This window comes from Jatropha curcas, chromosome 7 (genome assembly GCF_041381405.1).
Source record: "Jatropha curcas cultivar XTBG-Jc1 chromosome 7, XTBG_Jcur_1.0, whole genome shotgun sequence".
Classification (NCBI taxonomy): domain Eukaryota; kingdom Viridiplantae; phylum Streptophyta; class Magnoliopsida; order Malpighiales; family Euphorbiaceae; genus Jatropha; species Jatropha curcas.
In genome coordinates, this window is record NC_143157.1 from 1,822,820 (window position 1) to 1,894,908 (window position 72,089).

At 32.6% G+C, this 72,089-nt stretch overlaps 4 protein-coding genes across 4 annotated transcripts; 2 read left to right on the forward strand and 2 right to left on the reverse strand.

The window, feature by feature from the left end:
- Positions 1-10,225: 10,225 nt before the first annotated feature.
- Positions 10,226-12,150, reverse strand: LOC105630040 (putative polyamine transporter At3g13620). Its single transcript, XM_012211729.4, has one exon. The coding sequence runs from the start codon at positions 11,889-11,891 to the stop codon at positions 10,440-10,442; it is 1,452 nt and encodes a 483-aa protein (XP_012067119.1). The 5' UTR covers positions 11,892-12,150; the 3' UTR covers positions 10,226-10,439.
- An 18,917-nt stretch (positions 12,151-31,067) lies between these two features.
- LOC149494542 (Lipase/lipooxygenase, PLAT/LH2 family protein) lies at positions 31,068-35,159 on the forward strand. The gene is made up of 3 exons (XM_089724103.1): positions 31,068-31,348; positions 33,525-33,905; positions 34,199-35,159. The coding sequence occupies exons 1-3, from the start codon at positions 31,159-31,161 to the stop codon at positions 34,900-34,902; spliced, it is 1,275 nt and encodes a 424-aa protein (XP_089580229.1). The 5' UTR covers positions 31,068-31,158; the 3' UTR covers positions 34,903-35,159.
- A 1,271-nt stretch (positions 35,160-36,430) lies between these two features.
- On the reverse strand, positions 36,431-41,707 carry LOC149494543 (eukaryotic translation initiation factor 2 subunit alpha homolog). The gene is made up of 7 exons (XM_089724104.1): positions 41,147-41,707; positions 40,071-40,127; positions 39,902-39,988; positions 39,676-39,822; positions 39,389-39,493; positions 36,980-37,078; positions 36,431-36,791 (listed from the first exon to the last, which is right to left on the reverse strand). The coding sequence occupies exons 1-7, from the start codon at positions 41,528-41,530 to the stop codon at positions 36,636-36,638; spliced, it is 1,035 nt and encodes a 344-aa protein (XP_089580230.1). The 5' UTR covers positions 41,531-41,707; the 3' UTR covers positions 36,431-36,635.
- A 2,718-nt stretch (positions 41,708-44,425) lies between these two features.
- On the forward strand, positions 44,426-45,673 carry LOC149494544 (uncharacterized; the record flags this gene model as incomplete). Its single annotated transcript, XM_089723788.1, has 1 exon — positions 44,426-45,673. A coding segment is annotated over exon 1 (1,248 nt), but the record flags the coding sequence as incomplete, so codon positions are not given.
- Between the last annotated feature and the right edge of the window lie 26,416 nt (positions 45,674-72,089).

Here is a 72,089-nt window from a genome sequence, read left to right on the forward strand (position 1 = left end):
TTGAAGCAGGCACTGAGACAGTGGTACAAGAAGTTTGAGTCTGTTAGGGGGGAGCATGGCTATAGAAAGACTACTTTAGATCACTGTGTTTCTATTCTCTGATGATGACTACATTGTTTTTGCTGTATGTGGTTGATATGTTAACTGTTGGTCAGAATTACTAGCTTGAAGAAATAGCTAAGTAAGTCTTTTGCTATGAAAGACTTGGGACCAGTAAAGCAAATTCTTGGCATGAAGATCAAAGAGCCAAGAAATTATGGTTGCCACAGGAGAAGTACATTGAGAAAGTACTTCAAAGGTTTAGAATGGAGAATGCTAAAGCAGTTAGTTGTCCTTTTACTAACCACTGTAAATTGAGTTCTAACCAGTGCCCTTCTACGGATGGATAGAAGAAAGAAAAGGAAAAGATTCCATATGCTTTAGCAGTTGGAAACTTGATGAATGCCATGGTTTGTACACAGCCAGATATTGCTCACTTAGTTAGAGTAGTGAGTCGGTTTCTTTCAAATCCTGAAAAAGAACATTGGACTGCAGTGAAATGGATTTTCAGGTATCTTCGAGGTACAGCCAAAGTATGTTTATGCTTTGGAGATGAGAAGCCAGTATTAGTCGGTTATACCGATGCAGATATGGATGGGGATGTTGACTCGAGAAAGTCTACATTAGGATATCTAATCACATTTGTAGGGGGAGCCGTGTCGTGGCTATAAAGATTGCAGAAATGTGTTGCTCTATCAATAACTGAGGCAGAATTCATAGCACTAACAGAAGCATGCAAAGAGTTGCTATGGATGAAGAAGTTCTTGAATGAACTCGAAATTCATCAAGAACGATATTTGATATTCTGCGATAGCCAGAGTGTGATTCATCTTGGGAAGAATTCCTCCTTCCATTGAAGATCAAAACACATTGATGTTAGATCAGGGATATAGTGGAGATGAAGCTGTTACGGCTTGAGAAGATCCATACAGAAGAAAATGGATCAGATATGTTAGCAAAGATTCTTCCAAAAGACAAGTTTGAATATTGTCGATTAGCTGTAGGGATGATGGAGAGCATGGCTAACGTCCCCACTTGAGTGTGCAGGGGGAGATTTGTTGTGGCGGTGCCCACTCAAATGGGACCCACATGTTTGTTATTGGTGTTTTATTATTGGTGTGGCGGTGCCCACTCAGTGGGACCCACACACGTGATGAAAAGAAAAAAAAAATAGGTGAAAGTTGGCATGCAACATTGACAAAGATGGAGAGCCGTGAATGAGTTATACACGGCTCTCTCATCTTCCTCTCCTATTAGTAGAGGACTTGCCTCAGCTCAAACACACATAAACATAGCAGAAGAAGAAAAAAAATGTAGAGAGAGAGTTATCTAGTTTTAGGAAGGGTTTCCTAAAATTAGGAGAGAGAAAAATAGTGAGAAAATTATTATAGAGTGTTTTTGAGAAACACTTTGAGTGCCATTATTTTTTGTATTACTCTCTTAGTGTACCTACTATTAGTAATAGTGGAAGAATTATTCGGAGTTTGTCCCGTGGACGTAGCTCTAAACAGTTGAGGGTGAACCATGTAAATTTCTGTATGTCACAAGTTTACTTTTCCGCTGCGTTAATTTTCTGTTAATTGTTTGAAAGGGGCCAACAAGTGGTATCAGAGCTGATGCCCAAAAACTGGTATCAGAGCTGATGCCTAACAAGCTAATGGGGATATTAAGCTCTATAAGGCACGTTTCGATGCCAAAGATTATTCTCAACAACAAGTTGGTTGAATATCATGAAGTATTTAGCCCTATATTTAAGCCTACCACAATGAGAACAATGTTGTCTATTATTACTTTTTCACGCTAGGAGGCATGGAAGATGGATGTTTCCAATGCTTTTCTCCATGATTTCATTCACACTGATTTTATGGATCAACCTTTGTGATTTCAAGATCTTTTACATCCAAATTATGTGTGTCAGCTGAAAGTCTCTCTATGGTCTCAAACAAGCTCCCCGAGCTTGATCTCATCATCTCAGGTCCTTGCTTGTAGCACTTGGTTTTCAAGCTTCCAAGGCTAAATTCCTTGTTATTTACAAGGAATGTACATTAAAACTTTACATTCTTATTTACGTGGATGACATATTTGTTACTTGTCCAAATCACAAGAAGATGAAATGGTTCTAAGAAAAATTCAAACAAGTCTTCTTGTGTGTGATCTTAGTGTAATTCATTAGGTACTGAGGCGTCTCATCTTTCAACTGGTTTACTTCTTACCCCAATCCAAATACGTTCAAGACCTTTTTTGGCATACTTAGATGATGGACAACAAACCTTGTTCAACACCCATGGCTACTTCTCCCATTTTGTCATAAACAAGTGGTGAACCTCTTTCCAATTGTCTTGTTGGAGCACTTCTATAGATTACTATTATTAGCCAGATATTGCCTTAAATTATCATAATTTATGCACAACTGACCGAGGACCATTAGAAGGCAGCCAAGCATCTTCTTCATTATCCATAAGGTATAGTCTCAATGGGTTTATTCTTCTCAAACTCTTCCACAATTTTTTTGTAATGTTTTTTGGATAGTTATTAGGGGGGTTGTCCCGAGGATCAACGTTCCACTTCGATTTATATGGCTTGAATCAAGCTCCCTGAGCTTGGTTCCAAATGATTTAATGCTCTTCCAAGAAATAGGTTACAGCTCGATCTTTTACAAAAAGCGAGTAAAGGTTTATGGCTAACGCTAATGTGGCTTAAATCATTTTCATTTGAACTTGAATCTCCTGTAACTCTTTGGTGTAACAATATTGGTGTCATTTACTTGACATATCCTATCCCATTTTTTATGCTCTTACAAAACACATTGAGTTGAATCATCATTTTATTCGGGACCAAGTCCAAAAATGTGCTATTGTAGTCCTTTTTATCTCCAATGTTGACTAAATAGTTGATTTTGCCCACAAAGCCTTTGGACTCTTGTCCATTTCTTCAAGAGAAAGATAAGCTCCAGTTGTTGCTTCCACCACCTCCGCTTGATGGATATTAGTTAATTATATCTTGTATCATTTGAAATTGCTTTGTAATTGCTGTGTCTAATTAGTCTTCCTATTTCTCGTATCATCTTAAGTGAGAGATATCGAGTCCGAGTCATTTCTATCACAAAGTTATCACCAATTTGGTGAATGTTTGTCATTCAAAGGGAATGATTGCCCCTGCTGTGTAGCCACAATGTTATTCCGGTCCGTTAGGCCGCCCATGTATCAAAAAAAAAAAAAAATCTTTATAATTTACATTTCAAAGCTTTGTAACTCGGGCTATAAATATAGTTTTGCTATAATTCGTCAATATGAATGAAGACAAATCTGATATTTTCAATATTTGAGAAATATTAACTCAATTAAAATTTTCAATATTTTCTTATAAAGTACTATATATGAAACTTATATATGATATAGAACCAATATATAACAGAAAAAAAAAAAAAGACAAAAATCTCATTACAACGTGAGGCACAGATTTTTCACTAAATAAAAACATATAAAATCGTTTAATAAAGAACATAGAAAAAATTTCTTATACTAATTACTACGGGCAATGGAACATTACGCATTAATTAAATAAGAATTTTAACCATATGATTTGATTGGTTATGGTGATTTTTTTATTTAAGTTTAAATTTTATTGGCAAAAAAAAATTATTATTAAAAAAGAAAATTTTGACAATATTCTAATATTAAAAAATGACAACTTAATTAGAACTCAGTAACATTATTTAGATTTCTCGTTTCAAAATTAACTAAGAGGTGTATTAGATTAAGTCTCCATTAGATTTTAAAAAATTTTAAAATTCCAATGATATTCAATCTAAATTTTTTTAGAGTATATTAAAATTTTGTAGTATTCAATTCAAACTCTTATAAAATTCATAAAAATCTAATGGTATTCAATTATGGCTTTTTAAAAGTCCATAAAAATTTAATGATTTTAAAAAATTATTGATTTGAAAGAATTTTATAAAATTATTCATTTTTTTAGATTTTAGAGTGTTAGGTATAAATAAAAAAGTCATTTACAAATTCATCCTCCAACTCAAAAATTTCGTTGGACTTGTGATAATTTATCATATAATTTTAGGATTGACTTTTACATAATTAGTGCACCTCATTATATTTAATGTGACTCCTATAAAAAAAAAACACATACACAACATCGCAAAATGTTTTTGCACGAACTTGTCTATTTACATTTTCCTGTTTCTGTTCGAGTAAAACTTAACTTTTCATATTTAGACTGTCTTAAACAGCAACTTTTTAAATAATTTATAATATTTTTATCTGTCAAAATGTTAAATATTATTTTTTATAGTGTTCGATAACATAACGTTTGAATTAGCTTTTAGAGATTAAAGTAGTTTTTTATAAATTTTTAGGTCATATTTAGTATGGTGTAATTAATCATGTAATTGAATATGAATTACATGATATGATTGATTACCTTTTTTAGTTAGATTTTTTAATACTATAGTGCAATTAAGATTATATGTTTAATCTTCATTACTAAATGATATAATATGTAAAAGCCTATTACATTCCTCAAAGCCCAAACTCATTCTCAATCACCACTACTGTCTTTGACGAACACCACCACCACTATCATATTATTATTATTATTATTATTTATTCTTTTGTTTTGTTATAAGAATAGGAGGGATATAGAACGAAAAATCACTAGCAAGATCAAAATACCACAATTTTGTATTGTAATTTAATTTATTCAATAAAAATATTTAAAATTGTGTAAAAATAATAATTTTCAATGACTTCACTTTTATTTTGTTACCTTAAATTTGTTCCGGTTTATTTTTTTTAATATTTTAGTTCAAATAATTTATGGTCGAAATAGTTTTTAATAGCTTGTATAATGAATAACTTTATATTTAAATATTTCTTTTTAACAATGTTGCGGTGGTAGCGGTGGACTGGTGGCAGTGGTGGTGGAATGGTGGTGGTGGTGGAATGGTGGTAGTGGTCGAGTGGTGGCGGTGTGATTGTTTGTAGTGGTGGTATTCTAACTACATTGGATCATATTTAATTGAATATTTAATTTATTTAATGAAAATATTTAAAACTGTGTAAAAATAATAATTTTCAATGACTTCACTTTTATTTTGTTATATTACATTTTTTCCGGCTTATTTTTTTTAATTTTCTAGTTCAAATAATTTATGGTCGAAATAGTTTTTAATACCTTGTATAATGAATAACTTTATATTTAAATATTTCTTTTTTAACAATGTTGTGGTGGTAGCGATGGATTGGTGGCAGTGATTGTGGAGTGGTGGTGGTAGTAGTGGTTGAGTGACGGCGGTGTGATTGTTTGTAATGGTGGTATTCTAACTACATTGGATCATATTTACAAACAAAAACAAAAATGAAATGGTAATTGCATTTTATATTTTTTTTTCAATTACATGACCAAATATAGTAATTGAAAAGCTACTCAATTCCATTACATTACATTGCATTACATCCAACCAAACATTGCATTAACATTTTATGAAAAACTAGCTAAACAACTATTAGCTACTCAAATAGTTAATACCTACCAAAACATCTAATTTTGTTTAGCAGACAATTAGGCTTTCCGATAATGATTTTACAATGAATATAATGTTTTTTTTTTTTCTTTTGTAATAAAGGGATATGTATTATTAATATTATGTAACTAATAAACAAAAACTGGAAGAAAATATAAAAAAGCTGAATCTCCTCCTTGTCTTTGGTGGGTATGGCAGAATCTCATAATATTATTTGGTTATATTAATAAGAAATTAAACAAATAATTAATGCAAAAAAATTTCAAAGCAGAATCTCATTCTTATTGTTTTTTGGTTATTGTTTAATGATATAGCTGTATCATATCACTTTTGTATCTATCAGATAATGAGAATCTGATTCTGATATAGAAAGGGATTCGCCCATTCCTTATATTAACCAATAATTGTAGCTTTTGCACATAAATTAGCATATGCTATGGTGGCTTAGCTTTTAAGAACATTCCTAAATTTAAAAAAAAAAAAATATGATTATGGGTTTTTTCTTTTCAAAAAGATATTGAATCAATTTGATATTTCTCTTCATTAAAGAAATATTTATATCAACAAGTGATGGGATGAATGGTTATGCCACTCTTCCCTTCTTAAGTGAGATTGATGGTTCTATCGGATTGAGCAAATGTTCACTGGGAACACTTTACCGTTAATGGGTAGGCCAAGTACTGATCTTTTGGCAAATATAGGAGTGAGCAAACTTTGGAGAAAATCAAAAACTGAACAACCAAATTATTTTCGATTTTTGATTTGGTTATTTGGTTTTCGATTTCGGTTTAAAATCTTTCAAAATTTTGATTTTCGGTCTTTGAATCGGTTATTCCAAAATATTTATTCTGAATAAAACCAAACTGTTTGATCGAACCGATATCTATCGAACCGAACCGACTAATTTTGTTTGATTTTCAAATTTATTTCGGTTTGACGGTTTCAAATAAAAAGTTTTTATCAAACACGATTTAAACAGAAACATCTATATTGTGCATTACAAGCCTTTAGATCTCACCAAATCCAGTAAATTGGGGATCTAAATACTAAACAAACCAAATCTCAATTAATTCTTATAATGACAGCTTCAAACTAGTTAATAAATTTCTTCAGGTCAGACAAATTCAAGCATTCAAGCTATACCCTTTTGTCATCATTCAACATCTTCTCTATTTCTATGCTGAAAACAACTTCTTTGACTTGCAAAATTTCATAAGAAAGTGCCGTCCAATATTGAACGCTTCAAATATTTTAGCCATTTTCCTGCAATCACATCAGCTGCTGTGGCATGAAATCCTGACACCCAATCACTTTGACTAACAGAAACCGCTCCGGTCACCGCCAAAAGAGGAATAAAGTAAGAAACACAAGTAAATACAACAATAATCAATTAAGCAAAAGGAAATATTTTTTGAGGTTCATCTATTTCTCCAGCTAAAGTGCCAACAGTATCCCAGTAATTCAAATTCCAAAAAAGGGAATTGGAAAACAATGTCCAGTCTTTCTTTACACCTTTATCCCTTGTATTTAAACCATCTATGGGGATGAACTTTAGGGATTGCAATGAGGGACATTAGTATAAAGGGGAAAAGTGAAATTATACCCAAAAAAGACATTAGTATAGTTGTTTTCATCGATTTGGTGAGTTAAGGAGATAGTTATTTTGTTGTGTAGGCCGAAGTGTTATTTCGGTCCATAAAAGTTTCCAATGAATTAAAAATTAGAAAAACTAGATTTGTCTATACTTCAAATTTTGTTTGAGGTGTATATTTCTAGTATGTGTGTTTTTGTATTTAATAAATTATAGTATTACATGACATTTTATGATATTAAAAACTTAATAGTATTGACAAAATTGTAAAAAAAATTTTAAGAAATAATAAAATAAAAAATTCAATAGTTAAGTAATTTGTTAAGGAAAAATATATTTATAATATAAAATATAATTATAATTTGAAATTAAATTTTCATAAAAATAAAATTACTTAGTTCTTATAACAATTTAAATTTAATTATCTTAATTATTTCTTATATAAAATGATATTATAAATTGTTCTATTATTCAAATATGAGAGATTAGTATTAGCTATTATAATAATTGATATATTAATCATTGTTTTAGAGAATTGTTTATAATTTTTTATTTTTCTTCCGCTTTTGCTAAAGTTTATAAACGTATAATTAATTTTGTGATTTTTAAAAAAAGAAAAAAATTCTTTCAACGTGTTATATGGTTTGTTAATATAACGTGCTATAATATAATTTTATATTTTAGATATATATTTCTTGTGAGTTTTATTTTCTATTTTATATTAAACAATAAATCTTATAACATGTTCCTTAATAAATAATAATAAATTACATTTATTTTTTTTATAATAAGTTATTTGTAGAAAATAATTATAACAAATCAAATTAATGATTTGTTAAATATAATAATTAAATATACTATATATAATATTTTATTTTATCCAATAAAATTTAGATTTAGATAAGAAATTAATATGATCAATTAAAATTAAATTATTTTTATTTTTCAACAACAAAATTAAGGTCTTTAATGATATTTTTATCAATCTATAAACTTAGTAGTGGCATTTTTGACAATCTCAATGTTCCATACATTCATTTTCACTTTTATATACTAGTTCTTTTATGACGTGCGTTATATATTAACTTTACTCGTTATATATTTATTTTAATTTGTTTAGTCCTTTTATTTATGTAATATAAAATATAAGTTTTTATTTAGATTAAAATAAATATAATGATTAATTTATATTATCTTTTATTTACACAATGAAATTTTTTTATTACATGTTTTACACTCTAACATCTAATTGAAAAGAGAATGATATTTCTACTTCTCTCTTTAAAATAGCTTTCTTTTTTTTTTTTTTTGAAACTCTAAAAAATAGTATGTTTAATTTAAGTACTGGTCCCTATATATAATGTGAAAAACATTATATTCATAATCATTATCTAAATTAGGTTTGTGTTGGTTTTTTTAAGTTATCTAACTTGAGTTAATAAAGTATAAATGCTTAGGATATTTTCATCTATCTAATTTAAATTTCCTTTTAAGTTTAAATATAATAACTAATATCTAATTTTCTACTCATAATTCTGCGTATATGCGTGAGCACAAATATGTTTAAATAAATTTTGTTATCAAATTATATTACTATTTATTTTGATTAAAAATAATAAAAATAACATGTATTTTTACTCATTTAAAATTAACGATATAAATTATTTTCTCCCTTTTAATTAATATACTTTATAAAATAAATAAAAAATGACTACTATTTCAAAAAGAGTGATAAAAAATCAAACTCATTGAAAAAAAATACTATTATTATTCGTTAAATTAAAATTTTATTTAAAGGTAACTAAAAATTTTGCAATATCTAATTTTATATTTCATATGCAACTACTTTTATGTCAATTGTTTCAATATTTTTCTCGGCTAAAAAAAGCTTCAAAATGACATAAAGAAATGTTAATATTTAACTTAAAAATCAATTTACAAACGATGATATAAGTAATGGAAGATCTATATATATGAGATTAAATTCAAAAATTTCAAAGATATATATATATATATATATATATATATATATTCAAATTTCAAAGGTCCATTATATTTATACCTATTTAAAAATTATTTTTAACAAAATAAATCCAATTAAATCATAGAAAAATTAAATAAATTTTTCACAAATTTCAAAAATATAAAATAAAATATTGAATTAAAAGAGAGCTCTTGAATTTTTTTGTAACATTTCATCTTTAATATAGAAAAATTGAAAATGAAAATGATATAAATATGTCCAAATACCCATTTTTTTCACTAATTCAAACTTTTATAGTCTATTTTTAATAAGCTAAGGAAAAACTTGTCTATATGATATTAGTCGAATGTATTAATGTGTAAATACACTAAATAAATGTACACCATCATCACCAAAAAAAAATTAAAGAGAAAAAATATATTTAAAAAAATTATTTTAATTTCATTTATTTAACTAATAAATTTTAATAGTAAAATGTTTACCCATATTTTAAAAAATTCAAAACATAATTAATTACAAAATTTAAATTTCATTCTCAATACATGTATTAAATTCGATTTACCTTCTAGAAAGCAATATCACATAAGAACCTATAATTAAAAACATCAAAATTAATTTATTAATTTATTTATTAGAACCTATAATTAATTAATTTATTTTAAGTCCACTAATTTGATTTGCAATATCTAAATCCAAATCAAATCAAATCAATTTAATTCGATTTGAATCGATTATTATACCATCTGGATTCGAATTTAAATACCATAGAAATATATTCGAATACACCGGAACCGAGCTAATTAGGCTCTGGTTCGTAAATATGATTATACTAAACAGGCTCAACGACTAAAATATTTGAAATGCAAAGCTAAATAAATACTGCGCATATTTAATAGATGAATGACTTGGACTCAAAAGCAAATGATCACTGGCCTAGTGAAGGGGTGATGCCCTGGAACCTTGAGTCCCAAATTTAATTCCCTGTTTAACATTTAATTGTAATTAATATTCCCCTCTTGTGGGTTGTATTGCCCTTAACCGATGGCCAAGAAGGAGAAAAAAAAAAAAAAAATTTAAGACAGAAAAAGCTATCACATATAGGATTTCAACGAAAAAAACAGAAACAACCACAATTGTATCGCATTACAAGAAATGTAACCAAATCCAGTAAATTGTGGATCTAAATGCTGAATAAACCAAATCCCAACTGATTCTGATAATTACAGCTTCAAACTAAATGATAAATTTCTTCATGTATGACCAATTCAAGCCATGCCCTTTTCTCATCATTCAATATTTTCACCATTGCTATACTTAAACAACTTCTTTGACCTGCAAAATTTCATAATAAAGTACCATCCAATAGCACCAACAGTCATCAACCCACTTACCAGATAAACAACCTTAGTAGCAACAACCATTATTACTACTAAAAACACAGATGGAACCAAACACATAATCACCAGTCCTGGTAGCCTCATTGGAACCTTATAAGGCCTCTTCAATTCTGGAAATTTCCTTCTTAACCAAAGAAAAGACGCAAATTCCAATAACATACCTAAAGTATATAAAAAATTTGCAGATGAAATTATATCAGTAAAAGTCATGTATGATACTCCAGTTGTAATCAATGTAGAAACTAATATCCCTACCCAAGGAGTATTAAACCATTTTGACCTTTTAGCAAAAAATTTAGGCAAAATTGATAAATTTGCCATACCAAGAAGTTGATAAGCACTAGTGCTTAATTGTGCTTCATATAAACCAACAGCAGATAAAACAGAACCAGCTTCAACCCAATATTTTAACCATTTTCCTGCAATCATCTCTGCTGCTGTGGCATGAAATCCTGACCCCCAATCACTTTGGCTAACAGAAACCGCTCCGGTCACCGCCAAAAGAGGAATAAAGTAAGAAACACAAGTGAATATAACAGCAATGAATAAAGCAAGAGGAAATGTTTTTTGAGGTTTATCTACTTCTCCAGCTAAAGTACTAACATTATCCCAAAAATTCAAATTCCAGAAAAGGGTATTGAAAAACAATGTCCAATCCTTCTTTACACCTTTATCCCCAGTACTGAGCCATCTATGAGGGTGAATTTTAGGGATTGCAATAAGGGACATTAGTATAAAAGGTAAAAGTGAAATTATACCCAACAGAACAGCAACATACCCAACTATGGTTAAACCAGTGTAGTTCAGAAATGAAAGAATTAAGGTTGAAGACGTAATTGCAAGTTTCCTTGGCCAACCTGAATTCAGAGAAGGAATTGCTTTCTTCATATAATCAATACAAAGAACTGGAAAAGCTGCAACGTTAATAACACCACTAAGGAATTTCCAAGAACCCATTAAAGATCCAAAAAAAGGACCAAAAGCACGTTCTGCCCATATCACAAATCCTCCGTTGCCAGGATAAGCAGTGGAAAGCTCAGCTGTAATTAAGGCTTCAGGTACACTCCATATAAATGGAAAAACCAAGAAACCAAGTAAAGCAAAGAGAGGACCTGCGGCTTGAACAGCTGGTTCTTCGCCATAAGGACCACCAGCAACTTCAAAATAGATTAAGAATATAAGAGGGATGAGAGTCAGTTTCTTCGCTAATTTGGAGGTGGAGGCGGCGTTTGCGGTGGTGATAGGGATTTCTTGAGATATATTTGGCGATTTTGGTGGAATCTGCGTGGTGGGTTCCTGATACTGGGTTTCTTCTTGCATATTTGAATTGAGGTTTGCCATGGTTTCCACCAATTCAAGTAAAAACAGATCTAGACGAGGCTATATAGACTAATCACCGATGGTTTTGGTTGATTTTTTCCGGTAAAGTAGAGATTCCCGTTTATCGAGGAGTAATCCATAAACAGAAACACATGATTTTAGCCATTCAGGTGACCCATGCTGAGAAGACAATTTCTGCTTCCGGCTTCAGTCAGATTTTTGACTCTGAATGGAGCGTACGTTTTAGCATTTTGCGTTTTGTTATTATATGGAAGAAAAGAAATAGTGTTATAACCTCCTAACGCGGGTTAAAAGACAGCGAATCTTTTTATTTATATCTATTATTATTATATATAATCTAAAAATATATAGAAATAAATATAGATACTTATCATCCACTTGGATTAGATAATTTCTTGCATAAAAATGGAAACTTAAGTCATTTAAATATAATAATATCACCAACTTTACTTTTTTTTTTTTTTATAAAGGATTATCAAGTGTGTGAATAAAACAAGTGTGATCAACTAAAATCTCAAGTAAAATAGAAACAATTAGAGATTTATAATGGTTCGACGTTAATCCGTTTATATCCACTCTTCAAGCATATCACTTTTCAATTCTTTTAATCCTAGATTTAATATTTGTCCCATTAGATTTTCTAACATATTAGTAAACTTTTCAATCCTTTTATTTTACAGAGCATAGAAAACTCAATTCAAGACATTAATTTCAATCAAGAGAAGATAAGGTTACTTACAACCCTTACAACTAGCTTTATACCCAAAGCTAAACATACTTTATTTTCAATTTGAAAATCCCTAATCTACTAAAGATTACAGTGAATCTAGAATAGACAAAGACAAATGTAGATTAAATATATGAAGAATGGCTAAATATATAAATTTACCTCTGTACTTCATAAAAAAAATTTTGTGGCACCCCACACTTTACAAGAGACTTATTATGCCCATGAGGTTATGAATTTTGATAACATTATACCTATCCTATATATAGTAGCACCGATAATTTTTGGTGTTTTTAGCATTTATGTACAAAAATATTCACTTCAAGTATAGTTAATATAATATTTGAAAGAATAACTTTTATAATTTTAATATCAACTAAGTGTTTAATTAATTTAATTTGTAAGATTCAATCATGACCCTACATTTTCATTTTAGTGAAGAGTATAGTTAAAATTAAAATGTGAAAGTGTAGGATCATAATGAATCCTCTACAAAATTTAGAAGGCCATAAGGATAATCACCGAAAATATAGTATCAACCTTATGCATCGGGTCATTTATCCCTTCAATTTCGAATTTTAATTGGATGGATTTAACTAACTGATTTTTACATAAAAATTAAAAGAAACTGAAACCATGTCGTAATAAAAAATTAGTTAAAAAAAATTAAACACATATCTGAACCTTTTTTTTTTTTTGGACAAAAATCTGAATTCGAAAAAGCAATTTACATAAATCAGGTCAATTTATCATTTAAACTTAATGATTAAAAAAAAGTTGAATACATAACTTTACTTCTGAACTTTGCAACTTTAACTTGGAGGCACTCTGAACTTTACGAATGATCTATCGTGCACTTCAACTTGTAAATTTTAATAATATTATACATTTTTTATTCTAATATCAATAATTTTTAGTGTTTATCTTTAAAATATTGGCTTGATATGTAGTTAGCATGACTTTTAAAATAATAATTTTTATAAATTTTAACTTTTTGATGACTATTTAATGATCTAATTTTGCGAGTTGGAGTGTTTAATAAAATAATTTTGAAAATTGAAGTTTTTAATAAATGTAGTTTTATAAATTAAAGTGTTTAATGAGTTAAAGTAAAAGTTGAATGTGCTATAAGATTAAAGCAGAAAAGTTCAGGGGTGAATTTATATATTCTATCACTAAAAAAAAAAAAAAATCAAACTATTAACTTAATTAAAACATGGTCAAAAATCAATTTAGAAGAACTCAGTTGGCCAATTTCTTAAGTAAAAGAATGGAAAACTCGAGCTCCAAAGCAAAGAGAAGGTAATGCTCATTGTAAAGGCGCAGGAATCTATCAATAATACAACTAAAATTTCATTATAGCTTTAGCTACTTATTTTTCTCAAAACCTGTATTCATTTCTTTGCTGGCATTCTCATTTATTGCTTTACAAATACAAATCAAAAAATCTATAACTTTTCATTCCACTCCGTTTGATATAAATAAATTTAAAATATGAAATTTATTTATAAATAAATTTTAGTGGAATTCATTATAACAGAATTTGTTTATAAATGAATTTTCATGTTTCGTATGGTTAATTTAAAACGTGGAATTCAGTTATTAAAACGTGTAATTCAATTGAATTCCAGGTACTTATGTATGGAACAAATTCATAATTGAAAAACCATTTGCTTTTGTTTCCTAAAATATCCTTGAAATAGTAATTTCACAAAAATAAATAATAAATGTCAATTATATTTGGAAAAATGTTCAATTTGCACCCTAAATTTGGGTTAAATGTACAAAAAATTCACAAACGAACTTTTGAATAAAAAACCCAGGAACTTGATATTTTATTGTCACTTAGCCAAATTTTTCACTAAAGATTTATGTGTTCATGACACACACTCAACAATAAAAAATAAATGAATTAAAATTATTTTTCACTAGTAAATAGTAACAGCAATATCTCCTTAGACAAAATAATGAAAGCTGAAAGCTATTTTTCATGAATTAATTCTGAAACAGAATAAATAGTTTATGGATTCATAACCTGTCACATGTCATATTCATTGATCAAATAATTATGAAAAATAATGAAAGCTGAAAGCTATTTTTCATGAATTAATTCTGAAACAGAATAAATAGTTTATGGATTCATAACCTGTCACATGTAATATTCATTGATCAAATAATTATGCAACACCAAATAAAGTTTTGAAGAAACAAATATGGCAATTCCAAATTTTGCAGCAATTTTTTATTCCATAAACGAAATAATTACATTTTCATACCGAAACCAAAACTGCAACATTTTGTCAAAATTTCCAAAGACAAAAGCTTCAGTTCAACAAAAGCTACTAAAATAATGTCAGATCAATTGCAATTAAAATCAAATCCCATAACTAATTCAATTTAAAATGATTATTATCAACACAGCTAATGTAAAGCACAAAGCAAACACCAACCAGAACTCCTTTTTCTTTACCCTTTTCATACTTCTCCCTTTGTTATCTCAACTCCATTATTAATGATCCCATCTTCCCATCCATGCTTTTTGAATTAGGATTTCATAATAAACTTTTGATGCATGGTAGGGAAGGAAGTATTTAGATTTGATTAAGACTTCAGCTTATTAATCACATCTACAGCTCTTTGGTCCATTTTTTCGTAGTGTCATTCAAAGAAGTAACATCACTTTTGGCTGGAAAACCAAAAAACTTTTTTAATAAAGATTCAAGAACAAAAGGATGATAACGGAGATTGAAAAGGGTATGATAAGTAGTACTTGCTTGTTGATAAATCAATAACAAAAGAAGTTGATTAACAGAAAAAACAAATTTGCATTTACCTTTAAGAATCTGCAGGAATAAAATCTTCTACACGTTTTCTTCTCGCTCTAAGAAATCCAACTAGGAGCTTTCAATCTACAAGCACAGTATGACTCGCTCCCTTATAATGTATATAGCCGCGAATTCGATTGCTTCGATAATTACCCGTTCTCGAAACTCAACTAGCATAACTTATCTTTCTTCTACTCTCTCGATTTCCTTCTCCAACTCAGTAGATTTCATTCTGCAGATGATAGATTTAGAGATTTTAGTTTAAATTTGATTATTTTGGCTAAGGAGATGTTGTTGTTACTATTTATTTATTAGAGAAAAATAATTTTTAATTCATTTATTTCTTATTGTTGACCGCTTGTTGAACATACATAAATCCTTAGTGAAAAATTGGGCTAAAGTGATAATAAAATGTCAAACTCGTGGGTTTTTTGATCTAAAAGTTCATTTGTGGTTTTGTACATTTGGTCCAAGTTTATGGTGCAAATTGAACTTTTTTCCATTATATTTATGTAATGCTACATAATCTTTTTATATATTTATTTTAATAAAAATATTATTAATAAAATGAACAAAACTGAGAAACAAAGAGGCTGAAAGTTCTGCTTTCATTAACAATAAAACGATTTATATACAAGAATTACATCTCACCTAATCTCCTTGTACAAGTAAATTCCTAAACTTATGAAACAAGCATAATCTCCTAAAAGATAAAGTATCAAGATTTTATAATAGGAAAGTATCAATAGAAGGGAAAAGAAAAGGAAAACAAAATCATGAAAATCATAGCCATAGAATCGTGAAGATCGTTCAATATCTTCCAATACCCCCCCCCCCTCCCTCTCAAGTTGGAGCATGAAGATCATGAATGCCCAACTTGGAAAGAAGGAAATCAAACTGATCCTTGCCTATGGCCTTTGTAAACATATCAGCAGGTTGCTTAGAAGTATGCAGATATGTTGTCTGGATGGTTCTATTTCGTATTTCATCACATATAAAGTGACAATCAACTTTGATGTGTTTCGTACGCTCGTGATAAACTGGATTAGCTGCGATATGCAACAGAGCCTGACTGTCACAGTAAAGATGAATAGGCCTAGAGTGCTCAATGCACCTGATGATGTGATCTGGATGATATGGAAAACGACATGGTGGTCTCTTATTGGGCGCACTTGATAATCTGGATTTGATGGTAGTCTGCAGGGTGGCCTCCTGTCATGTGCGCCTGATGATCTAGATTTGACAGAGACGACCGGGATGCCTCCTGATGGTATGGAAAAGAAAAGAGAGAAATGGAAAAACAATGAGAGGGCTGGTCAAGTGAGGATTTGACCGGTCGGCCATGTATGAGGGATCGACTCCCTGGTGTACACATTATGAGAGAATGGGCCATGTGGGAGGACGGCTCCTCGGGGGCTTCGGTGACGCCACATACCAATTTCCACGTGATGTGATTATATGAAGATGTTAATGATTGTGAGTGCTGGTGATATGCCATTTGTGTGACTGACTGTGTGAGCATATAACTAGCTCAGATGACTAGATTCATATATTTAAACATTTGTGTGAATGCGTGTGTTGTGCAATAATTATTGCTCCTTAGAAAACTCACATGTCTTGTTTGATTTTTCAGGAAGTAAGTTTCTCTTTAATTCGATTTAGGCTATGTTTCTTCTGCGCAGGGCAATAGAGAAATTTTCCTAGTTCCATGATTATTTTACTATGTAATTATATGTATAAAAAGCTATGTATACCAAACAATTAGTGACTCCGCAGTTGTAGAATTTACATATATTTAGTCGTGTATTGCTATAGATGAAATGATTCTGAGAGCCCATATTATAAATGTGACGTATTATAAATTGGATTTAATCCGTAAAATATTTAAGATGATAAATTTGGGCCGAAGTATAAAATATTTATAAGATTTATTTTGCATAATAATATGGGCTGAATATTTGAAATTTATATTGAAAGAGTGGAATTTTAGCGTTTCAAACTTACTACGGGCCTCGGGGGCCTTAAGCTTACATGGGCCCTAGTGCCGGTTCGACCCACGGAAATGGGTCGTGACACTTTATTAATTAAGTAAATAACTAATTATTATTATAAGATAATTATTTTTTAGAATTGCTTTTACTATAGTAGCATAGGTTTTTCAAGAAAAAATTTAGGGCTTGTTTGGCAATATTATTTGTTTTAGTAGCTGTTAGTTATTTTATTAGCAATTAGTTGTTAGCTATTAGCTTTTAGCTAGTAGGTGTTTATATAGTTGTTTAAATTAGAAGTGTCAGGTAAAATTAGATATTTAACTTAAAATGTAATTCAGGAAAATAATTATATGTATGATTGTCAAAAAAAATAATTAATCTATGTAAAACGCTAAGCATTAGAGCGATTAACATTCACAAAACGCTCCCTCAAGATTATATATTATAAAACTACTCAAAATATATTGTTGAATATTGCCTTATACTAATTATTTGTAATTTTTAGTACTTTAATTATTATGAATTTTTTTCAATAAAAAAAGTTAGTGGAATCTAAGATAGAAGTTTTTTAAGAAAAAAAAATTTGTAGATTAACCCTTTGTTTGGATGAATATATTTTTTTAAGGAAGGAAATAATTAAAAATATCTAGAAAAATATATTAAATTATACTCATTTTTATTAAATTATCCAAACATCCCAAATTAATTAATAAAAAGTGAAAACTAATGAAAAGAAGTCCCCAAATTTTAATTAATGAAAAGTGAAAATTAATGGAAAGGAAGTTGATAATTCCTCATTATTTTCCTCCCTTCCTTTCCTTTCCAAACAAAGGTAAAGATTTGAGCACATTACTTTCTAAAAAGTACATTTATGTATCTATCTTAACCACTAAAGATATTCAGAAAATTTTACATTTGCCAGGAAGTGAACTCGGATCTATTGCTTGGAAGGCAATTATCCTAACCGTCGGACTACAAATGCAAATAATAATTTTTGTAACTTTCTTTATTTAAATGTTATTGTACTAAATTATCCTAACTGTTGAAATCAATCTTTTAGTCTTGATTTTTGATTAGAAAAGAGAGAGGGTAAGAGAGAGAGAGCCTACTGTTATTTGTAAGTGAGCCTACTTGAATTTTTCATTATCTTACACATGGTTATGGTTGTAGGCGTAATCGCGATTTGAAATCAAACTAAAATCGAATCAAAATGGAACTAAATCGTAGTCAATAGTTCTCGATTTCAAGCCATAATTGAAATTGTGTAGTTATGATTTATTTTTCATGTTATTCATCATAATAATATTATGTATTCAACATAATAATAACTATATCAAAATTTAAATTGTGATAATTAAATGTTATAATAATTTTTAAATCATTCATCATTGGAAAAAAATATAAGAACATTTATTACTACAACTTATTTTGACCCTTTTGGAAGTAAATTATATTTTATGTATTACTTTATTAATTAAGTAAATAAGAAAATAAATAATTATTGTTATAGGATGATAATTTTTAAAACTAGATTTACCATATTAAAGTTTACGTTTTTCAAGAATTTAGACTATTTATTTGTAATTTTTGGTATTTCATTTATTATGATTTTTTAATAAAAAAATTAGTGGATTTCAAGATATGAGCTTTTTAAGAAAAAAAGATATGAACCTATTACCTTCTAACACCTTTATATGTTAGCCACTTGCTCTATTTATAGTAAAAAAATTACTTTTTTTGTCTAAACCAAAGATGTTTAGTTTTGTAGTAAAAAAACCAGATCAAATGAATGATTTGTGAGTTAATTGGTTCGACCATTCAATCTAGTTAGGTTCTAAAAACACTGAGTTAAAGCCAACCAATCAATTAATGAATTTGACTAGATTAGCATGTGTGATAAACTCAAATTGAATAATTGACTAGTTCATCTGGTTTGGTCTAATATTGTATCAATCTACAAACTTGATATTTATAGAACGGCTAAACCTACAAAAATATCTTGAACTTTGTGATTTGTTGTAAAATCACCCTAATTTGACCTTTATACCTCGGGCATCTCAGTTTTACAAACTTAAATATATTTTCACCCTATTTGCAAATTGGAGCTAGGATTTTAAATAAAATATATAAATGTGGGACCTACTACATAACCCTGGGTTAGCCTAACCCAATGCTTGAAACACATTGTCTTGATAGGCTTTTTCGCAAATGTATGAAATCGCAAACAAGTAATAAAGAGTAAGTAGAGTATCGTCTTACAAAGATTGTATACCAAGTACCAAAATTGTGTTAACCTATTATTATTTAAACGACAATAAAAAATGTATTTGAAAATAAAAGAATTAAAGTAAAAACAATAAGAATGAGATCAAGCAAGAAGTTATTGAAAAGAAATTAAGGGTTAAAAGTTACTACGGATTTGATTTCACTTAATTCTATCCAGTTTATCCTATTTGTTTGATAATCAATTTTAATTATTCAAGAAGGAGAAATAACCCTATATTCGCTAATAAGCAAGCTCTATCAATGTTTTATTAGCTATTTTAACTCAATTCAATTACTCATCTCTCAATGATGCAATCAAACATACATTAAGTAAGTTCTTGTGATTATTCAGGAATCCACAAATTAAGGCCTTTAATTTTATGAAAGTCTCCCAAGAGTCAAACCATCTAGCTCTCGCATCAAGTTTTTGTTCTCATGAAATTTATTAACCTGTTCATATCAAAAATCCTTCTCTCGACAGTGATTAATGAAATAAATCAATTCAGGAGAGAAACTCTATCTAGAAGCATTAAGATTAATAAGAAATTTACTTGAATAAAAAAACCAAATCTAATATTATAAACTGGAGTTGAATTTAAGCTATATAATCTCCCTAGTAAGAAGATTTAGTTAGACATAGTAAATAAATCAAACTCAATTAAATTTGTAAATAATCTCAAAAAGAATAATAAACAAAAGGAGAGTTTAAGAATAAAAAGTAGTCAACAATTGGCTTAAATGGTTTCCTTGAATCTTGATCTTCAACTTGGATACTTAAAGTCTTAAAGAGAGAGAGAAACTAAATAGACCAGAGAATAATAGAACGAGATATGGAATATACAATGAATATCCCTCCAGATTATGGCTAATCTCTCTCTTTACACTTTCTTGAATATCTTCAAATTCGTTTAGGAAAGTGAATCTCTATTGAGGAAGAAATCTTTTAGAGATAGAAAACTATTTAGGTTTTGCATTTCTTCCCAATTAGGACTCTCCCAGCATCTAAATAGGACTCCAGCTTTAATAAAGTACATCTCACAGTATCTTCATGCAGATTCATGTAGACAGTATATGCTTAATATGAAATCTCAGCCCAAGTTGAACTCTACAGAGTAGCACGGGGTGCTAGGTAGCACGCCCTGGGTGTGCTACTTGCTAGAAGTCTTTAACAATTGGTTCTCTCTTGCATTTTTGGCTAATTTTCTATAAAAATTCTGCAAAATTTCTCAAGATAAAGTGAAATATAATTCAAGGAAGTTTTATTGAAAAATATAAATAAAACTAATTAAAGTAATTAAAAATACTAAAAATCCTAATAAAAACTATATTAAAAATATTGTAAAAATAACACCTATCACCTAAGGCTTGAAATGCCCCGTCTTGACAAACCAAATTTGCCCATCTTTCCCAAACACTCTCTCCCAAACTTTCATCTCCCTCCTTCGATCTCCACTGTAACACTATTATTCTTCATTTAATTTCTCACTCTACTGTAGCTTGTTCCTTTAATACATTAAATAACTAATACTCAATTATTTCCTCTGCATTTGTATATATACATACTCTCAATTTCAAAGTCCGCAATCCCTTTTCCAATCATCACTTCCCAACCCAATTTTTGCTCAAATCAATCAAAAAATCAACAAAATACCATTGTTATATAAGCAAATGTAGAGGCGATGGTAACTCGGCGATCTTTTTATATATTCTTTTACACAATACATGTAACATCCCTTCCCGGTCCACCCGTAAACCCGAATAAACCGAGCGGAGACGCTACAAACTGGTTGACTGAATGAACTGACATGCTGAAATCATAATGTATAATGAATCTAATATCATGCTGAGCTTGCTTATAGTAATAATGTACTGAATATTTACAAGACATGATACTGTTTACAAAATGGATTGGGCCCAACTGTGTGCCCTGTACATGCCAAAAAACAATAACAAAATGAGTTTCTACCCTGAAGACCGGGTCTTCTACAGATGAACGGCAGCAGTTGTAAACGGACCCTCTACGGACCAGTCTCAAAACCTGCGAGTTAAACAGGTAACTCGCTGAGCAAATAAAGCTCAGTGGATATCTCAACAAGGAAAGAAACAATAAAGCACATACTTGTATATAAGGAATTATGTAGGCACACAAGGCACATATAAGCACACATATCATGATATCTTTCATTTATCTGTATGATATATGCAATATTATATCCAGATATCTGTATGGCTCCATAAGGTTATAGCGAAACCGAGGTGATAAGAAAAACTGTATAAACTGGATGAATACTGTATACTTGGCTGCTATGGCCCATATAATCATATCCACTCAACGGCCTGTAGCCGGAGTAACAAACTGTATGAGGCGCAGATCTGCTATCCTATGTCGCGACATGGCCTTATCGACATGGTTTCTACCTAACCTCAATGGAGCATAATGTTGGTATGTCAAATGTATAACACAACATCATAGTAATAGTTCATCACTTCATAAATTATAATGTTCATGTGATTTCACATCATTTGCATGCTTGGATGTTGTTTTGATACATGTTCTAATGTTGTCTTTTTGTTTTGAAATGATTGGATGCATACAAGTTGAGCAAAGAACCCAATTACATAGAAAAAGAAAGTCCAAAAATGCAGGAAAAACCAAGTCGCGAGCGCGCCTGTGGAAGTCGCGAGCGCGAGATGCAGAAAATAAGAGACAGTGTGTTATCAGGCACAAGTCGCGATCGCATACTTGAAAGTCGCGAGCGCGTAGTGTGCCAAATGAGAGACAGTGAGTTTTCATGCCAACTACGCGAGCGCGCAGTGCAAGTCGCGAGCGCTTCCAGGCCAAGGGCCAACTTCGCGATTGCGTCTTGCAAGGTCGCGAGCGCGAGAAGGGCAAAATGAGAGTCAGTGAGTTTGAAGTGGAAGTCGCGCGCGCGCAGTGCAAAGTCGCGAGCGCGCGACGTGCTTCCAGCCTACGCAGTGCCAGGTCGCGACGCGTTTCCAGCCTGCGCAGTCTGTACTCTTTTGGTCATATCTCTCAATATACAAATCCAATTTGGGTGATTCAAAAACCCATGCAAAGCTAACACATAGAGGAACAAATAACTCTTCTATGACACTTCCTAATTCCATCATTAACTAGGGTCAAAATCAAGATGAAGTCCTCCCCTATTTTCAACATAAACTCAATACCTCCCCTGTTTTCTCACCACTACCATTCTCCAACATAAAGCAATATATTGTCTCAATAGCAACACACTTCACAAATTCTCATGCAAAGAAGATGATAAAAATCAAGAGATATCAAACCTTGACGTCAAAAGCTTGACCTCTGTTTCAGCTTCTCTTTTCTGCACCTTTTGAACTTTCTTCTCCTATACACAAGAATTCTCATAACTTATCTCCAATAGAACTAAATGAAATAGGAAATAACATCACACTTCAAGGAATTCTACTTACTTGAAGTTGACTTAATGCTTAACTATGTTGACAATTGAAAGAAAATGGGCGGGACAAGTAAGAAGAGAAGGAGAAACGGGAAAATGGGAAAGTGAGTTGATAAGAACGGGTAGTCTCTAGATGAAATGACTTGGCTGTGTAAACTCCCCAATTGGTACCTCAAGTGTACAAAGGCTACAACTTAATACACAAGCTGTATATTTTAATGCAAACAAGTCCTAACCTTTATATGCAAATAAGTCCACTTCTAATCTCTTTCTACCCCAACCAGGTTTGGTTCAACTCGACTCAACTCAATGCAAGACTCGACTCAATGCAAAGACTCAACTCGGTAGGATGTCACAATTCTCCCCTCCTAAATAAAAACTTCGTCTCGAAGTTTACCTGTTGTGAACAACTGCGGATACTGTTGTCGCATGGTTTCTTCAGATTCCCAAGTTGCTTCTTCTGTCTTATGATTCCTCCAAAGAACTTTTACCAATGCTATTTTCTTGTTCCGCAGTTCTTTCATTTCTCTTGCTAGGATCTGAACTGGTTCTTCTTCATAAGTGAGATCCGGCTGAATGTCAATCTCTTCTGCTGATAACACATGTGATGGGTCTGATCTGTATCTCCTTAACATTGATACGTGAAAGACATTATGAATCCGATCTAAGGTTGAAGGTAATGCTAGGCGATAGGCTAATGGTCCGACACGTTCAACAATCTCGTATGGACCAATGAACCTAGGGCTAAGCTTACCCTTTCGTCCAAACCTTAGAATCTTCTTCCATGGTGAAACTTTCAGAAAGACTTTATCACCGACCGAATACTCAATATCCCTTCTCTTTAAATCAGCATAAGACTTCTGTCGATCATTTGCTTCTTTCAGCCGTTTTCTGATAATCTCCACTTTCTCTTCAGTTTCTCTAACCAAATCTGGACCCAAAATCTTCTTCTCACTAAGTTCTGTCCAACACACAGGTGTCCTGCATTGTCTACCATACAAGGCTTCATATGGTGCCATTTTAATGCTCGATTGGTAGCTGTTGTTGTAGGCAAATTCCATGAGAGGTACATATCTGTCCCAACTGCCTTCAAATTCTATGACACATGCTCTCATCATGTCTTCCAGGATCTGAATGACTCTCTCTGATTGGCCATCTGTTTGAGGATGAAATGCAGTGCTAAAATGCAATTTCGTTCCTAATGCTTCCTGCAGTTTACCCCAAAACTTCGATGTAAACCTTGGATCACGATCAGATATAATGGATGATGGAACTCCATGTAGTCGAACTATTTCTCTAACATAAATTTCGGCTAACTTGGCTAGAGAATAGTCCATCCTAACTGGTAAAAAGTGTGCAGATTTAGTTAATCTGTCCACAACCACCCATACTGCATCATGCTTCCGCTGCGTCTGAGGTAATCCAGTAACAAAATCCATCGTGATCTGATCCCACTTCCATGTTGGCACTGTTATTGGATGAAGTAACCCAGATGGCAGTTGATGTTCTGCTTTTACTTGTTGACATGTTAAACATCTTGTTACAACATGTACAATATCGTTCTTCATGCCCGGCCACCAATAGCCTTTCTTCAAATCTTGATACATCTTGGTACTACCGGGATGCATTGTATAGGGACTGTTATGAGCTTCATGCAAAATCTTTTGTCTAAGCTCGCCTGTCTGCGGTACAACAACTCTGTCTTCATAGAATAAGACTCCACTGTTATCCAATCTGAATTTCCCACCATGATCTTCCTGTACTTGTTTCACCCATAGTACTGTTTGTGCATCTTTCTTCTGTGCTTCTGCAACTTCCTGAACCCAAGATGGCTGTATTTGCATCTGTGCTAGAATCACTCCCTGCTGTTGCAACTCCATGCGAATTCTCATTGCTTTCAAAGCAAACAATGATTTCCGGCTAAGGGCATCAGCTACCACATTAGCTTTGCCCGGATGGTAATTAATGACATAATCATAATTAGCCAGAATCTGCATCCACTTCCGTTGTCTTGAATTCAAATCTTTCTGTGTTGGTAAATACTTTAAACTTTGATGATCCATGTAAATGTGACACTTTTCACCATACAGATAATGCCGCCATACTTTGAATGCTAGAACAATAGCTGCCAGTTCTAAATCATGGGTTGGATAATTCAATTCATGTGGCTTTAACTGTCTGGAGACATAAGCTACCACCTTCCTGTCTTGCATAAGTACACATCCTAACCCAATATGAGAAGCATCACTGTAAATCTCAAAGTCTTTACCTGACACTGGCTGGGTCAACACTGGTGCTTCAGTCAACTTTTTCTTCAAAGTGTCAAAACTCTGCTGACATCTATCATCCCATTGAAATACAACTGCTTTCTTCAATAATCTTGTTAAAGGTGATGAAATGATAGAGAATCCCTTTACGAACCTTCTGTAATAACTGGCTAAACCCAGAAAACTGCGAACTTCTGTAACATTTCTGGGTGGTCTCCAATTAACAATAGCTTCAATCTTCTTAGGATCCACTCTGATACCCTCCGATGATACCACATGTCCTAAGAAAGAAACTTCTTCCAGCCAAAACTCACACTTACTGAGCTTGGCATACAGCTGTTTATCCCTCAATGTCTGAAGTACGATCCGCAAATGTTTATCATGTTCAACCCTGTCTCTGGAGTAGACCAAAATGTCATCTATGAACACCACCACAAACTGATCTAAATATGAATGAAACACGCGGTTCATGAGGTCCATGAAAACCGCTGGTGCATTTGTGAGCCCGAATGGCATGACTAAAAATTCATAGTGACCATATCGGGTCCTGAATGCAGTCTTAGCGATATCTTCTTCCTTTATTCGCACCTGATGGTATCCCGACCTGAGGTCGATTTTAGAAAACATACCTGCACCTTTAATTGATCAAACAAATCATCAATACGAGGCAATGGATACTTATTCTTGATTGTCAGTTTGTTCAGTTGTCTGTAGTCAATGCACAATCTAAATGATCCATCTTTCTTCTTTACAAATAATACCGGTGCTCCCCAAGGTGATACACTGGGTCTGATAAAGCCTTCGTCTAATAACTCCTGCAGCTGAATCTTTAACTCTTTTAGCTCTGCTGGTGCCATTCTGTAAGGGGCAATTGATACTGGTGCTGCTCCAGGATAGACATCTATAGTAAACTCCACTTCCCTCCTTGGTGGTAACCCTGGTAACTGTTCTGGAAATACATCTGGATAATCACACACTGTTGGTATGTCTTGCACTTTTGACTGTTCTTTCTCTGCTTGTAATGCACATACCAAGTATGCTTCACAACCCTTCTGAATTAATCTCTTTGCTGTCATGGCTGATATTACATTACCCAGAAAATCTCGCCGCTTCCCGACTACTATTATCTCTTCCCCTGCTGTAGTATATAATGTCACCCTTTTCTTTGCACAATCAACTATAGCCTGATGTCTGGATAGCCAATCCATACCCAAAATAACATCAAATTCTCTAAATGGCAACTCCATAAGATCTCCTGGAAACTCTTTTCCATGTATAACAATTGGGCATCCTTCGATCACTGTATGGGTTTTTACTACATCACCTAGTGGATTAGTAACTACCATACCCTGACTCACATATGCAACTTCTAACCCTTTAACCCAAGGTTTAGGTACACTAATGTATGAATGTGATGATCCAGGATCAATTAAAGCATAAACTGTATGACCACCTAGAGAAAACTCACCAACTATTACATCTGGAGCTTCCTCCTCTTCTCTGGTTCGCATAGCATAAACCCTGGCTGGACCTCTAGTATCGGGTCTATCCACAGTCTCTGATTGTTGTCTCTGCCCTCCGGAGCTCTCACCTCTACCTCTGCCTGCTATGAACTGTGTAGGAACTCTTGCCCTCTTAGGACAGTCTTTCTTCTGATGGTCTGATGCTCCGCATATCCAACATTTACCAGTCACCAACCAACAATCTCCACCATGCCGTCTGCCACAATGCTCACAAGGTGGAAAAGGATAACCGGCTGTCTCTGCACCTCTACTGGTGCCTCTACCAGTTCCTCTGCCTGAACCTCTACTACCACCGGCGGAACTAGCCACAACTGATACCGCTAGCATGTTAGCACCCCTAGCTGCGCCTTGGCTAAAGGAAGGTCTAGAACCAGCTGAACTACTAGCACCTCTGAATCTCTTACTCTCCGGCTGATGTGTACTCGGTGCACTCGGAGTTTGGTCTCTCCTCTGCTGAGTCCGCTGGCGCCTGGTACGCTGACTGGCCTGAATTCGCTCTATCTCCTGAGCTGCCTCTACCAAAGCTGAGAATTCTCTGAATCTGGAAGCTACCACTCCCATCTGAATCTCATCATTTAGACCTTCTTGGAACTTTTTACACCTTTCGGCTTCTGTAGCCACTATCTGTTTACCATACCTGCTTAGTCTAGTGAATTCTCTTTCATATTCAGTTACAGCCATTCTATTCTGTCGCAGGTATAAGAACTCCTTCCTTCTCGCATCTAGGTAAGCCTCGGTGATGAACTTCTTCTTGAATTCATCCAAGAAGAATTGCCAAGTCCGCTGATCTGCTGTTACTCTCTGTTGCACAGTGGTCCACCATGTATATGCCTCTTCTATCAGCAATGAAGTGGCACAATTCAACTTGTCTTCTGCTGTACACTGCAATTGTTCTAGAACTCTCGATGTCCCATCTAGCCAGTACTCAGCTACTTCGGGACTATCATCTTTGCTCGCTTTGAATTCCTTTGCACCATATTTTCTAAGCTTCTCCAGTGGGGGCTTTCTGTCTCTTTCTATTATGACTGGTGCTTGAGGTATCACTCCTGCAATCTGTCTGAAAGTATCTGCAAGTTGCTTTAATAATGCCTCTTGACCTGGTGCTGCTGGAGCCTCACCCTCCACTGCTCTGGAGGCGTGTGACTCACTCTCACCCTCTTGTGACATCCTCCTAAAAGAACAACAACTGCTTAGTTCATCAGGGTAGTCATGGCATGTACACTATACTGACTTATGAATGCAAGCCCAGGGAAACTGAACCTAGGGCTCTGATACCAAAATTTGTAACATCCCTTCCCGGTCCACCCGTAAACCCGAATAAACCGAGCGGAGACGCTACAAACTGGTTGACTGAATGAACTGACATGCTGAAACCATAATGTATAATGAATCTAATATCATGCTGAGCTTGCTTATAGTAATAATGTACTGAATATTTACAAGACATGATACTGTTTACAAAATGGATTGGGCCCAACTGTGTGCCCTGTACATGCCAAAAAACAATAACAAAATGAGTTTCTACCCTGAAGACCGGGTCTTCTACAGATGAACGGCAGCAGTTGTAAACGGACCCTCTACGGACCAGTCTCAAAACCTGCGAGTTAAACAGGTAACTCGCTGAGCAAATAAAGCTCAGTGGATATCTCAACAAGGAAAGAAACAATAAAGCACATACTTGTATATAAGGAATTATGTAGGCACACAAGGCACATATAAGCACACATATCATGATATCTTTCATTTATCTGTATGATATATGCAATATTATATCCAGATATCTGTATGGCTCCATAAGGTTATAGCAAAACCGAGGTGATAAGAAAAACTGTATAAACTGGATGAATACTGTATACTTGGCTGCTATGGCCCATATAATCATATCCACTCAACGGCCTGTAGCCGGAGTAACAAACTGTATGAGGCGCAGATCTGCTATCCTATGTCGCGACATGGCCTTATCGACATGGTTTCTACCTAACCTCAATGGAGCATAATGTTGGTATGTCAAATGTATAACACAACATCATAGTAATAGTTCATCACTTCATAAATTATAATGTTCATGTGATTTCACATCATTTGCATGCTTGGATGTTGTTTTGATACATGTTCTAATGTTGTCTTTTTGTTTTGAAATGATTGGATGCATACAAGTTGAGCAAAGAACCCAATTACATAGAAAAAGAAAGTCCAAAAATGCAGGAAAAACCAAGTCGCGAGCGCGCCTGTGGAAGTCGCGAGCGCGAGATGCAGAAAATAAGAGACAGTGTGTTATCAGGCACAAGTCGCGATCGCATACTTGAAAGTCGCGAGCGCGTAGTGTGCCAAATGAGAGACAGTGAGTTTTCATGCCAACTACGCGAGCGCGCAGTGCAAGTCGCGAGCGCTTCCAGGCCAAGGGCCAACTTCGCGATCGCGTCTTGCAAGGTCGCGAGCGCGAGAAGGGCAAAATGAGAGTCAGTGAGTTTGAAGTGGAAGTCGCGCGCACACAGTGCAAAGTCGCGAGCGCGCGACGTGCTTCCAGCCTACGCAGTGCCAGGTCGCGACGCGTTTCCAGCCTGCGCAGTCTGCACTCTTTTGGTCATATCTCTCAATATACAAATCCAATTTGGGTGATTCAAAAACCCATGCAAAGCTAACACATAGAGGAACAAATAACTCTTCTATGACACTTCCTAATTCCATCATTAACTGGGGTCAAAATCAAGATGAAGTCCTCCCCTGTTTTCAACATAAACTCAATACCTCCCCTGTTTTCTCACCACTACCATTCTCCAACATAAAGCAATATATTGTCTCAATAGCAACACACTTCACAAATTCTCATGCAAAGAAGATGATAAAAATCAAGAGATATCAAACCTTGACGTCAAAAGCTTGACCTCTGTTTCAGCTTCTCTTTTCTACACCTTTTGAACTTTCTTCTCCTATACACAAGAATTCTCATAACTCATCTCCAATAGAACTAAATGAAATAGGAAATAACATCACACTTCAAGGAATTCTACTTACTTGAAGTTGACTTAATGCTTAACTATGTTGACAATTGAAAGAAAATGGGCGGGACAAGTAAGAAGAGAAGGAGAAACGGGAAAATGGGAAAGTGAGTTGATAAGAACGGGTAGTCTCTAGATGAAATGACTTGGCTGTGTAAACTCCCCAATTGGTACCTCAAGTGTACAAAGGCTACAACTTAATACACAAGCTGTATATTTTAATGCAAACAAGTCCTAACCTTTATATGCAAATAAGTCCACTTCTAATCTCTTTCTACCCCAACCAGGTTTGGTTCAACTCGACTCAACTCAATGCAAGACTCGACTCAATGCAAAGACTCAACTCGGTAGGATGTCACAATACAAGCAGCCAAATGGTGTGCCTTCTTTTACCCTTTTCAATGTGCAATTATCATCAAATAAAAGATTAGTCGTTTAATTGTGATTGGATTTGCATGTATACAAATTGAACATGGTTGGACTTGGTAATTTGAACAATTATTATGATTGTTAAAGAAATAATAAGTCTATGCTAAACAACCACGAGATCTTTATAGTCAATAATGATGTTATCCACGCTCCCTTTACAATGAAGATCAATGGAGGTTTGAGAAAGAGAAAGTGATGGGTAATTGTGGCTAGTCAAAGCGGAGCATTTTGCGAGTTTTTTATTAGGTTAACCGATTATGTAGTAGGTCCCATATTTATATTATTTTATTTAAAACCATAGCCTCAATTTGAAAATAGAATGACAATATATCTAAGTTTATAAAGTGATGTGCCCAAAATACAAGTGTTAAATTAAGGTAATTTCACAATAAGTCGCAAAATTTAAAGTATTTTTGTAGTTTTAGCTTTTATAGAATTACATTCTCAAACATATTTTGGGGTTTATCAGGACCAATGCTATAAGTTTCCGGAGTACAATGGGATCAAACGATAAAATTCATAAATTCAAATATTATGCAGGAGTTCAAAAACAGTAAAACTTATTATAAACTTAATGGCTCAAAAGAAGAATACATACGGTACATATATATTAGAGCTGTATCGAAAATTAAAATTTACTCGCTGCGTCTTGGAAGGCAATTATCCTAACCGTTGGACTACAAACGCAAGTGACGGTGGCTTGTAACTTATATTGATAGAAATCAGAAAACAATATTTGTAGGCAGTTAAACTGCTAACCACTCTCTGTACTGTTTGTTCGTGCGTAGTAGTCGAGGCATGGCCATGGAGGCAGTTTCTCTGAGTCATGCTATATTTACAGTAAACCAAAATAGTCTCCAAAAGAAGAGGAAACATCCGACGCTACCTACTCGCCTTAGGAGAAGAAGAAGTAGGTTTTTAATCCAATATGAGCAACATCGCTCTCGCTTTGTTATCATCAAGTGTTATAAACAGTCCAATTTCCAAGGTAACAATTTCATCTAATCTTCGCTACCTTCTTTTTCATAAAAAATATGTTCTTTTCTTCGGTATAAGGGGAGTAACCTTCGCCTGGAAGGCAAAGTTTAATCTCCTCAAGGTACGAAAAATATGTTTTTAGTGCTTCTCGAGTTTAATTGATTTCAGGATTTTCTGATAATATTCTAGAATTAGTGCCTTTAGTACCCTTCTAATTCTATGAATTTCTCGCTCTGCCCTGTACATATCATGTGAAGAATTCAATTCCATTAATATAATTCATTGCCGTTGACTTTGTGATAAATTTTAGATAATGTGTTTTACACTTCTTAATTGAGTCGAATGATATGATTTTATTTTTAAGGATAGAATTCACTGTCATTAGACGAAATGAAGTAATGTTTTGTAAAGCACTCCAATTCTTTCAAAATGCCTCTGTTTGAATACAGGTTTGCAAGCATGGAAATGAGCAAATAAAATTGATTTACTCACTCAGATGAGTTTCATTCAACTAAATATAATATTGTTATTAAAATCAGAATACATTATGTATATTAAAAATAATAAATTGGGGAAGTCATTGTTCTTATAGATAGATGGATGATAAATGGATAAATAAGTGGAGAGCTGGTCTAACAAAGTCTCATTCCTTTTGCTTTAATGGATAGTTATGTATCTTCTAAAAACACAGCTGTAGATATGTTTTGAAGTTGGTTTTAAAGTATCCTTGATATTATCATTTAAATGATCTCAATAGAATCATTAAAAAAAAAAAAAAAAAAAAAAAAAAAGAAAAAATGGATTCCAACTAATTAGTTTTGGGCTCAATGGTAATGGGGTCATCTCCTGGTTGAGTTTGCAAGTTCAAACCTCAGTCGGAGTCTGATGAGCCAAGAATACAAAAGTGCCAATGGTTTTGTATTGGAGGGCTATGTGTGTAACCATCAGTATTTGAATTGAATGTGTTGGAATATGTAGGTCTCTCTTTGATTGTCAAAGAGTGTCTATTACAATCCAGCTAGGAAGAATGTCCTCGTAGACCTACAAGTGCATTGTGATATTAATGGAGCTTATGATGGTTTTCTTAAGTATGAATGGGAACCAATCATCCCTTCCTTATTGAATCTATTTTATCTGGCTTGTGTGTTCTGGGTTGGCTTTATTGTTGTTACTTTTTTATGCTAATGTCTTTATTCTGCAGTGATCACCATGTAACTTAATATTAACATCCTATTTTAAAGAAGAGGAGGAATGCATTGACTTCATTCAGGATATGCAATCCATATGGATTTTCTGTTGTACTATTATGATTATCTAATTTCTGAAGAGATCATTTTATAGATATCACAAACTAATTTACCATTCTTGGCCTGGTTTCAAATACAGAAAGAACCATTTAAATGCTAATTAACATACTATTTTAGTGTGCCTATCAATCTATAGACGTCAGCAACCCGCTTTCATTACCGACATATTATCTATGGTGCTTAGCATTTCCACGGTAATGGATACTGCAGTACAATATAATATCAAAAACAGAGGCAGGTTAAGATCAATTAATTTGGGACACTGGACAATATTTTGAGTTTGAGGGACAGATCATGCATTTAAAGAACAATTAATTGACATTAGACAAATCCATCTGGTAGGATCTCAGATACATCCCATCTGTGTGCACCAGTAGCCAGGGCTTATTGCCAGCCTCTAGTCTTTTTGTCCATACATGATGTCTCATATTCCTGTCTAGGTCCTAGGCACTTGTCTCTTTGGACAAGTTGTGCTTAACCTTGTATTTAAAGATGACACAAATTCTTTTGCAATCTATAATATAATTTATGGGGAAGCACAACTTGTGATGTGAGACAATATGAGGTATTCTGTTTTCTGAATATTTGGATGCAAAGCTGATATCAATTCACATGCAGTGAATTAACTAGATATAAACAATCCGTGTTCATTCCAAAATACTATTAGACTTCAAATTACATGGATACTCAGTACAGAAGACATTGTCAACTATCTTGCTTTTGCTTATAGCATCAATTTATCTCATTCATACTAGTACCATGCAGGCTGCTTCTCTTCCGTACCCGTTTTCATTGGCATGACATGCAAGCATTCTTTATGATTTGTTGAATGCTGCTATCAACATATCATTTATAAATACTAATGATGATCTATTTCAGATTTTCAAGGCTATGCAAAACCTACACGCCTTTTGGAAGCCACAGAACTGAAAGTTTGCAGTGAAATCTCACAAGGGACTGATTTTAAATCAATCTGTATTGGTAGATCTCGCTCTTTATTTAAGGTCAAGCTACAAACAAGCAATGTCTATGGCTCAAGTTTGAGCGATCAGAATGCTGGAGTACTCCTATGCTTGACAGACACAAATGGTGACTCTATATTGCAGAGAATACCGGCAATTTTCAAGTCCAATCATTCAGAATCCACAGGCATGGTTGAAAATGATTCACTTCATTTCCAAAGAGGTTCTGTTGATGAATTCACTTTTGAGGGACCGAAATTGGAGAGGATTGAAGCTCTTTGGGTCAGCGTTGAATCAGGTTGGTCTCCTTTAAGTGTATTTATATTCCACACCAAAATTATGTTGGACATTTGTTGGGGAGCCCCCTTTACATACGCTTAAATGCATTCAGAAAAATATTTCCTTTTTTATAATTATATAAAACACACCATTCATGGGTCCGGAGGTTTACCTTTCTGAAATATTCTCCAGAATCATATTATTAATATAGGTTCTGGAGATACCATTGGAATATATAATTTCTAGATTGCATTATTGTTGAACATTGTAACGATGGGTTTTCCTTTCCTCTATCTTAAATTTCCAAGTCAGGTCAGTGGAGATTAGGTGGGGTGAGCCTTACAGTCATATCTAGTCAATCTTCATTGGAAGGAAATGATGGAGAGAAGATTCATTTTACTAGCGTCCAATATGATTTTGAAGCTGACGATGTCTTGCTCGGAGAGGGGAGTGACATATCTTTGGTGGAATTAAGACCTACACATGTTTCAGAATTATCTGGGATTGACCCATTCAATATCCTCAGTAAAAGCCCTTCGGAATTGACATCAGTGTCTGGTGGCAGGATTTCTAATGAGGAAAGCATGAGAGAGTATGCTGATTTGAAACTATCTTTGTTATCTTATGACGCTGCTCTTGTTTTTGTTGGTTCAGTAATAGCAAATGTCTCAGCTGGAGAAAATGAAGCTTTGGCATTCCTTATTGGTGGAAATATTGGTTTCTTATATTTGTTGTTATTGCAAAGATCTGTTGATGGATTACCAGCTTCACTGCCAATTTCTGGAAATACAAGCAGGATTGATCAGCTATTTAGAGCGTTTAAGGGACCAGTATTAGGTCTGGCATTGGCAATAGGATTCAGCTCTGTAGCAGTGAAGTATAGCCTTGACGATCTTCCAATGGAATTGACTCCAAAAGAACTTTTGGCTGGAATGATTGGGTTTCTTGCTTGTAAAGTTGCTGTGATTTTGGCCGCATTTAAACCCATGTCTAGGGGTTTGGAGGAGAATGAGTGATTCAGATATTTCTGGTAGTCAATCAGAAATCAACCAGAAATATATATAATAGATGGAAGATTAAACCTCAAACAGAAATCACCCCTGGCCTTAATACTGGACATTATGTAGAAGCATGTGTATAGAAGGCATAGGGCTCGTTTATCATTATTGTTGCAATTAATAGATTTTAAGCCAAACTTAGAAATATCTTTACTGACATAATGAACTTGACTACCAGTAATTTCTTTATGAGCTAAAACAAATTTTGAAAAGAACTCAGATTTGAAGTTTTTGTTTGGATTCATGGAAAACTCTTAAGCAATTAATCCAGCAAGACTGCTTTTAATTTTGATCCAAAACCTACTACTAAACACTGGCAATACCAATTGATGAGTGAGTGTAATCCTAGTAATAGCAAGAGAAAATAAGAACACCAGGAATCAGATTGAAAAAGACTGATGGAGATTCACTTCGATCGATGTTTAATTTTAGTAGTTCTGAAACTTTATAGTGTGATAATAGATGGTTTGCTGTACAAACAGTTGATGAACTTGATAGCAATCCAAATGGGTCCAGATTTTATCAACTTCGAGTTTGAGGCAACATCTTATGTACATTTTCTTGCATTGCTAATTGACCAAATGCAACTTACGGAGGATTGAGCTGTAAACGGTACCTCTGCTTGAAAATAGCAAACGTCTAGATCTCCTGAATATTGGGTGTCGTTCAACAAACCTAAAGGCGTATGGGTTATATTCTGTAGAACGGTGTTCTTGTCGAATGAAATGAAAATTAAATTCATGTAATAAGAGACATTCCTTAGCCTGAAAGATATGTGGTAATCTCGCCCAGATATGTTTGCAAATGAGCTAACTGTCTGCAAATGAGGTAACTGAAAGATATGTGGTAATCCCGCCCAGATATGTTTGCAAATGAGCTAACAGCCTGCAAATGAGCTAACTGTCTCTTTGATGGAGCCGCATCTCCTTTTGGAAGACGGTTGAGTCTAGGCTGTTGGGCTTGCTTCTATTGCGTTGGTCAAGGTACTGCTGCGGGCCAGTCCATCTTGTGATCGTGTAAGCGATGCCTGAATGCTACATTCCAGTTTCATCTTTATTAGGATTTGATACTATTTACTATGAATGAAAACTTAGTATATATACTCTTTGATTATTCAATTATTTATGCATATAGCAAAAACAAGAACAGATTGTGAACTTCAGAACCTGATACACCTGTATATTAATACCAAGCTCATTATCGTGGCCGTTGCATTCAGTAAAAGAACATTCTCAGCATAAGAAGCATTGATTTTTATGAGATCGCCATTATGATACAACATTCTTTGATTATCGCTATGGAGCGCCTTTGTGCCTGTATGTCTTTTGAGACTTTTTCCGGCTTTTGGGTTGGGTTTACCACCCCAAAACAGTCACAACATGCAGATATGCCAATTACCAGTGAGCAGTGGAAATTAGTCGAGCCACTCGTCCACAGAAGTACAACAGCAATGGCAAGATAGGTAGGAGAGAAAGAAAGAGAACAATTTTAGCACAATAGCAATCTGATTAATGTTTTGAAGTAATAAGGTGCTCTGTATCCTCCACAAGAATCCTCTCATCGATCAAGTATTTTGGCAAAACAGCTCAAGCATACAATATACGCAAAGCATTTTTCTACAACCGCCATAGTGTATGTCCAAAAATTTGTGTCCAAACAAAAACAAGAACAAACCATGTTTGCTTCCTTTTCTACTCCATAATGCCAGGTGCAGCATTTTCCACGTCAACATCTCCCATCCCTGTATCTTCTTCTTCCTCACTATCTTCATCCCCACTAACCTCTTCATTGTCATTTCGTAACTTAGCCATGTGCTCAGCAAGCAATTTATCATCTCTTTCACTCACCTAAATAAATGCACAAAATCAGACAAGCACCAAAAGGATATTTACATGTTTGTAACAATTGAAAACTGAATTTAATTGAATCAAACCCTCGTGTGCCTATATATATGCGTGTGTTTGCATGCAAAAATGAACTCAAGGTATTTAAACAAATAGAAATTAAATGTGGAAAATAAAAGATCGACACTCACTGCTCTCGGCGGCTCCTTCACAGCAAGCTTCCCCTTTTGCTGCTCTATTGCTTCCGTGCATGCAGCTATTGCCTTGCTGAGAACTGATATACCTTGCTCCTAAATGAAAAATGGAACAAGAAATGCCTTGTCAGCAATGTTGCCAGGCATAAAACCAGTGACTTTCCAACCAAAAAATAGACAGCTGACAGCTTCAACTTCTACTTTAGTGAATAATCACAGTATAAGCATTAAAAATAGAATCATGAAAGACACATCAGCTTATAATCAAGCTGCTGAGGCCAAGTTAACATCTGTTCTTAATCAAACAATACATCACATAAAATAGAGCTTATGTCAATTAGAAGATAGAAAGATTATGGTAAGAGTTTCTGCAACACAACACCAGGCAAATTTAGGATAGCTCAAATTAACTAGCATAAACAGATATAGCACAAAGACCTGTAACAAACTACTGTCTCCTGAGGCAACTAAGCAAATTTGACAGCAGACAATACGCTACCATGAACTTGATTAGGCAAAGTACAATACACATCACAAAGAAATCAAATGACTATCCCTGGACGTATCCCTAAACGTATTTTGCCAATCAGCAGAAGTTCAAAAGAGCAGAAATGAAAATAAGAAAAGAAACATCTTCAACATAAGTTGTGAAAAGGATAGGAACAAAAGGCACATAGTACTGGGACCAGAATCAAAACAATTTAATATGTGATGACTACAAAAAGGGATCCAAAATTCCAAACTATAAGCAATGCAATAAATGCTCAGCGTAAACAGCAAATGCCATGCAGAATGCATTTGCTGCCACTCTATTCACTGACACAAGGTACAAATTACCAATAACAGATAGTGAGCAAAGTTATTAAAGACAAGACTCAGGTACAAGCCCCAAGTAGCACCTCAAACCCTCAAAGAAGGCTGGTGATCTACCACAGGCGTTGATGCACCCCACATCGCCCGCGGAGTACATCCTGGGCTAGTATATAAGGCTGGGTTCAATCGTCCTCTACGAGCTAGCTTTTGGAGCAAAGTTAGGAGTTCTGTCCCTTATCATTTGGTATCAGAGCTCTGGCTCCGTAGGGTCGGTGTCTCATGGGGTTGTCAGAATGCCGACTGAGGCAATCGGGTCTTATGGGGGTGGGGATGATGCGTCTCATATCGCCCGCGGAGTACATCCTGGCTAGTGTATAAGGCTGGGTTCAGACCTTCCTCTATGAGCTAGCTTTTGGGGCGAAGTTAGGGTCCAGTCCCTTATTAACTTCGCCACAAAAGCTAGCTCGTAGAGGAAGGACTGAACCCAGCCTTATACACTAGCCAGGATGTACTCCGCAGGCGATGTACAGAGCCAGAGCTCTGATACCAAATAACAAGGGACTGGACCCTTAACTTTGCCCCAAAAGCTAGCTTGTAGAGGAAGGACTGAACCCAGCCTTATACACTAGCCCAAGATGTACTCCGCGGGCGATGTGAGACGCATCAGGCGTGCACCTCAAGCAGCATAAGGGGCGCACCTCCATTATATTTGCTCTGTATGAATGCTGTTTTTTTCTTTCTCTAAGTTGTTTCATCTAGGATCCCCTTTGCAATATTTTAGGGATTAACTTATATATATACAAAGTTGCATATATATATATATATAAGATTACAGCTCTTACAAAAAAATATAAGCTTCAGATTTGACCAGCTAATAAGATTTGGTTGTAATGACCTGACTTTCACTTCCTATTTAAGTTGAGTTTTCATATTTTGAGATTTAATATAACTCTGACAACCTTTCCTTTTCCTCTCTAACATTGCGTTTTCCTATGATTTGGCAGACATGATTGGACTTTCCTGTTTGTAGAAAGCCTATGCTAAATGTCATAGCCTAACTTTCTTTTTCCATAAAAAATTAGTTCAACTTTATTACCTTAGAAAAGGGTTAAAAAAACAATTTAACATCTATACTTTCTTTTATTTAGATTTTAAAAAGCCTATGCAAGAATCATAAATGTTTTATGTATGAATATGACAATATGTGTAGATGTCTTATATAGCTTTCCTTGTTTTAGGCTATTAGTATGACTATAGATGTAGTTATACAGTTTTAATTATCCCATTTCATTTCTTTTGCACCTCATGTCACTCAAGTGCACAACTGCACCTTGCGACTAGGCTTCCAGACCACTTTGCATTTCAATGCATCTTGCACCTTTAATAACTATGATAGTATAAAATTTCCCATTTCTCTAGCATATTTTTGTAATCTCTTTCTGTATCTCTATCTCAATTAAACATGAAATAAACTTCATACCATGACACTCGGGTAATAGAGAGAGTGCACCAAGCGTAACCAACGCGAAAGAACCTAAACAGCTTTATGAGAACACAAGGAATTTTATGTTTTCCTATAGGCAAAAGTCTAACCTTGTCTAGGGTTTGCGTGGTGAGAACATAAAGTGGTGGAGCAACCAGTTTAATTTTCACTGGACAGTCTTTATTGCCTGCAGCCTCAGCTTTCCGCATTGCATCCTGTGAAGTGAACAAAAAAAATAATAATAATACAAAGTGAGAACTCTGTGAAACATAATGCTGCCTTGCAAATAGAGAACATATTCACAATAAACAATAATGTCATGGTAAATTGAATGAATGCCAACCAAAGAATAGGGAATTGATTGATGTAAAAAAGAAAGGAAGAAAATGAAAGTAACCTTAATGTGAAGAACACCATCAAACTGGAAACATTTCATTTCAATATCAGCCCGAATCTTCAATGGTTGAGGTGTCATTCTTCTCCTAATATTTTTTACCAAAGCATCTTTCACATCTTCTGACACAGCAGGCACTACCTTGGTAACCTATACGGCAATGTAAAATCTTAGTGATCTCTAGTCATAATCAAAATTGTGAAAAGGGAGTTTAGCAAACAAGCCTCACCTCCTGTCCATCAGGGCCAACCTCTTTGACTTCACGTGTGAGGGAATTCAAAACTGAATCAGGATCAGTTACAATTATCTTGAACGCCTGCACATCACTCACCTTAAGTCTTCCTGAACAACTTTATAAGATATTAAAAAACAACTCCATAAAATGTAAGCATTCTCACCTCAAAAGCATGCCCATATTTACGGTACAAAGGCCAGCCAATATGGATGTATAATTCCTGTTGTAAGAAACTAAGTTGGTTAAACATACAATAATTACAATTGTATTCAAATGCTTGATCATGAGAACAGATGTTTGCCCTCGAAGAGATGAGCGTCTCAAGGAAGAAGCATGACAAAAAGTGATCCGGTACAATAAGCTTTAACTTGCCATAGGACTTCCATATTCATTATCATGTAAGAAACCCATAGAAAAAATTTTAGATGTTATTGTTGAATTGTTTTACCCTATTCAATCAGAATTCCCTTTTTAACATCTATTCTGCAGATTTCCATGAAAAAGTAAAATAGTGGAAATGACAAGGCAAGGAAGCCTACTAGGGTTCAAAATGTGTATTACCAAGCGTTGATTAGCTTGTAACCTTATACTAATAGTTGCAGTCAAGTTGTTAACCTTATACTGAGCTACTGATTCACATACAAACAGTAAAAGTAAGATTAGATTTAATAAAGATACTTTCCATCCCTTGTAATTATTATAACATCATCAACTGCTAAACCCTAATATTATAATTCATAATGTGCATAACACGCATCCTACCTATAACAAATATTATAAAGCCGAGTCTAAGCAAGCTTTAACTTAAGGCTGCCTGCTAAATGGATGTTGCTGGGATTAAAATTAAGGCGTAAGTTCAGCCATTAACAATACAGAATTGTCCTTAATCAGATTTTCAATTGGACTTCGTTTCAAAGAACTCTCAAATAAACAGATGCTGATGTCTCTCTAAAGCAAATAGATTGAAATCTCTTATCTTTCACTCTCTCAAACCACACAAACAATAAGAAATTGATGGTTGCAGTGCACTAGACTATGATTTTAGCAGCTCTAGTAGATATTGCAAGGCAATCAAAATTAGATGCCTATACTATTAAGTAGTTTACAGGGAAGCTTTATATAAACGCAATCACTGGTTTCATAAAATTCACAAAAGATTTCCCAAATATATGAAAAATTGACATCAAATTTGAAAAATAAAAGAAAAAATTTCCGGGAAAAGAAGGAAAAGAACAATACCTCTAAATCGATGCCCATAGTCTCAGCAACATGACGCATAATAGAGTGAACAAGCTTGCTCTTATTATACCTCTCTTCACAGGCTTGAATATCTTCCTCACTAACCCTCCTCTTGCTCAAGTCGATATAGCCCTTCTCCTTATCGACACGAAGCACCATCACAGGCTCAATGCGGCCAACCTTGATTAAACTGCTTACACTACGAATCCTACGTCGGGATAGCTCAGAGAACAAAATCATACCCTCAATGTTATTGTACTCGAGAAGTGAAACATATGCGCCCATGTCAGCTATGTTTTTCACCTGAATCATCACCGCCATGTCAACCTCCGGATACTTGGCTTCGTACATCCGGCACTCGAGGTTTGGCGTGTGAGTTCCCATGGTTGATCGGTTGATTGTTTGTTTTCTTGTTAGCTGTAGATTTGGGGATTTTGAACTTTAGCTAGGGTTTTAAGTTAAAGGAGGCGAGCAGCTGAGAAGAAAAAGCTGTGGGTCTGTATAACTTGGTAAATGTTTTTGGTTTCTCAAAACACAAATTCGATAAAATAGGAGGACTCTCTTTCCTTCTATTTACAGTAATATGTTTTTTAGCTTTTATATAAAAAAAAACCACTGTTAACTAATACTTCCTCGATCGTATTTTATTTATTTAGTTCATTTGGATGTCCCAAAACGCTTGTAATTTGTAAATTTATATATTTAAAAATATTTTATTCTTTAGAGTAATTTATATAATTATTTATTAAATGAATAGATATGAAAAGATAAAATAATTTTTATTAACTGAATTTTTAATATATTTATTTTGTTAAACTGTGTAAATAAAATGGGATAATGAAGTATGAATATAAAAATATTATTTTTAATAAAATAAAAAATTCATATGCATAATATCACTAACTTTACAAATTTCATAAAATTTGGAAAGAATTTTTTAAAATTAATATTTATATTTTTATCTTTTTATCTCGTTCAGGATTCCTCCGTCCATTTTAAGAGATTTTTGCTAGGAAGGTTTATTAAAAAGAAAAATGCCTCTACTTAATCCAAAATAAAAAATATATTTGGATATTATTATGCTTTTTTTAACCAATTAAAGCAATAAATTATAATAACTAAAATAGAAAAACTCCAAAATTAAAGTCATCTATATTTTTTTTTTTTTGAAATAAAGTCATCTGTAATTAAAGAAAAAAATTAAAATCACCAAAATATATAAAAGAAAATTGTATGATAGAACCCAAAAATTGAAATTCAAAAAGTAAATGAATATTCTAATGACCAAAATTTAAAGAAAAAAAAAATTAGCATGACTATCCAAAAATAGAGTTGTGTTGATTTTAGTTTAAGCGGGGGCAACTCTATCTTTCCGATGGAAAGTAACGGCAAAATATTCAAAAATTGACTTAGGACTCTAAGGTGAACGAGGTCAAACAGTAGGGACGTAATAGTGCACTAAAAAAATTACAAATAGTTAGTTTTATTATAATTGGGGATTAAATAATAATTCTTTTAAAATTTATTGGGTTAGATTACTAAAAATACCCAAGTCATTTTTAGAATTTTAATCAATTATTTTACTTATATTAGTTGATATATTGTAATGATATTTTTTTGGTTAAACCAATCGATTTTTTGCACAGCTGATTAATTTGGATTCGGTTTGTAGAGACCGATAATGAAAACGATCCTGAATGTTATTTAAAAAATTCAAAGCCTCATCCCACTAGACCAATTGATAGTTGGTCACGTATTGTAATAATTTATTTCTTACATCCTAGTCTCCCTTTCACTGCCGTCAAATTTTCACTAGCAATCAAGTGGGTTCTATGGACACTTGCTCATCCGTAGACTAGATTTTCCCACCATGTAGAACATCAATCTTTAAAAAAAAAAAAAAAAAACTTTGACCATTTTTACAATTGTTGCTATTTCTTTTTTTTTTTTTAAGAATCATTTATTGTTTAATTTTTTAATAGATTTATATGACTTTTTAGACAAATTAAGAAAAACTAGTTAATATAGTTAAATCATATTTTTTACTTAATTTATCTAAAAATCCCTTTATAATATTAAATGATATATACAATTGAGAACATAGATGTACATTAAATAAAGATATATTAAAAATTGAACAATAATGATTTAAAAAAAAGACTATATTTTATAACAAAAGAAAAAAGAGTGAGGGAGTACTATTTTTCTTAATAATTATGACTTTTATAAATTTTTTATGTCATTCTACCGTCCAATTTAGAGTAATGTAGCTTTTAAATTGAACATATGGGCCTCACATTTAAATATACTAGCGATATATTCGTGCTATGCACGGTTAAAAAAAAAGTAAAATAAAATAAAATTGAGAGAATATATATATATATATATATTGATCTTTACTATTCCAAAAACTTCTCCCTCTTTTCCCAGTTCAATTGTAAAGGATTTAAGTTGAAAGTCTTAAAACTCTTGTAAGTTTAAATTTCACTATTATAAATTTTATTATTGTATTTTGTAATTTATTTTTAGTAAATATAAATTGCTACTTCTTAAATGCCCTGTTGAAGGCATCTTTCTCTTCTCCCTCCACATTCTGACTTAGTTCTGGGGATCCCAGGCTAAGGGTGCAGGAACCCTCAACCTTAATTAAAATATAATCAATTAAAATTGGTTGAGTTAATTGATAAATATTAAATTTATTTGTGATTTGTATGTTGTATAAGTATGCTCTGTGGATGCAGCTTAGTCTGATCTTTCACATCAGAAATATTGCCTTTGTATGTTGATTCTGAAGTAAAATTATTAGATCTAAAAAAAAAAAAAAATATTTGTTTATAAATAGTATTGATATAAGCCACGTATCATACTTAAATGATTTATATAATTATAAATCCAATTGATAATAGTATTTTAATTGATATATATATTAATGATATTTTGATTAATATGTATATTGATAATGATAGTTGTTTAGTTCATGCTTATATTGGTTTTGATATGTATGATATGTTTATTAATTTATAAAACATAAAAGACTTCTGCTTTGATAAACAGTCCTTTCTCCTTTTGTTGGTATCAGAGCCAAAAAGATTTGGATATGCTTGTTGGTATACATATAAAGACTTCATTTTATAATATATTATAAACAGTCTTGACTTTGTTCCACTGAACCTATTCCGTCTGAACCCATGAGTAAGACCCGTGTGTGTGGCATCTAAAGGGTATAACAGGAAGGGTATAACCGGACAGTTGTCATTAAGGTTTATAGTATCTTATAAAATGGATCATTTACTATGTAGATCGGCTAGTAGTAATAGATCTGAAGACTCAGATAACTCAGAAATTAAAAGGGTCATAAATCGTAATGAATTAATTTTGCAAGATTTTAGTAAAGCTATTGATGAATGGGAAATACCTAAAGTTGATAAAGAACAAATTTATAAAATTTCTAAATTTAATTTATTTAAAACTGATTATGTTATTAAAACTGAAGAAAGAGATTTTCAACTCAGTAAACCTTTTGAACGCATAACTCTTCTATCATCTAAAACTTTACAGCACCATAAAAATAAAAAATATAAATATATTCATATAGGATTAATTCAAGTAGGAATTAAACCTTTAACAAGAGAAGGATTAAATACTAGTATTCTTGCAGTAGTAAGGGATGCTAGATTTTTAAATTTTCAAGATTCTTTATTAGGATCAGTTGAGACTAGCTTAAGTGAAGGACCGATCTCCTTTGAGGTTTATCCAGATATGACTGTCTCATTAAATGATTTAAATATTCTAGAAAGTATAGTTTTGGAAATTAAAACTCATAATTATAAAATGAAGCAAGGATCAATTCCTATAGCTTTAATATATAAAATTCATTATAAAGCAATGAATTCAGCTTTTGGAACTAAATATAAGTTACAACCTAAAATTGGTGAAACAAGATTTTTGCAAACAGATTTAACTAAAACCAATACGGTAATTCCTAAAACAATTCAGTGGAAGGATATCACACTTCCAGATGAATGGATTTTGGAAGGGGTAGTACCTCCTCCTATTCCTGAACCAGTAAAACCAAACGTCAATTTGCAAAAAATTGAACAATTTGAAGATGGTAAAGTAACTTTAAAATTTAATCGCAGTCAAAGTATGAGGTATACAGGGTCATCTTCCTCTGTTACAACAGATGAAAATGATAAACCTAGTTCCTCCATACCTTCTGTTATTTATGCTAAATATAAAGAAACTGAGCCTAAACCAATAATTCAAACATTAGTAAAACCAAGATTTTCTACTTCTGATATTCCAAATTTAAAAATGAAAGGTGTTGATTATAGTAATTCTATACCACAGGCAGTTTATAATCCTGTAGATAATTATGTAAATCAACAGTCAACCTTAGTCAATTTACCTGAATCACCAACAGCTTCAGCTATCACTGAAAATGTTAGTGATATAAATAGAGAATTAAATGTTCTTAGTAAAATAGATATTGAGAAAAGTTTAATAAAAGAAATATCTAAAACTAAAAATTTACTTAAAATGAAAAAGATATTAAAACTTTACACTTTTGAAGAATTAAAATATGAATATTTAGAATATAAAATAAAAAATCAAACTAAAATTAATTTCTTTGATTGGTATAAATTAATTAAAGAAAATAAATCTGAAAAAGACTTAAACCCTATAACAATTAGAGATAAAAGACCTGAATGGATAGTAAATGAACAAACCATAAAAATTGATTTTCCTCCTAAAACAATTAGTAAATTAAAACATCAAGATCATGAAATTATCTGTGCACCATATAAAGTTGCTCGAGATAATGATACAAATAATAAGATAATTGAACAGAATAACTTTAGTAATGCAAGTTTAATTTGTTTAAACTCACAATTAAAACGCATAGAACATATGATCGAAGATAAACCTTTAGTTACGAAAAATATAAAAGGTAAAGAAATAGTAAAATCTCACATGTTTAAACCTTACCAAATTTCTCAGTCAAGTAAAAAAGAATTTGTAAACAAATTAAAAGATCAATTAAGTAAACTTGAGGTTCGTTCTGAGACTATTCAACAAGTAGTTCCTGATACTCCTCAAGCATCTGTAAATATTTTAGAAGAAAATACTGTTTCTGAGCTTAGTGAACCTGATTCAGAAAATGGTAAACAATTTGAAATCAATCCTATAAATCATCATAGAGAAATAGTAAATAGGGCTCCAGACTTAGGTATAATTGATAAACCTAATACTATATCTCAATTTAAATATAATGCTTCAACAATCTATGAATGGAACATAGATAGTTTAAGTGAATATAATATCTTAAGTGTTTTGCAACAAATGACAATGGCCGCAAATGCTTATAAAACACAGTCAATCATTTCTGATAAAGCTATAGCAGAAATCTTAATTGCTGGATTTATCGGCCAACTTAAAGGATGGTGGGATTATCATCTCACTGACCAACAACATTTAGAAATCTTAAATTCAATTCAAATAGATGATGAAGGTGAACCTATATATGATGAAAATGGTGAAGTAATTTAAGATGCAGTGTCATCTTTAATTCTCACTATTTCACTTCATTTTATAGGAGATCCATCTCACTTAAAAGATAAAAATGCAGAGTTACTTAGTAATTTAAAATGTAGAAACTTAGGTGATTTTCAAAATTATAAAACGACTTTTCTCACTCGATTAATGTTAAGGGAAGACTCTAATCAAAGCTTTTGGAAAGAAAAGTTTTTAGCTGGGTTACCTTATTTCTTGGGAGAAAAGGTTAGAAATCATATTAAACAACAACATGGTCAACCTATACCTTATAGTAAGTTAACCTATGGACAATTAATTAGTATAATTCAAAAGGAAGGATTACAAATATGTCATGATCTAAAACTTCAAAGAACAATAAAAACCAATTAAATACTGAAGACATCCAAAGTAAAATTTCAACTCTAAAAGATTTTATGGAAAACAAATTATGTGCTGATCATCCACATGCTTTCTGGGATCGTAAACAACACATAGTGGACTTACCATATGAAAAAGATTTTGATGAAAAAACCATTAAAACTAAGGCTAGACCAATTCAGATGAGTCCTGAATTGATTGACCATTGTAAAAATGAAATTCAAGATTTACTTAATAAAAAATTAATTTCTAAATCTAGAAGCCCATGGTCTTGTGCAGCCTTTTATGTGAATAAAATGCTGAAATAGAACGAGGTGTTCCCAGATTAGTAATAAATTATAAACCATTAAATACAGCTTTAAAATGGATAAGATATCCAATTCCCAATAAAAAAGATCTTTTAAAAAAATTATATAATGCAAATATTTTTAGTAAATTTGATATGAAATCTGGCTATTGGCAGATTCAAATTGATCGTAAAGACAGATATAAAACAACATTTACAGTTCCATTTGGTCAATACGAATGGAATGTAATGCCTTTTGGATTAAAAAATGCTTGTTCTGAATTTCAGAGGATCATGAATGATATTTTTATCCCTCATTCTAAATTTTGTATTGTTTATATTGATGATGTGCTTATATTTAGTACAACTCTTGAAGATCATTTTAAACATTTAAAAACATTTTGTATGGTCATCGAGAAAAATGGTTTAGCATTAAGTAAAGCTAAAATGGATTTGTTTAAAACTAAAATAAGATTTTTAGGTCATTATATAGAACAAGGTAAGATTCAACCTATAGAAAGAGCACTTGTTTTTGGTGAAAAATTTCCTGATGAAATTTCTTATAAACCCCAATTACAACGTTTTCTTGGTTGTTTAAATTATGTAATTGATTTTTATCCAAATTTAAATTGCATGATAAAACCTTTACATAATAGACTTTGTAAAAATGCTGGTCCTTGGACAACTCAGCATACTTAACTTGTAAAAAAGATAAAATCATTAGTAAAAGAAATTCCTTACTTATATATTCCTGATCCTAATGCTTTTAAAATTGTTGAAACTGATGCTTCTAATATTGGTTATGGAGGCATTCTAAAACAAAAAATTAATGGTAAAGAAAGAATAATCCAATATACTTCAGGTCATTGGACTTCAACTCAATTAAATTATTCTACCATTAAAAAAGAAATTTTAAGTATTGTTATTTGTATAAATAAATTTCAATCTGATCTTTTAAATCAAAAATTTTTACTTCGTATTGATTGTAAATCTGCAAAAGACGTTTTGCAGAAAGATGTCCAAAACCTTGCCTCTAAACAAATTTTTGCTAGATGGCAAGCGCTTTTAAGTATTTTTGAATTTGACATAGAGTATATTAAAGGTAATGATAATAATATTCCAGACTTTCTAACTAGAGAATTCTTACAGAACAATGGGAAGAAAGAAGGATAAAGGGAAAGAAATTAAACAAGATTCCGGCTCTCCAACTAAAGCTCTTTCTGAGCACTCTGAAGATCTTAGTAAAACTTTAAACACTAAAACCACTTCTCCTAAAGACCTTAAAAAATGGATTGAGGAACTTTCTCAATCTCCTGAAGTAATTAAAGCACTGCAGGGTATGGCATCCTCTTCCACAGAGGACCCAGGTATGTCTTCTAAATCTAAAGCGATCGTATCCGCTCATGATACGGCTACTCTGTCTCAAACGGTAGACAGTAAAGAGTTATCAAATCCGTTGATGGCTGTGGATTTGCCAAAAATCCAATATAAATCTACTGGTAATATACATAAATGGTATTCTAAACCTTTATTTGATTTTGAAGTAGAAGTTGAGGATGGGTATAACCATAGCAATCCTTGGCAGATACTTAAAAATTATTATCCTGAGAATTGGTTTTTTATGCCAACAGACTTGTCAAAACCTCAGGCATATTATAATAATATATTATTAGATACTGATTCAGTAAACATCAAACATACTTTTGATAAGAATGAAATAATTTCCTATTCTTCTATAAAAATAAAACGCGTCATCCATCCTAAGGATTGGCCCGTATCTTCTTTAGCAACGCCAGTAAGATTTAAAGGATTACATAAATATAATATGAGTTATAATTATTTTGATTATAAAGAAGCGTGGGATAAGATATTTTGTCTTCAAAATCCCACCACTACTCATTCTTGGTTAATTTATTTTGACCAAAATATTCGTAAAGATTTAAAATTGCCTAATTGGTTTAAAAGGTGGTGGCAATCTAAAGGCATTTCAGAGGAAATTATCCCTGCTGATATCCATTACTTATATCAGTTCTTTAAAACCCGTTATAAACCCACTACAGAAGAAGTTCATATCCCTTCTCTTATGTGTTATTGTATGACCTTCTTTTTGCCTTGGGTATATCAATGGTATATGGACTATCAGTATATTCCGGGAACTCATATTCCCATACTTGTAAGACGCCATAAAATTAAATGGTGGGGTTCCTTCAAGAATTCCACAACTGAACATAAAATTAGTCAATGGATCCACAATAAATTATCCAGCCCATCTAAACCAGCTTTGACCTATGCCCACACATTAGCTATTCAGGATAACCCCCAGTTCGGTATCCAAAAAGCCCAATGTCAGGCCCGGTTAGCTGCAGCTAAAACACCAGAAGAATATAAATTAATTTGTCAAGAAATGTTCGAACAGTTATCAACTAGTTCGAATCATTCAGTAAAACCTTCTTCTAGTAAACCCCAGAAGGAGTCTTCCAGTAAATCCTCTAAAACAAGCAATAAAGGGAAAAAGAAAAATTGGGCATCATACTCATCTTCTTCATCATCCAACTCATCTAGTGATGCAAGCGATGACAGTGATATCATAAAGATCCAAAGTAAAGCAGGTAAAAAATCAAAAGCTATAGCAAGAAAAGAAAAGCTAAAGGAGAAAGAAAAAATCCCCAGAACTAAGTCAGAATGTGGAGGGAGAAGAGAAAGATGCCTTCAACAGGGCATTTAAGAAGTAGCAATTTATATTTACTAAAAATAAATTACAAAATACAATAATAAAATTTATAATAGTGAAATTTAAACTTACAAGAGTTTTAAGACTTTCAACTTGAATCCTTTACAATTGAACTGGGAAAGGAGGGAGAAGTTTTTGGGAGAGAATATCTACGCCTATAGTTAAAGCTTATATTGAATTATATGCGATGCCTTCACAAGGGGAAAGGTTCCCTTAAATAAAAATTTTGGAATCTTTACTATTTACTTTTACTGTTGGTGAACAGTAGTTTTTGTCGAAGAATCTCTACTGTTTGCTTTTACTGTTGGTACAGTAGTCTTTGTCGGAGAATCTCTACTGTTTGTTTACTGTGCCAAGTTGACCTTTACTGTTGGGGAGTGGACCTTTACTGCTGCTGAGTGGACCTTTACTGTTGCCGAGTGGACTTTTACTGTTGCTGAGTGGACTTTAAAAACTGTTCTGTCACATGAATTTTGGCATTTTACTACACAAAGATTGAAGGAATAAGGTTCCTTCTGCCTGTTTATAATGATTCAGAACAAGATGAGGACGATGATGTGTCCTTCTTTTTCTTTTTTAGCTTTCCTTTTCTTTTTATTTTTTCTTTCTGTTTTAACTTCTTTTTTCTTTCTTTTTCTTTTTTACCTGCTTTACTTTGGATTTTTATGATATCGCTGTCATCACTTTCGTCACTAGTAGAACTAGATGATGAGGATGATGGTAAAACGATTTTACCCTTGTTTTTATGGTGTGTAGTGTTTGAAGATTTACTGGAGGATGCACTTTGGGCTTTACTGGTGGATGGATTTATGGGCTGTTTGTTGAGAGTTGTTCAAACATCTCTTGACAGATCAATTTATATTCTTCTGGTGTTTTGGCTGCAGCTAACCGGGCCTGACATTGGGCTTTTTGGATACCAAACTGGGGGTTATCCTGAATAGCTAATGTATGGGCATAGGTTAAAGCTGGTTTAGATGGGCTGGATAATTTATTGTGGATCCATTGACTAATTTTATGTTCAGTGGTGGAATTCTTGAATGATCCCCACCATTTTATTTTATGTCTTTTTATTATCATGGGAATTTGGCTTCTTGGAACATACTGATAATCAAAATACCATTGATATACCCATGGAGTGAAGAAGGTCATACAATAATACATCAAAGAAGGAATATGAACTTCTTCAGGTTTAGGTTTATAATGGGTTTTAAAGAACTGGTACAAATAATGGATATCAGGAGGAATGATTTCCTCGGAAATTCCTTTAAATTGCCACCATCGTTTAAACCAATTTGGGAATTTTAAATCAGTGCGTATATTTTGATCAAAATATATTAACCATGAATGTGTAGCTGTGGGGTTTTGAAGACAAAAAACTTTATCCCACGCTGCTTTATAATCAAAATAATTATACGTAGCATAATGCTGATGTAATAATTTAAAATGTATAGGAGTATAAAGAGAAGATACGGGCCAATCCTTAGGATGGATGACGCGTTTTATTTGTATAGAAGAGTAGGAGATAATTTTATTTTTATCAAAAGTATGTTTTATTTTTACAGATCCTGTATCTATTAATATATTATGATAATATCCTGAGGTTTTGACAACATAGTTGGAACAAAATACCAATTCTCAGGATAATAATTTTTTATAATTTGCCAAGGATTGGTATGATTATACCCATCCTCAACTTCGATTTCAAAATCAAATAAATTTTTATCAAACCATTTATGTATATTACTAGTTTTAGTAAATTGGATTTTTGGCAAATCTACAGCCATCAACGGATTTGATAACTCTTTACTGTCTACCGTTTGAGACAGAGTAGCCGTATCATGAGCGGATACGATCGCTTTAGATTTAGAAGACATACCTGGGTCCTCTGTGGAAGAGGATGCAATACCCTGCAGTGCTTTAATTACTTCAGGAGATTGAGAAAGTTCCTCAATCCATTTTTTAAGGTCTTTAGGAGAAGTGGTTTTAGTGTTTAAGGTTTTACTAAGATCTTCAGAGTGCTCAGAAAGAGCTTTAGTTGGGGAGCCGGAATCTTGTTTAATTTCTTTCCCTTTATCCTTCTTTCTTCCCATTGTTCTGTAAGAATTCTCTAGTTAGAAAGTCTAGAATATTATTATCATTACCTTTAATATACTCTATGTCAAATTCAAAAATACTTAAAAGCGCTTGCCATCTAGCAAAAATTTGTTTAGAGGCAAGGTTTTGGATATCTTTCTGCAAAACGTCTTTTGCAGATTTACAATCAATACGAAGTAAAAATTTTTGATTTAAAAGATCAGATTGAAATTTATTTATACAAATAACAATACTTAAAATTTCTTTTTTAATGGTAGAATAATTTAATTGAGTTGAAGTCCAATGACCTGAAGTATATTGGATTATTCTTTCTTTACCATTAATTTTTTGTTTTAGAATGCCTCCATGACCAATATTAGAAGCATCAGTTTCAACAATTTTAAAAGCATTAGGATCAGGAATATATAAGTAAGGAATTTCTTTTACTAATGATTTTATCTTTTTTACAAGTTGAGTATGCTGAGTTGTCCAAGGACCAGCATTTTTACAAAGTCTATTATGTAAAGGTTTTATCATGCAATTTAAATTTGGATAAAAATCAATTACATAATTTAAACAACCAAGAAAACGTTGTAATTGGGGTTTATTAGAAATTTCATCAGGAAATTTTTCATCAAAAACAAGTGCTCTTTCTATAGGTTGAATCTTACCTTGTTCTATATAATGACCTAAAAATCTTATTTTAGTTTTAAACAAATCCATTTTAGCTTTACTTAATGTAAACCATTTTTCTCGATGACCATACAAAATGTTTTTAAATGTTTAAAATGATCTTCAAGAGTTGTACTAAATATAAGCACATCATCAATATAAACAATACAAAATTTAGAATGAGGGTTAAAAATATCATTCATGATCCTCTGAAATTCAGAAGGAGCATTTTTTAATCCAAAAGGCATTACATTCCATTCGTATTGACCAAATGGAACTGTAAATGTTGTTTTATATCTGTCTTTACGATCAATTTGAATCTGCCAATAGCCAGATTTCATATCAAATTTACTAAAAATATTTGCATTATATAATTTTTTTAAAAGATCTTTTTTATTGGGAATTGGATATCTTATCCATTTTAAAGCTGTATTTAATGGTTTATAATTTATTACTAATCTGGGAACACCTCGTTCTATTTCAGCATTTTTATTCACATAAAAGGCTGCACAAGACCATGGGCTTCTAGATTTAGAAATTAATTTTTTATTAAGTAAATCTTGAATTTCATTTTTACAATGGTCAATCAATTCAGGACTCATCTGAATTGGTCTAGCCTTAGTTTTAATGGTTTTTTCATCAAAATCTTTTTCATATGGTAAGTCCACTATGTGTTGTTTACGATCCCAGAAAGCATGTGGATGATCAGCACATAATTTGTTTTCCATAAAATCTTTTAGAGTTGAAATTTTACTTTGGATGTCTTCAGTATTTAATTGGTTTTTAATTCTATTTAAACATGCATTATTTTTCAAATCTTTTAAGTTTTCTTCTTTAGATTTGATCAAAGAATTTATTTCTAACCTTTTAATAGAATGAGCTTTTAACAAATTTAATTATTTCTTTTTAGGCTTTTCTGTAAATTCCAATTGAGCTTTACAATTTTTTATTTTAAATTTAATACAATCTTCTTTAACTGAATATGGTGTTATGAGATTTATAAATGGAGTGCCTAATATTACCATATAATTTATCTAAGGTGATAGTAAAAATACTGTGTTTATTTCTAATTCTTGATTTATGATTATTGCATCTGTTTTTCCTATAATTTCAAGTTTAGATTTGTTGGCTGTACTTAATTTTTCACTAGTTTTTAACCAATATCTTTTAGGAACTAGATCAGATTTTATGCAGTTTAAATCTGCACCTGTGTCAAAGAGTGCAATTGCATCTATCACAAAATCATTTATTTGAATGTTTATTTTTACTAAATATTTTCGTGAAGTAATTTCTTGTAATAAATTGAGAAAATTACAATCTACATCTTCATCTAATTCATTTATTTTTAAATTATTATCTGGTTCGTCTTCTTCTGAAGAAGAACTGGAAATAAGTTGGGATTCTAGTATTTTTATTTTTTTAGAATTTTGTTGAAGTTGGGTTTTTAATTCTTTTACTTCATGTTTTAGCGTCTTAATTTCCTTATATAATTCCTTAGTAGATTCATCCGCATCTACCTTTTTAGGTTTATTTTTATTTAAAATGGTAGTTAAATCATAAGTATTAGACTGAATTTTAGGAGTAATATTTTTTACTTCATTTTCTTCTTCAAAACTTTTTATTAGTTTTTTAAGAAGTTTAGCTTTAGTTTCTTGATCTTCAATACCATTAACTACTGTTAATAAATTACTTTGATCTTTAGATAACATGTTTAAAGAAAATTTTGATGAACTGGAAGAACTTGTAGTAGTTCCTAATTCATCAATTTGATTTTCACTTTCATTAATCTCAGATTCCGAAGAATCCGAATCAATATATAGTTCATAAATTTTATTTAAAACATTATCTTCCAAATTTAATTCATGTAATCTTTTATTAAATTTACAAAATTTAGATGTATGCCCTTTTTTTACCACAATTGTAACAAGTCAAATTTTTATAAGAAGTTTTAGTTGTAGATTTAGAAGGTTGTTTATTTTTGTGTTTATAAGAACATTTTGTTCGCTTTTTACTATAAAATTTATCTTGACTAGGTGTAGACCTATATTGTTTTTTAGAGTATTTATTTTTATAATATTTTTTAGGTTTATTTGTTTTAGAACATTGGCCATCACATTTCTATGGAGAAGTTATACTATAGTCAAATTGTTTACAAAAAGATCCTATTTCTTTTTTAGTTTTCTGCATTTCATATTTTATTGTTCTTTGAAGTTTTAGATCATGACATATTTGTAATCCTTCCTTTTGAATTATACTAATTAATTGTCCATAGGTTAACTTACTATAAGGTATAGGTTGACCATGTTGTTGTTTAATATGATTTCTAACCTTTTCTCCCAAGAAATAAGGTAACCCAGCTAAAAACTTTTCTTTCCAAAAGCTTTGATTAGAGTCTTCCCTTAACATTAATCGAGTGAGAAAAGTCGTTTTATAATTTTGAAAATCACCTAAGTTTCTACATTTTAAATTACTAAGTAACTCTGCATTTTTATCTTTTAAGTGAGATGGATCTCCTATAAAATGAAGTGAAATAGTGAGAATTAAAGATGACACTGCATCTTGAATTAGTTCACCATTTTCATCATATATAGGTTCACCTTCATCATCTATTTGAATTGAATTTAAGATTTCTAAATGTTGTTGGTCAGTGAGATGATAATCCCACCATCCTTTAAGTTGGCCGGTAAATCCAGCAATTAAGATTTCTGCTATAGCTTTATCAGAAATGATTGACTGTGTTTTATAAGCATTTGCAGCCATTGTCATTTGTTGCAAAACACTTAAGATATTATATTCACTTAAACTATCTATGTTCCATTCATAGATTGTTGAAGCATTATATTTAAATTGAGATATAGTATTAGGTTTATCAATTATACCTAAGTCTGGAGCCCTATTTACTATTTCTCTATGATGATTTATAGGATTGATTTCAAATTGTTTAATATTTTCTGAGTCAGGTTCACTAACATCAGAGTTGGTGTTTTCTTCTAAAATATTTACAGATGCTTGAGGAGTATCAGGAACTACTTGTTGAATAGTCTCAGAACGAACCTCAAGTTTGCTTAATTGATCTCTTAATTTGTTTACAAATTCTTTTTTACTTGACTGAGAAATTTGGTAAGGTTTAAACATGTGAGATTTTACTATTTCTTTACCTTTTATATTTTCCGTAACTAAAGGTTTATCTTCGAGCATATGTTCTATGCGTTTTAATTGTGAGTTTAAACAAATTAAACTTGCATTACTAAAGTTATTCTGTTCAATTATCTTACTATTTGTATCATTATCTCGAGCAACTTTATATGGTGCACAGATAATTTCATGATCTTGATGTTTTAATTTACTAATTGTTTTAGGAGGAAAATCACTTTTTATGGTTTGTTCATTTACTATCCATTCAGGTCTTTTATCTCTAATTGTTATAGGGTTTAAGTCTTTTTCAGATTTATTTTCTTTAATTAATTTATACCAATCAAAGAAATTAATTTTAGTTTGATTTTTTATTTTATATTCTAAATATTCATATTTTAATTCTTCAAAAGTGTAAAGTTTTAATATCTTTTTCATTTTAAGTAAATTTTTAGTTTTAGATATTTCTTTTATTAAACTTTTTCTCAATATCTATTTTACTAAGAACATTTAATTCTCTGTTTATATCACTAACATTTTCAGTGATAGCTGAAGCTGTTGGTGATTCAGGTAAATTGACTAAGGTTGACTGTTGATTTACATAATTATCTACAGGATTATAAACTGCCTGTGGTATAGAATTACTATAATCAACACCTTTCATTTTTAAATTTGGAATATCAGAAGTAGAAAATCTTGGTTTTACTAATGTTTGAATTATTGGTTTAGATTCATTATCTTTGTATTTAGCATAAATCACAGAAGGTATGAAGGAATTAGGTTTATCATTTTCATCTGTTGTAACAGAGGAAGATGACCCTGTATACCTCATACTTTGACTGCGATTAAATTTTAAAATTACTTTACCATCTTCAAATTGTTCAATTTTTTGCAAATTGACGTTTGGTTTTACTGGTTCAGGAATAGGAGGAGGTACTACCCCTTCCAAAATCCATTCATCTGGAAGTGTGATATCCTTCCACTGAATTGTTTTAGGAATTACCGTATTGGTTTTAGTTAAATCTGTTTGCAAAAATCTTGTTTCACCAATTTTAGGTTGTAACTTATATTTAGTTCCAAAAGCTGAATTCATTGCCTTATAATGAATTTTATAAATTAAAGCTATAGGAATTGATCCTTGCTTCATTTTATAATTATGAGTTTTAATTTCCAAAACTATACTTTCCAAAATATTTAAATCATTTAACGAGACAGTCATATCAGGATAAACCTCAAAAGAGATTGGTCCTTCACTTAAGCTTGTCTCTACAGATCCTAACAAAGAATCTTGAAAGTTTAAAAATCTAGCATCTCTTACTACTGCCAGAATACTAGTATTTAATCCTTCTCTGGTTAAAGGTTTTATTCCAACTTGAATTAATCCTATATAAATATATTTATATTTTTTACTTTTATGATGTTGCAAAGTTTTAGAAGACAAAAGAGTTATGCGTTCAAAAGGTTTACTTAATTGAAAATCTCTTTCTTCGGTTTTAATTACATAATCTGTTTTAATTAAATTAAATTTAGAAATTTTATAAATTTGTTCTTTATCAACTTTAGGTATTTCCCATTCATCAATAGCTTTACTAAAATCTTGTAAAATTAATTCATTTCTATTTATTACCCTTTTAATTTCTGAGTTATCTGAGTCTTCAGATTTATTACTACTAGCCGATCTACATAAGAAAGGATCCATTTTATTATATACCAAAAGCTTTAATGACTACCTGGTTATACCCTCCTGGTTATACCCTTTCGATGCCACTCACATGGGTCTTACTCACGGGTTCAGTAGGAATGGGTTCAGTAGGCAAAGTCAAATCCGCTTAGGATATATACTAAAACGAAGTCTTATAATTATGTATCCAGATAGCAGATCTAAATCCAATGGCTCTGATACCAACAAAATATAACAGTCTGATCTTCCACATCAGAAATACATTTGTATAATTGTTTGATCTTTATATATTTGGAAATGAAATGATTTCATCATAGCATTTACTTCATTTAAATTTATTCCTTTTAAAAGATTCAGATCTGTTAAACGGTCCTTTAAGCTTTTGTTGGTATCAGAGCCAAAAATATTTGGATCTGCTTGTTGGTATACATATAAAGACTTCATTTTATAATATATTATAAACAGTCTTGACTTTGTTCCACTGAACCTATTCCGTCTGAACCCGTGAGTAAGACCCGTGTGTGTGGCATCTAAAGGGTATAACAGGAAGGGTATAACCGGACAGTTGTCATTAAGGTTTATAGTATCTTATAAAATGGATCCTTTACTATGTAGATCGGCTAGTAGTAATAGATCTGAAGACTCAGATAACTCAGAAATTAAAAGGGTCATAAATCGTAATGAATTAATTTTGCAAGATTTTAGTAAAGCTATTGATGAATGGGAAATACCTAAAGTTGATAAAGAACAAATTTATAAAATTTCTAAATTTAATTTATTTAAAACTGATTATGTTATTAAAACTGAAGAAAGAGATTTTCAACTCAGTAAACCTTTTGAACGCATAACTCTTCTATCATCTAAAACTTTACAGCACCATAAAAATAAAAAATATAAATATATTCATATAGGATTAATTCAAGTAGGAATTAAACCTTTAACAAGAGAAGGATTAAATACTAGTATTCTTGCAGTAGTAAGGGATGCTAGATTTTTAAATTTTCAAGATTCTTTATTAGGATCAGTTGAGACTAGCTTAAGTGAAGGACCGATCTCCTTTGAGGTTTATCCAGATATGACTGTCTCATTAAATGATTTAAATATTCTAGAAAGTATAGTTTTGGAAATTAAAACTCATAATTATAAAATGAAGCAAGGATCAATTCCTATAGCTTTAATATATAAAATTCATTATAAAGCAATGAATTCAGCTTTTGGAACTAAATATAAGTTACAACCTAAAATTGGTGAAACAAGATTTTTGCAAACAGATTTAACTAAAACCAATACGGTAATTCCTAAAACAATTCAGTGGAAGGATATCACACTTCCAGATGAATGGATTTTGGAAGGGGTAGTACCTCCTCCTATTCCTGAACCAGTAAAACCAAACGTCAATTTGCAAAAAATTGAATAATTTGAAGATGGTAAAGTAACTTTAAAATTTAATCGCAGTCAAAGTATGAGGTATACAGGGTCATCTTCCTCTGTTACAACAGATGAAAATGATAAACCTAGTTCCTGCATACCTTCTGTTATTTATGCTAAATATAAAGAAACTGAGCCTAAACCAATAATTCAAACATTAGTAAAACCAAGATTTTCTACTTCTGATATTCCAAATTTAAAAATGAAAGGTGTTGATTATAGTAATTCTATACCACAGGCAGTTTATAATCCTGTAGATAATTATGTAAATCAACAGTCAACCTTAGTCAATTTACCTGAATCACCAACAGCTTCAGCTATCACTGAAAATATTAGTGATATAAACAGAGAATTAAATGTTCTTAGTAAAATAGATATTGAGAAAAGTTTAATAAAAGAAATATCTAAAACTAAAAATTTACTTAAAATGAAAAAGATATTAAAACTTTACACTTTTGAAGAATTAAAATATGAATATTTAGAATATAAAATAAAAAATCAAACTAAAATTAATTTCTTTGATTGGTATAAATTAATTAAAGAAAATAAATCTGAAAAAGACTTAAACCCTATAACAATTAGAGATAAAAGACCTGAATGGATAGTAAATGAACAAACCATAAAAAGTGATTTTCCTCCTAAAACAATTAGTAAATTAAAACATCAAGATCATGAAATTATCTGTGCACCATATAAAGTTGCTCGAGATAATGATACAAATAGTAAGATAATTGAACAGAATAACTTTAGTAATGCAAGTTTAATTTGTTTAAACTCACAATTAAAACGCATAGAACATATGCTCGAAGATAAACCTTTAGTTACGGAAAATATAAAAGGTAAAGAAATAGTAAAATCTCACATGTTTAAACCTTACCAAATTTCTCAGTCAAGTAAAAAAGAATTTGTAAACAAATTAAGAGATCAATTAAGCAAACTTGAGGTTCGTTCTGAGACTATTCAACAAGTAGTTCCTGATACTCCTCAAGCATCTGTAAATATTTTAGAAGAAAACACCAACTCTGATGTTAGTGAACCTGACTCAGAAAATATTAAACAATTTGAAATCAATCCTATAAATCATCATAGAGAAATAGTAAATAGGGCTCCAGACTTAGGTATAATTGATAAACCTAATACTATATCTCAATTTAAATATAATGCTTCAACAATCTATGAATGGAACATAGATGGTTTTAGTGAATATAATATCTTAAGTGTTTTGCAACAAATGACAATGGCTGCAAATGCTTATAAAACACAGTCAATCATTTCTGATAAAGCTATAACAGAAATCTTAATTGCTAGATTTACCGGCCAACTTAAAGGATGGTGGGATTATCATCTCACTGACCAACAACATTTAGAAATCTTAAATTCAATTCAAATAGATGATGAAGGTGAACCTATATATGATGAAAATGGTGAAGTAATTCAAGATGCAGTGTCATCTTTAATTCTCACTATTTCACTTCATTTTATAGGAGATCCATCTCACTTAAAAGATAAAAATGCAGAGTTACTTAGTAATTTAAAATGTAGAAACTTAGGTGATTTTCAAAATTATAAAACGACTTTTCTCACTCGATTAATGTTAAGGGAAGACTCTAATCAAAGCTTTTGGAAAGAAAAGTTTTTAGCTGGGTTACCTTATTTCTTGGGAGAAAAGGTTAGAAATCATATTAAACAACAACATGGTCAACCTATACCTTATAGTAAGTTAACCTATGGACAATTAATTAGTATAATTCAAAAGGAAGGATTACAAATATGTCATGATCTAAAACTTCAAAGAATAATAAAATATGAAATGCAGAAAACTAAAAAAGAAATAGGATCTTTTCGTAAACAATTTGACTATAGTATAACTTCGCCACAGAAATGTGATGGCCAATGTTCTAAAACAAATAAACCTAAAAAATATTATAGAAATAAATACTCTAAAAAACAATATAGGTCTACACCTAGTCAAGATAAATTTTATAGTAAAAAGCGAACAAAATGTTCTTATAAACACAAAAATAAACAACCTTCTAAATCTACAACTAAAACTTCTTATAAAAATTTGACTTGTTACAATTGTGGTAAAAAAGGGCATACATCTAAATTTTGTAAATTTAATAAAAGATTACATGAATTAAATTTGGAAGATAATGTTTTAAATAAAATTTATGAACTATATATTGATTCGGATTCTTCGGAATCTGAGATTAATGAAAGTGAAAATCAAATTGATGAATTAGGAACTACTACAAGTTCTTCCAGTTCATCAAAATTTTCTTTAAACATGTTATCTAAAGATCAAAGTAATTTATTAACAGTAGTTAATGGTATTGAAGATCAAGAAACTAAAGCTAAACTTCTTAAAAAACTAATAAAAAGTTTTGAAGAAGAAAATGAAGTAACAAATATTACTCCTAAAATTCAGTCTAATACTTATGATTTAACTACCATTTTAAATAAAAATAAACCTAAAAGGGTAGATGCGGATGAATCTACTAAGGAATTATATAAAGAAATTAAGACGTTAAAACATGAAGTAAAAGAATTAAAAACCCAACTTCAACAAAATTCTAAAAAAATAAAAATACTAGAATCCCAACTTATTTCCAGTTCTTCTTCAGAAGAAGACGAACCAGATAATAATTTAAAAATAAATGAATTAGATGAAGATGTAGATTGTAATTTTCTCAATTTATTACAAGAAATTACTTCACGAAAATATTTAGTAAAAATAAACATTCAAATAAATTATTTTGTGATAGATGCAATTGCACTCTTTGACACAGGTGCAGATTTAAACTGCATAAAATCTGATCTAGTTCCTAAAAGATATTGGTTAAAAACTAGTGAAAAATTAAGTACAGCCAACAAATCTAAACTTGAAATTATAGGAAAAACAGATGCAATAATCATAAATCAAGAATTAGAAATAAACACAGTATTTTTACTATCACCTCAGATAAATTATATGGTAATATTAGGCACTCCATTTATAAATCTCATAACACCATATTCAGTTAAAGAAGATTGTATTAAATTTAAAATAAAAAATTGTAAAGCTCAATTGGAATTTACAGAAAAGCCTAAAAAGAAACAATTAAATTTGTTAAAAGCTCATTCTATTAAAATGTTAGAAATAAATTCTTTGATTAAATCTAAAGAAGAAAACTTAAAAGATTTGAAAAATAATGCATGTTTAAATAGAATTAAAAACCAATTAAATACTGAAGACATCCAAAGTAAAATTTCAACTCTAAAAGATTTTATGGAAAACAAATTATGTGCTGATCATCCACATGCTTTCTGGGATCGTAAACAACACATAGTGGACTTACCATATGAAAAAGATTTTGATGAAAAAACCATTAAAACTAAGGCTAAACCAATTCAGATGAGTCCTGAATTGATTGACCATTGTAAAAATGAAATTCAAGATTTACTTAATAAAAAATTAATTTCTAAATCTAGAAGCCCATGGTCTTGTGCAGCCTTTTATGTGAATAAAAATGCTGAAATAGAACGAGGTGTTCCCAGATTAGTAATAAATTATAAACCATTAAATACAACTTTAAAATGGATAAGATATCCAATTCCCAATAAAAAAGATCTTTTAAAAAAATTATATAATGCAAATATTTTTAGTAAATTTGATATGAAATCTGGCTATTGGCAGATTCAAATTGATCGTAAAGACAGATATAAAACAGCATTTACAGTTCCATTTGGTCAATACGAATGGAATGTAATGCCTTTTGGATTAAAAAATGCTCCTTCTGAATTTCAGAGGATCATGAATGATATTTTTATCCCTCATTCTAAATTTTGTATTGTTTATATTGATGATGTGCTTATATTTAGTACAACTCTTGAAGATCATTTTAAACATTTAAAAACATTTTGTATGGTCATCGAGAAAAATGGTTTAGCATTAAGTAAAGCTAAAATGGATTTGTTTAAAACTAAAATAAGATTTTTAGGTCATTATATAGAACAAGGTAAGATTCAACCTATAGAAAGAGCACTTGTTTTTGGTGAAAAATTTCCTGATGAAATTTCTAATAAACCCCAATTACAACGTTTTCTTGGTTGTTTAAATTATGTAATTGATTTTTATCCAAATTTAAATTGCATGATAAAACCTTTACATAATAGACTTTGTAAAAATGCTGGTCCTTGGACAACTCAGCATACTCAACTTGTAAAAAAGATAAAATCATTAGTAAAAGAAATTCCTTACTTATATATTCCTGATCCTAATGCTTTTAAAATTGTTGAAACTGATGCTTCTAATATTGGTTATGGAGGCATTCTAAAACAAAAAATTAATGGTAAAGAAAGAATAATCCAATATACTTCAGGTCATTGGACTTCAACTCAATTAAATTATTCTACCATTAAAAAAGAAATTTTAAGTATTGTTATTTGTATAAATAAATTTCAATCTGATCTTTTAAATCAAAAATTTTTACTTCGTATTGATTGTAAATCTGCAAAAGACGTTTTGCAGAAAGATGTCCAAAACCTTGCCTCTAAACAAATTTTTGCTAGATGGCAAGCGCTTTTAAGTATTTTTGAATTTGACATAGAGTATATTAAAGGTAATGATAATAATATTCCAGACTTTCTAACTAGAGAATTCTTACAGAACAATGGGAAGAAAGAAGGATAAAGGGAAAGAAATTAAACAAGATTCCGGCTCCCCAACTAAAGCTCTTTCTGAGCACTCTGAAGATCTTAGTAAAACCTTAAACACTAAAACCACTTCTCCTAAAGACCTTAAAAAATGGATTGAGGAACTTTCTCAATCTCCTGAAGTAATTAAAGCACTGCAGGGTATAGCATCCTCTTCCACAGAGGACCCAGGTATGTCTTCTAAATCTAAAGCGATCGTATCCGCTCATGATACGGCTACTCTGTCTCAAACGGTATACAGTAAAGAGTTATCAAATCCGTTGATGGCTGTGGATTTGCCAAAAATCCAATATAAATCTACTGGTAATATACATAAATGGTATTCTAAACCTTTATTTGATTTTGAAGTAGAAGTTGAGGATGGGTATAACCATAGCAATCCTTGGCAGATACTTAAAAATTATTATCCTGAGAATTGGTTTTTTATGCCAACAGACTTGTCAAAACCTCAGGCATATTATAATAATATATTATTAGATACTGATTCAGTAAACATCAAACATACTTTTGATAAAAATGGAATAATTTCCTATTCTTCTATAAAAATAAAACGCGTCATCCATCCTAAGGATTGGCCCGTATCTTCTTTAGCAACGCCAGTAAGATTTAAAGGATTACATAAATATAATATGAGTTATAATTATTTTGATTATAAAGAAGCGTGGGATAAGATATTTTGTCTTCAAAATCCCACCACTACTCATTCTTGGTTAATTTATTTTGACCAAAATATTCGTAAAGATTTAAAATTGCCTAATTGGTTTAAAAGGTGGTGGCAATCTAAAGGCATTTCAGAGGAAATTATCCCTGCTGATATCCATTACTTATATCAGTTCTTTAAAACCCGTTATAAACCCACTACAGAAGAAGTTCATATCCCTTCTCTTATGTATTATTGTATGACCTTCTTTTTGCCTTAGGTATATCAATGGTATATGGACTATCAGTATATTCCGGGAACTCATATTCCCATACTTGTAAGACGCCATAAAATTAAATGGTGGGGTTCCTTCAAGAATTCCACAACTGAACATAAAATTAGTCAATGGATCCACAATAAATTATCCAGCCCATATAAACTAGCTTTGACCTATGCCCACACATTAGCTATTCAGGATAACCCCCAGTTCGGTATCCAAAAAGCCCAATGTCAGGCCCGGTTAGCTGCAGCTAAAACACCAGAAGAATATAAATTAATTTGTCAAGAAATGTTCGAACAGTTATCAACTAGTTCGAATCATTCAGTAAAACCTTCTTCTAGTAAACCCCAGAAGGAGTCTTCCAGTAAATCCTCTAAAACAAGCAATAAAGGGAAAAAGAAAAATTGGGCATCATACTCATCTTCTTCATCATCCAACTCATCTAGTGATGCAAGCGATGACAGTGATATCATAAAGATCCAAAGTAAAGCAGGTAAAAAATCAAAAGCTATAGCAAGAAAAGAAAAGCTAAAGGAGAAAGAAAAAATAAAGAACAAAGAAAAGCTAAAAAAGAAAAAGAAGGACACATCATCGTCCTCATCTTGTTCTGAATCATTATAAACAGGCAGAAGAAACCTTATTCCTTCAATCTTTGTGTAGTAAAACGCCAAAATTCATGTGACAGAACAGTTTTTAAAGTCCACTCAGCAACAGTAAAAGTCCACTCGGCAACAGTAAAGGTCCACTCAGCAGCAGTAAAGGTCCACTCGCCAACAGTAAAGGTTAACTTGGCACAGTAAACAAACAGTAGAGATTCTCCGACAAAGACTACTGTTCCAACAGTAAAAGCAAATAGTAAACAAACAGTAGAGATTCTCCGACAAAGACTACTGTACCAACAGTAAAAGCAAACAGTAGAGATTCTTCGACAAAAACTACTGTTCATCAACAGTAAAAGTAAATAGTAAAGATTCCAAAATTTTTATTTAAGGGAGCCTTTCCCCTTGTGAAGGCATCGCATAAAATTCAATATAAGCTTTAACTATAGGCGTAGATATTCTCTCCCAAAAACTTCTCCCTCCTTTCCCAGTTCAATTGTAAAGGATTCAAGTTGAAAGTCTTAAAACTCTTGTAAGTTTAAATTTCACTATTATAAATTTTATTATTGTATTTTGTAATGTAACATCCCTTCCCGGTCCACCCGTTAACTCAAATGAACCGAGCTGAGACGCTACAATCTGGTTGAACCTATGTCCTTTCATGCTAATATCATGTTGTATGCTGATTATGATGTCAAGCTGTTGCTTTTTACATTAGGAAAATATAGATATGTACTTAATATTTTTACAAGACATGATACTAATTTTCAAAATGAAATGGGCCCAACTGTGTGCCCTGTACATGCCATGATAAGGATAGACAGAATCAAAATATCCAAATGAGTAGCTACCCTGAAGACTGAGTCTTTCACAGATGAACTGCAGCAGTTGTAAGCTGATTCTCTACGGTCCAGTCTCGAAACCTACGAGTTAAATAAATAACTCGCTGAGCAAATAATGCTCAGTGGATATCTCAATTTAATAAGAAATAAAACAATAAACATATAAGCACACATATCATTATACTTTCATGATTTTACCTGCTGTTCATGATGCTGTATAAATTTTGCAACTTTTATTAACCATCGTATACTTTATAAATAATAAATCATATAACTGCATGGCTCCATAAGGTTATAGTGAAACCAAAGTGATAAGAAAAACTGTATGAACTGTATGAAACTGGATGAATACTGTATGGCTGGGCTGTTATGGCCCGTATATAAATCATATCCACTCAACAGCCTGTAGCTGGAGTACCAAACTGTATGGGGTGCAGATCTGCTATCCTATGTCGCGACATAGTCTTATCTACGTGGTTTCTGCCTAACCTTAATGGAGCATATTATGTGTATTGTGATAATACAAGAATTATTTAGAAAATATCTAATGAGGAATAATGCATACCATTGATAATGTATAAAGTAACTTGCATGGAAATACTCTAGCTATTGCACCCGCGATGCAATTCTTACTAATATTTATGTAACTAAATTTTACCATTCAGATTAAGGAAATTCTTAGTTTGAATTAAGTTCAATTAGAAGGTAAAATGCAGTAATAATTTTCGGGTGAATGAATCTACATATGCATTCCAACATCATTTCTAATGTGTTCTTGAAATCTGCCAGACAGCCTGTACATGTTTCACAAATCCTATCATAACTCTTTCTGTATACGTCCAATTTAGGTTATTCTAAATTCTATGGTTAGCTAACATCTTAAGGTACAAAGTTTTCTTCTATCACATCTCTTAATTACGTTGGCAAGGTAGTCACATATTGAGCTCAAGTAGCAACTGCCAGTCTGCCCTGCTGTTGGTTTCCAGCCTGCCCAGTTTATACTATTTTGGTCATATCTCTCAATTTATAACTCCAATTTAGGTGATTCTACATTCTATGGTTAGCTAACACATTAGGCTACAAATTTGTCTTCTACCACATCTCTTAATTACGTTGGTAAGGTAGGCAAATATTTACCGAAATGAGCAACTTCCAGTCCGTCCAGACTGTTGATTTCCAGCCTGCACAGTCTGTACTATTTTGGTCATATCTCTCAATTTATAACTCCCAATTAGGTGATTCAAAAACTCATGGACAGATAAAACATAGAGGAACAAATAACTCTTCTATACCACTTCCTAATTCCATCGTTAAACAGAGTCAAAATCAGGGTGAAGTTACTGGTCAATGGTCCAACAAACTGGGTTCAGCATGAAATCAATATCTACTTCATTCAGTCAATTCATCCCATGCTTTATCACCATTTACAGACCTCTAATTCAACATTCAGCAATATATGTTTTCATTATCAACACACTACACAAGTTTTCATGCAAGAAAATGTGAAAAACTAAAAGAGATATCAAACCTTCAACCAAAAGAGCTTTACATCCTCTTCTTAGCTTCCTTTTCTTCCAACTTTGAGTTCCCCTCTCCTATACATAATAACTCTTAGAAATCATCTAAAATATCACAAAAGTATGAAAATCAAGAAGGGCTACTTACTTGGATAGAGTTCTAGGTTGAATTTAGTGTTTAAATCACATGAAAATGGATGGAGAAAGGAAGGAGATGAAGAGAAAGATGAAAGGAGATGAAGAGGAAGATGAAGATGAAGAAGACGTTGAAGATGAAGATGAAGAAAATGAAGAAGGCAAACTGAAATGGAAGTCTCGTGTAGTCCAAATTAGCTGTTTCGGGATTGTCGTCCTTGCTAGCTCTGAATTCTTTTGCACCATATTTTCTAAGCTTTTCTAGTGGGGACTTTCTTTCTCTGTCTACTACTACTGATGCCTGAGGTACCACCCCTGCAATCTGTCTAAACGTATCTGCAAGTTGCTTTAACAGCACCTCTTGACCTGGTGCTACTGGAGCCTCACCCTCCACAGCTCTGGAGGCGTGTGACTCGCTTTCACCTTCCTGTGACATCCTCCTATAAAAATAACAACTGCTTAGTTCATCAGGGTAGTCATGGCATGTACACTATAATGACATATGCATTTAAGCCCGAGGAACTAAACTAGTGCTCTGATACCAAAATTTGTAACATCCCTTCCCGGTCCACCCGTTAACTCAAATGAACCGAGCTGAGACGCTACAATCTGATGGAGCCATGCAGTTATATGATTTATTATTTATAAAGTATACGATGGTTAATAAAAGTTGCAAAATTTATACAGCATCATGAACAGCAGGTAAAATCATGAAAGTATAATGATATGTGTGCTTATATGTTTATTGTTTTATTTCTTATTAAATTGAGATATCCACTGAGCATTATTTGCTCAGCGAGTTATTTATTTAACTCGTAGGTTTCGAGACTGGACCGTAGAGAATCAGCTTACAACTGCTGCAGTTCATCTGTGAAAGACTCAGTCTTCAGGGTAGCTACTCATTTGGATATTTTGATTCTGTCTATCCTTATCATGGCATGTACAGGGCACACAGTTGGGCCCATTTCATTTTGAAAATTAGTATCATGTCTTGTAAAAATATTAAGTACATATCTATATTTTCCTAATGTAAAAAGCAACAGCTTGACATCATAATCAGCATACAACATGATATTAGCATGAAAGGACATAGGTTCAACCAGATTGTAGCGTCTCAGCTCGGTTCATTTGAGTTAACGGGTGGACCGGGAAGGGATGTTACAAATTTTGGTATCAGAGCACTAGTTTAGTTCCTCGGGCTTAAATGCATATGTCATTATAGTGTACATGCCATGACTACCCTGATGAACTAAGCAGTTGTTATTTTTATAGGAGGATGTCACAGGAAGGTGAAAGCGAGTCACACGCCTCCAGAGCTGTGGAGGGTGAGGCTCCAGTAGCACCAGGTCAAGAGGTGCTGTTAAAGCAACTTGCAGATACGTTTAGACAGATTGCAGGGGTGGTACCTCAGGCATCAGTAGTAGTAGACAGAGAAAGAAAGTCCCCACTAGAAAAGCTTAGAAAATATGGTGCAAAAGAATTCAGAGCTAGCAAGGACGACAATCCCGAAACAGCTGAATATTGGTTAGATGGTACTTTAAGAGTCCTGGAGCAATTACAGTGTACACTAGAGGACAACTTGATTTGTGCCACGTCATTACTGATAGAGGAGGCATACACATGGTGGACTACTGTTCAACAGAGAGTACCAGCAGAGCAGCGTACCTGGCAATTCTTTTTGGATGAATTCAAGAAAAAGTTCATCACAGAGGCTTATCTTGATGCTAGAAGGAAGGAATTCTTATACCTGAGACAGAACAGAATGTCAGTTGCAGAATATGAAAGAGAATTCACCAGACTCAGCAGGTATGGTGACCGGATAGTGGCTACAGAGGCAGAGAGGTGTAAAAAGTTTCAGGAGGGCCTGAACGATGAGATTCAGATGGGAGTGGTAGCTTCCAGATTCAGAGAGTTCTCAGCTTTGGTAGAGGCAGCTCAGGAGATAGAGCGAATTCAGGCCAGTCAGCGTACCAGACGCCAGCGGTCTCAGCAGAAGAGAGATCAGACTCAGAGTGCACCCAGTACATATCAGTCGGAGAGCAAGAAATTCAGAGGTGGTAGTACTTCAGCTGGTCCTAGGCATCCTTTTAGCCACGGCACAGCTAGGGGTGCTCATGCGCCAGCGGCATCAGTTGTGGCTAGTTCTGCCGGTGGTGGTCGAGGTTCAGGCAGAGGAGCTAGTAGAGGCACCAGTAGAGGCACAGGGTCCGATGGTTATACTTTTCCACCTTGTGAGCATTGTGGCAGACGGCATGGTGGAGATTGTTGGATGGTGACAGGTAGATGCATGATATGTGGAGCATCAGACCATCAGAGGAGGGACTGTCCTAAGAGGGCAGAAGTTTCTACACAGTTCATAGTAGGCAGAGGTAGAGGTCGGAGTAGAGGTGAGAGCTCCGGAGGGCAGAGACAGCAGTCAGAGACTGTGGACAGACCTGATACCAGAGTTCCAGCCAGGGTCTATGCTATGCGAGCCAAGGAAGATGAGGAAGCTCCAGATGTCATAGTTGGTGCGTTTTCTTTATTTGATCATACAGTTTATGCTTTAATTGATCCTGGATCATCACATTCATACATTAGCGTACCTAAACACTGGGTTAAAGGGTTAGCAATTGAGCATGTGAGTCGGGGTATTTTGGTTACTAATCCATTAGGAGATACAGTAAAAACTCATATAGTAGTCAAAGGGTGTCCAATTGTTATTCATGGAAAGGAGTTTCCAGGAGATCTTATGGAGTTACCATTCAGAGAATTTGATGTTATTCTGGGTATGGATTGGCTATCTAGACATCAGGCTATAGTTGATTGTGCAAAGAAAAGGGTGACATTATATACAGCAGCAGGGGAAGAGATTACAGTCGTCGGGAAGCGACGAGATTTTCTGGGTAATGTGATATCAGCCATGGCAGCAAAGAGATTAATTCAGAAGGGTTGTGAAGCATACTTAGTTTGTGCATTGAAAGCAGAGAAAGAAAAGTTAAAAGTGCAAGACATACCAACAGTATGTGATTATCCAGACATATTTCCAGAAGAGTTACCAGGGTTACCACCAAGGAGGGAAGTGGAGTTTACCATAGATGTCTATCCTGGAGCAGCACCAGTATCAATTGCACCTTACAGAATGGCACCAGTAGAGCTAAAAGAGTTAAAGCTTCAGCTATAGGAGTTATTAGACAAAGGCTTTATTCGCCCCAGTGTATCACCTTGGGGAGCACCAGTGTTATTCGTAAAGAAGAAAGATGGATCACTCAGACTGTGTATTGATTATAGACAGCTGAACAAGCTGACAATCAAGAATAAGTATCCATTGCCTCGAATCGACGATTTATTTGATCAGCTAAAGGGTGCAGGCATGTTTTCTAAGATCGATCTCAGGTCGGGATACCATCAGTTGCGGATAAAGGAAGAAGATATCTCCAAGACGGCATTCAGGACCCGATATGGTCACTATGAATTTTTAGTAATGCCATTCGGTCTCACTAATGCACCGGCGGTTTTCATGGATCTTATGAACCGCGTGTTTCATTCATATCTAGATCAGTTCGTGGTGGTGTTTATAGATGACATTTTGGTCTACTCCAGAGACAGGGTTGAACATGATAAACATTTGCGGATTGTACTTCAGACACTGAGGGATAAATAGCTGTATGCCAAGCTCAGTAAGTGTGAGTTTTGGCTGGAAGAAGTTTCTTTCTTAGGACATGTGGTGTCATCAGAGGGTATCAGAGTGGATCCTAAGAAGATTGAAGCTATTATTGATTGGAGACCACCCAGGAATGTTACAGAAGTTCGAAGTTTTCTGGGTTTAGCCGGCTATTACAGAAAGTTCGTAAAGGGATTCTCCATCATTGCATCACCTTTAACAAGATTATTGAAGAAAGAGGTTGTATTCCAATGGGATGATAGGTGTCAGCAGAGTTTTGAAACTTTGAAGAAAAAGTTGACTGAAGCACCAGTGTTGACCCAACCAGTGTCAGGTAAAGAATTTGAGATTTACAGTGATGCCTCTCATACTGGGTTAGGATGTGTACTCATGCAAGACAGTAAAGTGGTAGCTTATGTCTCCAGACAATTGAAGCCACATGAATTGAATTATCCACCCATGATTTAGAACTGGCAGCCATTATTCTAGCGTTCAAAGTATGGAGGCATTATCTATACGGTGAAAAGTGTTACATTTACACTGATCATCAGAGTTTAAAGTATTTACCGACACAGAAAGACCTGAATTCAAGACAACGGAAGTGGATGCAGATTCTGGCTAATTATGATTATGTCATTAATTACCATCCGGGTAAAGCTAATGTGGTAGCTGATGC

Excerpts from the sequence above, each read along its gene's own strand:
- LOC105630040 (XM_012211729.4), bottom strand. The coding sequence starts at position 11,891 with ATGGCAAACCTCAATTCAAATATGCAAGAAGAAACCCAGTATCAGGAA.
- LOC149494542 (XM_089724103.1), top strand. The coding sequence starts at position 31,159 with ATGGCCATGGAGGCAGTTTCTCTGAGTCATGCTATATTTACAGTAAAC. Across the intron at positions 31,349-33,524 it reads TAAACAGTCCAATTTCCAAG|ATTTTCAAGGCTATGCAAAA; the intron begins GTAACAATTTCA and ends GATCTATTTCAG. Across the intron at positions 33,906-34,198 it reads TTGGGTCAGCGTTGAATCAG|GTCAGTGGAGATTAGGTGGG; the intron begins GTTGGTCTCCTT and ends TTTCCAAGTCAG.
- LOC149494543 (XM_089724104.1), bottom strand. The coding sequence starts at position 41,530 with ATGGGAACTCACACGCCAAACCTCGAGTGCCGGATGTACGAAGCCAAG. Across the intron at positions 39,989-40,070 it reads AATATGGGCATGCTTTTGAG|GCGTTCAAGATAATTGTAAC; the intron begins GTGAGAATGCTT and ends AGTGATGTGCAG. Across the intron at positions 37,079-39,388 it reads CCACGCAAACCCTAGACAAG|GAGCAAGGTATATCAGTTCT; the intron begins GTTAGACTTTTG and ends TTTTTCATTTAG.